We start from the raw sequence: 72,089 nt of genomic DNA, 5'->3' as shown, positions 1-72,089 counted from the left end.
GATCTAAAAATACTATACATTGAATGCAACTAATAGCATCCACAGAATATCTTACCCCCAAACAGCTGAATTTGCCTTCTACTTAGCAACTCGCGGAAACTTCCAAAATAGATTATATTTTAGATCACAATGTTGGTCTTGATAAATACAGAAAGAATTATATGATCCCATGCATCTTATTAGTCCATGATGGAATAAAACTAGAAATCATCAGCAAGAAAAATAATAGAAATCACATAAACACATGGAGACTAAACATCACTTTAATTTTTTTTTTAGTTGTCAATGGATCTTTTATTTTATTTATTTATATGTGGTGCTGAGTATTGAACCCAGGACCTCACATATGCCAGGCAAGCACTCTACCACTGAGCCATGACTCTCGCCCCCAAACAACACTTTTAAATGAAGAATGGATCATAAAAGAAATGAATAAATTCTTAGAGACAAAGAAAACCATGTTACAAAATACCTAAATCTCTGAAACTGCATACAAGCAGTACAAAGGAGAAAATTTATTGCACTGAGAACCTATGTAAAAAATAGAGATCCCAAATAAATAGTATACTCCACCCATAGGCCTTAGAAAAAGGAAAACAAATTAACACCCAAATTAATTGAAAACAGGAAATAATACAAATCATATCCAAAATTAATGAAATCAAGAATAAAAATAAATCATCATCATTGCAAAATATAGCTAGTTCTTCAAAAATAAATAAGATTGGTAAACCCCTATCCAAACTCAGCAAAAGAAAGAATGAGAATACCCAAGTCAACAAAAGTAGATATGGATAGGAAATATCACCACAGACCCTTCTGAAATCCAGAGGATCATCAAAAAATATTTTGAAAATTTATACTCCAACAAACTGGAAAATTTAGAAGACTTTAACAAATTTCTAGATGTATGTGCCAGCCCAAATTGTATCAGGAAGTTAGAGAAAACCTAAGCAGACCAATATCAAGGAATGAGATTGAAACAGCAAGAAAAAGCCTATTACCAAAAGAAAACTCAGGACCAGGTGGAGTTCCACCAGACCTGTAAAGAAAAATTAGCACCAGAATTTCTCAAATTATTTCATGCAACAGAAAGTGAAGGAAATTTTCCAAACATGTTCTATGAACCCAGTATGACCCTGACACCAAATCCAGACAAAGATACAAGTAGGAAAGAAAATTACTGACCGATCTCCCTGATGGATATATATGCAAAAACCCTTAAAAGAATACTAGCAAAACACATTCAAATACACATTAAGAAAATACAAAATGAGCAAGTGGACTTCATCCCAGGAATGCAAGGTTGTATTACACATATAAATATATATATATTCATTCGCCATATGAATTGAATTAAAAACAAGAACCATGTGATCATCACAATAGATACAGTTATGCAGAAAAGGACTTTGATAAAATTTAATGACCATTCATGTTAAAAACTAGGGATAGAAGGAATTTACCTCCACATTATAAAGGTTATATATGACAAAACCAAACCTAACATCACACTGAATACAGAAAAACTGAAATATTTTCCTCTACAATTAGGAAGAAGACAAAGATGTCCACTCTCACCAGTTCTATTCAATATAGTTATCAAAACTCTAGCTAGAGCAATCAGGCAAGTGAAGGAAATTAAAGATAAAGAATATCTTTAATAGGAAAAGAAGTCAAACTATCACTGTTTGGTGATGACTGTTTAGTATGTCAAGAAGAATCATAAATGATCTATCAGAAGACTCCTAGATTTGATAAATAAATCTATCAAAGTAATAGAATGTAAAATCAGCATGCAAAAATTAATGGCTTTTTTTCTACTCCTACAGTGATGTATCTGTAAAAGAAATCTGAAAAACATCCCCTTAACAATCCCCAAGAAACATCCCTTTAACATCCCCAAGAAAGAAAATAAGATACATTGGAATTAATTTAATTAAGGAAGAGAAAGATCTCTACAATGAAAACTAAAGGACAATGAAAAAATTTTTAAAGACCTCAGAAGTCAGAAAGACCTCCCATGTTCTTGAATGGGCAGAATTAATATTAACAAAATGGCCATATTACCAAAATATATATACAGCTTCATTGCATTTCCTATCAAAATAGCAATCACATACATGGAACCCTTAAATCAATTTGGAAGAAAAAGAGACCAAGAATAGCCAAAACAATTCTGAATAAGGAAAGTTATGCAGAAGCCATTGCAGTATCTGATCTCAAATTATATGACAGAGCTACAGCAACAAAACCAGCATGGGATTGGTATCATAGTGATATGAAGACCGATAGAATAAAAGAGAAGACAGAAAAAATTTATATACTTACCAGTGCATGTACTATACAAATCCACATACTTACAAGTAGCTATACTTGACGCTTGACAGAAGAACCAAAAATATATACTGGAGACAAGACAGTCTTTTTTTGGGGGGTGAAAGGTACTGGGAATTGAACTCAGGGGCACTCAACCACTAAGCCACATCCCCAGTCCTATGTTGCATTTTATTTAGAGACAGGGTCTCACTGAGTTGCTTAGGGCTTTGCTAAATTTCTGAGGTTGGTTTTGAACTTGTGATTCTCCTGCCACAGCCACCTGAGCCACTAGGATTATAGGCATGCACCACCATGCCTGTCTCCTATCTTTCACTTTGCACAAAATTTAAAGCAAAATGAATCAAAGATTAAGAAACTAGACCAGAAACATTGCAACTTCTAGAAGAAAACCTGGAGTCAATGCTGCATTGTAGATATTCATACACTGACTTCCTCAACAAGACCCATAAAACTCAACAGTGTGACACATTGGCAACACCACCAACTTCCTTAGTAAAATTCCTAAGGCTCAAGAAATAAAACCAATAATCAATACATGGGATGCCATCAAGTAAAAACCTTTGGCAAATCAAATAAAATAATTAAGGCAGTGAAGAGAAAGTCTACAGAATAGGAAAAATCTTTGCTAGCTACTCCTCTGACAGTAGATTAATATCCAGAATATATAAAGAAATCACAAAAAAAAGAAAAAAAGAAAACTCAATGACCCAAACTCCCAAATAACATAATCAATAATCGTCAAAAGAACTTAACAGAAATTTCTCAAAATAAGAAACACAAATGCCAAAATATATACAAAAAAAAAAAAAATTCAACATCTCTAGCAATCAGGGAAATGCAAATCAAAATGATTCTAAGATTTCATCTTATTCCAGTCAGAATGGTAATGACCAATGACAATAATAAATGCTGGTGAGGATATGGGGGGAAAGATATGCTCTACATTGCTTATGGGACTGTAAAGTAGAACAACCAATTTGGAAAGTAGTGTAGAGATTCCCATTTATCTCACTCCTCAGAATTTATCCAAAAGAACAAAAATCAACATAGTGTAGCAATACAGTCACTGTAATGTTTGCAGCAGCATAATTCACATTAGCCAAATTATGTAACAAGCTTAGTCAGAAGATAAATGGATCAAAAATCAATCAAGAATGGATCAAGAACACCAGGTGTAGTGGTGCACGCCTGTAATCCCAGTGACTGGGGAGGCTGAGGCAGGAGGATTGTGAGTTCAAAGCCAGCCTCAGGAAAAGTGAGGGACTAAGCAACTCAGTGAAATGCTGTCTCAAAAAAAAAAAAAAAAATACAAAATAAGACTGGGGATGTGGCTCAGTGGTCGAGTGCCCCTGAGTTCAATTCCCAGTACCCAGCCCCCCCCCCCAAAAAATGTATCAAGAATATGTGGCATATATACACAATGGTGTTTTACTCAGCCATAAAGAAAAATGAAATAATAGCATTTGCCAATAAATAGATGGAAATGTAGAAAACCATTTGAAGTGAAATGAGCCACTCTCAGAAAAATCAAGGGTTGGGTGCTTTATCTTCTATATGGAAGATAAAGCAATAAAAACAGAAAAAAAGTGGCGGTGGGGTCAGATATCCTATGGATATAGGAAAGTTTAGTAGAGTAGAAGTAGGAGAAAGAGAGGGAGGGAGGGAAGAAGAAAGGGAAATTGAAAGAAATATGGAGTGAATATAGCAGAATCATTACATATATACATATATACATCAAAAAATGTAATACCTGCTCTCTACATATGTAGAAAGTACCAATAAAATAAGTAAATAGATAAAGCTTAAATGGAAGATCAGCAGAGTAGAGTGAGAAAAGAGGAGGGAAGAGTGGAGGATAGGGGAGAGGGAATGGGAATCAAAATCAAATTACTTGAGTGTATAATTTTTCCAAAAGCAACCCAAATACAATGTATAATTTTAATGCTGTAATAAAAAACATACACAAAAAATGAGTGGAAAAGAGTAGAAACATAGATACAAACCCACAAAGATACATTATTCTTGACAAAGATACCAAAAATGCATATTGGCAGCTCACCCACTCAACTGGTCCAGCACCCACTGGAGCGGAGCTAACATCAAACTTCAGACAACCCCACCTGTAGGTGGAGAAGGGAAGTAGAGAACATTTTAGAAAGCCAACTGAAGAAATCATTCAATTTTCCATTGAGACTTTCCTCCTTTATTTATGTGTTTATTTTTTGCGCCCTCTGTCTCACACATCTACCATCTTTGAATCCAAATATTTTTCATGCATCAATTTATTGAGGAATAGGATGTCTAAATAGTATATTACAGTTTTGTTGTGTATTCCTATATTTTTACTTTTTAAAAAAGAAATCTGTACATATTTTTCTCTCACCTACCTGTCTCTCTAGATTCTCTTTCTCACTTCTCTCATACTAACAGTCATATTCTATTAATTCCTCCCTCACTCTTGCTATAACTTTTTACCTCTATCTTCTCTCCCTCTCCCTCACAAACATTACATCTTACACTACTTCTGTCTTTAAATCCTTTTAGAAAACTCACTGTTTATATTTTAGACAATAATTGAACACTTCATTTCCATCTATTGTGAGAAAACTGTAAGTGCTTTTATAAGAGCCATTTGGTTTAAGGTGGTATATCATTTGCATTTGGTGCTGTTCATATTGGTCTTCTCCTTAAAGGTGAGATACTGGAAGCCTTCAGGGACACTAAAAGACTACAGAGTAGAATCAATATTGCCTTAGCTCCATACCATTAGATGAGAAGACACACAAACAATATGATGAAACAAGGGAACAAAGTGCCTCAAACAAACTGAAATGTTCCAACAATAGAATCCATAGACCACACAGTAGAAGAAATGACAGAGATAGAGTTTAGAAAATATATAGATCTTTGAAATAAAGGATGGTATTGGAGAGAAAATACAGGAAGTGAAAGATCACGTCAATAAGGAGGCAGAGACTATAGAAAAGAATCAAGCAGAAATCCTTGAAATGAAGAAAATAATAAACCAAATTAAAAACCCAATGGACAGTGTCACCAACAGACTAGGCCACTTAGAAGACAGAACCTCAGACAATGAAGACAAAATATATACTCTTGAAAATAAAGTTGATTGCACAGAGAATATGGTAAGAAACCATGAACAGAACTTCCAAGAAACATGGGATAACATGAAAAGACCAAATTTAAGATTTATTGGAATAGACAAAGGCATACAGATCCAAACCAAAGGAAAGCACAATCTTTTCAATGACATAATATCAGAAAACTTCCCAAATCTTAAGAAAAAAAAATGGGAAATCAAGTACAAGAGGCTTACAGGACCCCAAAAGTACAAAATTACAGCAGACCCACACCAAGGCACATTATAATGAGAATGACTAACATACAGAATAAGGATAAAATTTTAAAGGCTGTGAGAGAAAAAAAAACTGACTGGCATGCAGGGGGATACCAATTTGGATCTCAGCTGATTTCTCAATTGAGACCCTCAATGCCAGGCTGTCCTGGAATAGCAAATACTAATCCCTGAAAGAAAATGGATGCCAACCAACAATTTTATATTCCACAAAATTAAGCTTCATATTTGAAGATGAAATAAAAGCCTTGTATGATAAACAATAGTTTGAAAAATTCACAACTAGAAAATCTGCACAACAAAACATTCTCAGCAAAATGTTCCATGAGGAGAAAATGAAAAGAAAAAAAAAAAAAAAGAAGAAGAAAAGCAGCAAAGGGAGTAACTACACTAAAGGAAACATGAATCAAAGGAAAATCTAAGTCAAGATAAATCTCCCCCCAAGAAAACCAACCACCCAAAATGGCTGGGAACACAAATCATATCTCGATAATAACCCTGAATGTTAATGGCCTAAACTCATCAGTCAAAAGACATAGGCTGGCAGATTGGATTAAAAGAAAAACACCCAACAATATTCTGTCTCAAAGAGATTCACCTCCTAGGAAAAAACATCCACAGACTGAAGATGAAAGGTTTGGAAAAAACATATCACTCACATGGACTGTGTAAACAAGTAGGGATTTCCATCCTTATATCAGACAAGGTGGACTTCAAACCAAAGTTAGTCATAAGGGGTAGAGACATTTCATACTGCTTAAGGGAATCATACACCAAAACAACATAACAATTGTAAATATATATGCCCCAAACAATGGAGCATCTATGTACATGAATAAAAACTTTCTCAATTTCAAGAATCAAATAGACGACAACACAATAATACTGGGTGACTTTAACACACCTCTCTCACTACTGGATAGTTCTCCCAAACAAAAACTAAACAAAGAAACTATAGAATTAAGTGATACAATCAATGATTTAGACTTAACAGACATATATATAGCATTTCATTCATCATCAAGAAAATACACTTTCTTCTCAGCAGTACATGGATCCTTCTTTAAAATAGACCACATATCACACCACAAAGCAACTCTCAGCAAATAAAAAAATAGAAATCCTACCCTGCACTCTATCAGATCATAATGCAATGAAACCACAAATCAACAATAAAATAAATAGTAGAAGCTAGTCCAACACCTGTAGACTAAATAGCATGCAATTAAATGATGAATGGATAAAAGAAGAAATCAAGGAATAAATAAAACAGAGCTAAATGAGAACACCAGTACAACATATCAAAATCTCTGGGACACTATGAAGGCAGTGTTAAGAGGAAAGTTCATTGCATTGAGTTCAAACATTAAAAGAATGAAAAGTCAACAAATAAATAACATAATATTACATCTCAAAACCCTAGAAAAAGAACAAATCAACAACAAAAGCAACAGAAGACAGAAAAGAATTATAATCAGAGCTGAAATCAATGAAATTGAAACAAAAGAAAAAATCCAATAAATTGACAAAACAAAAAAATAAATAAAATTCATAAACCCTTAGCCACACTAACAAAGAAAAAGTGAGAGAAAACTTATATTACTAAAATCTGTAATGAAAAATGAAACATCATGATGGATAGTACTTAAATGCAAAAGATATTGGAAACTATTTTGAAAATTTATACTCCAATAAAACAGAAAAACTTGAAGACATCGACAAATTTTCAGAGACATGTGATCTACTCAAACTGATGCAGGAGGACATACACAATTTAAACATATTAATTTCAAGTAAAGAAATAGAAGACTCTATCAAAAGCCTACCAACAAAGAAAAGCCAAGGACCAGATGGATTCTCAACCATGTCCTACAAGGCCTTCAAAGAAGAATTAACACCAATACTCCTGAAATTATTCCATGAAATAGAAAAGGAAGGAACCCTTCCAAACTCATTCGTTGTGACCAGTATCACACTGATAACAAAACCAGACAAAGACACATCAAGGAAAGAAAACTTCAGACCAATATCTCTCATGAATATAGAAGCAAAAATTCCCAATAAAATTCTGGCAAATCACAAACAAAAGTATATTAAAAAGATAGTGCACCACAATCAAGTGTGGTTCATCCCTGGAATTCAAGGCTGGTTCAACATATGGAAATCAATAATAATAATATATCACATCAATAGACTTAAAGAGAAGAATCTTATGATTATCTCAATAGGGACTTAGAAATTATTTGTCAAAATACAGCAACTCTTCATTTTCAAAACTATAAAAACTAGGGATAGTAGGACCACACCTCGACATTGCAAAAGCTACCTATGTTAAGCCCATGGCCAACATCATTCTAAACTGAGAAAACCTGAAAGAATTCCTCGTAAAACCTGGAACAAGACAGGGATGCCCTCTTTCACTATTTCTATACAACATTATCCTCGAAACCCTAACCAGAGCAATCAGAGATAAAATATATTAAAAGGATACAAATAGGAAGAGAAGAACTCAAATTATCACTATATGCCAATATTTATAAGATCCAAAAAAATTCCACCAGAAAACTTTTAAAATTCATAAATGAATTCAACAAAGTAGCAGGATATAAAATCAATACCCATAAATTAAATGCATTTCTATACATAAGCAACAAATCCACTGCAAGAAAAATTAGGAAAACTAACTCATTCACCATAGCCTCAACAAAAATAAAATACTTGGGAATAAATCTAATAAAAGAGGTGAAAGACTTCTATAATGAAAACTACAGAACACTAAATAAAGAAATTAAAGACCTCTGAAGATGGAAAAATCTCCCATGCTCTTGAATAGACAGAATTAATATTAACAAAATGGCCATACTACCAAAAGTGCTATATGAATTTAATGCAATTCCTATTAAAATGCCAATGACATTCTTCATAGAAATAGAAAAAGCAATCATGTAATTCATTGGAAAAATAAGAGCCCCGAATAGGCAAAGCAGTCCTTAGCAAGAAGAGTGAAGCAGGAGGCATCATGATACAAGAACTTAAACTATATTACTAAGCAATAATAACAAAAATGGCATGATATTGGCACCAAAATAGACATGTAGACCAATGGTACAAAATAGAAGACACAGAGACAAACCCACAGAGACAAACAGTTATCTCATACTAGACAAGTTGCCAAAAGTATACATTGGAGAAAAGATGGTGCCAGAAAAAATAGGAATCTATACGTAACAAAATGAAATTAAACCTCTATCTCTCACCCTGCACAAAAATCAACTAAACGTGGATCATAGACTTAGGCAATAAAACAGAGACTCTGTGCCTAATACCAAAAAAAGTAGACCCAAATCTTCATCATGTTAGCTTAGGACCTGATTTCCTTAATAAGACTCCTAAAGCACAAGAAGTAAAATTAAGAATTAATAAATGGGATGGATTCAAATAAAAATCTTCTCAGCAAAGAAAACAATCAATAATTTGAAGAGAGAGCCTACGAAATGGGAAAAAATCTTTACCATATGCACCTCAGATCGAGCACTAATCTCCAAAATATATAAAGGACTCAAAAAACTTACCACCAAAAAAATATGTCAATCAATAAATTGGCTAAGGAACTGAACACCCCTTCACAGAAGAAGAAATACAACTGATCAACAAACATATGAGAAAATGTTCATCATCTCTTCAATTAGAGGAATGCAAATCAAAACTACTCTAATATTTCATCTCCTCCAATCAGAATGGCAAGTATCAATAATACAAGCAACAATAATTGTTGGTGGGGATAAGGGGGAAAACGTACACTCATACATTTTTGGTGGGACTGCAGATTAGTGAATTCACGTTGGAAAGCAGTATGGAGATTCCTCAGAAAACTTGGAATAGAACCACCATTTGACCCAGTTATCCCTCTCCTTGGGTTATACCCAATATACTTAAAATAAGCATACTAAAGTGACACAGCAACATCAATATTTACAGCAGCTCAATTCACAATAGCAAAACTATGGAACAAATCTAGATGCTTTTCAACAGAGGAATGGATAAAGAAATATGATACATATACACAATGGAATATTACTCAACCTTAAAGAAGAATGAAATCTTGGTTTGCAGGTAAATGGATAGAACTGGACAGTATCATGCTATGTGAAATAAGCCAATCCCCAAAATCAAAGTCCAAATGTTTTCTCTGATAAGCAGATGCTAATCTATAGTAGAGAGTGAGTATGGAAGAATGAAGGAACTTTGGATGGTACAGAGGAGTGTTAGGGGAGTGGTGATGTGAGTCAGGAGGGAAAGGATGGTAGATTGTGACACAGACATTATTACCCTATATGCATGTATGAAAAGAAGTTTTTTAAATATCACTGTCAAAAAAAGTTAATGAAAATAAGTAAATAAATAAATAAATAAATAAAAAGCATCAATGAGTTTCATGGAGTAAAAAAAAAAAATTCTGATTTTTACCTTATTTTCTCTTCACATAAGAAGCAGATGAAGGGACTACAGGAAGGCTGTGTTCCTTGTCGCTCCATAACTCCAGTTTCAAACAGAGGATATCTGTTTCTTGGTGAGGCATTTTTGCTGCTTACCAATCCTGTGCTGCTTACCCCATTTGTGTGCTGTGATCACCTGCAGTGTGCCAGCACATCGATGCCTTTTTTGAGTGCAGATTGCTCACTGTCAGGCACCTGTCATCTGCCATTTGCCTGCCTCTAGTCTGTCCATCCCCTGCCTTACACCTATCCATCACCCAATGCACGAGGTTCGCCTCCTGATCGTCCGACAACAGTCAGCAAACTGATCGCCAACCACCAGTGGAACGCCAGCTGCCTGCTGTTGCCTGGAATTTCACTGTCACAGTACCTGCAGGTTTGATTACACGTGGCTGCCGCCATTTTGAGACAACAGCCAGGCCCTGTAGGAGCCCTGGCCAGACTGACTGAGCCCCGTCTCCAGGATCCCTCAGTCTGACCAATCACTCCCTGCCTGTGGGGCCCTCACATCGACTGACTGCTCCCTGTGGCCAGGACCCCCAGACCAACTGACTGCACCCTATCACCAGGACCCCAGATAGACTGATTGCACCCCACCTCCAGGATCCCACAACCACAACAAACACACCTGACCTCCAGGACCCCTGCCCGACCAACCACATCCTGCCTCCAGGACCTCCAGCTGACCACATCCACACCCTGAGCTACAGGTCCCCATTCATTGGCCAACACATTTTGAAACCAGAGTGGCCATCTTTGATAATCCTGGAAGCCATTGCAATGATCTTTAGGTAGGCTAAATCCAATCCTGAGACACCTGCTGGAGACTTGAAGCTCGTTGTCAGGTACCTCTCATGCATCAGGCTACTGAAGACTGGGAGGTTTCATTACTATATGACTGTTATACTGTAGATTTTCTTTTTTCTTCTTATAGAAAAATATAAGTTTATACTTCTTTACTTTTCTTGCTCTCTTTTCCTTTTGTTTGCCTGTTCCCTCTCTTTCTCCATTTTTTGCATGCTAACATCCAATTTCTATTGATTACACTCTCACACTTTCTATTTTCTAGAACTTCTGTATATTCTTTTCTTATCCCATTAACAGCCACATTCTACATCCCTCTGCATCCTCTTCGTCCACCAACAGAAACTGCAGACCTTATTGCAAATCTGTTTGTTTTACTGAAGATAATATTTGAACTCATTCTGTTTATTATGACAATTTTGTTATTGTCCTCATAGGGGCTATTTGTTCTAGGATTGCATACAGTCTGAATTGCCCACTGCTAATATTGATCTCCCCTTAAAGAAAGGGTTTTGGAAACCTATAAGGCCACTATAAGCCTATAGGGGGAAATCTGCAATACCCCAGATCTGCACTGCTAGAGGGGAAGATACATGAACAACATGAAAAAACAAGGAAAGAAAATGATCCAAACAAATCTAGATTCTGTATTACTAGAATCCAATGACAGTATGTTAGAAGAAATGTCAGAGAAGGACTTCAGATTATACATGATTAAGATGATTCATGAAGCAAAAGATGAAATAAGAGAGCAAATGCAGGCAATGAATGATAATACCAATAAGCTGAAAGAGCACCTGCAGGAAGCAAAAGATCATTTCAACAAAGAGATAGATTCTCAAAAAAACAACAACAACAAAAAAAAAACAGAAATTCCTCAAAATGAAGGAACAATAAACCAAATCAAAACCTCAATGGAAAGCATCACCAACAGACTAGACCACTTGGAAGACAGAACCTCACACAATGAAGACAAAATATTTACTCTTGAAAATAAAGTTGCCCAAACAGAGAAGATGGTAAGAAATCAGGAACAGAATCTCCAAGGACTATTGGGACATAATGAAAAGAAAAAAAATTAAGAATTATTGGATTGATGAAGGCTCAGAGATACAAACCAAAGGAATGAACAACCTATTCAAGGAAATAATATCAGAAAATTTCCCAAACCTGAAGAATGAAATGGAAAATCAAATACAAGAGGCTTACAGAACACCAAATGCACAAAATCACAGCAGATCCACACCAAGGCACATTATAATGAAAATGCCTAACATTTGAAATAAAGATAGGATTTTGAAGGGCGCAAGAGAAAAGCATCAGATTACATATAAGGGGATACCAATACAGATAGCAAGAGACTTCTCATCCCAGACTCTAAAAGCTAGAAGGGTCTGGAACAACATATTTCAAGCTCTGAAAGAACATGGTTGCCAACCAAGAATCCTATACCCAGCAAAACTAACCTTCAGATTTGAAGATGAAATAAAATCCTTCGATGATAAAACAAGTTAAAAGAATTTACAAATAGAAAGCCTGTGCTATAGAATGTTCTCAACAAAATATTCCATGAGGAGGAAATGAAAAACAACAATGTAGGTCAGCAAAAGGAGGAACTACATTAGAGAAGAACCACTGAAAGTAGAATCCAAGCCAAGAAAAAATAAAAAATGAGCTCAAATGACTGGGAATACAAATCATATCTCAATAATAACCCTGAACGTTAATGACCTAAACTCATCAATCCAAAGGCATAGACTGGCAGAATGGATTAAAAAGAAAGACACAACAGTATGCTGCCTGAAACAGACTCATCTCATAGAAAAAGACATCCACAGACTAAAGGTGAAAGGATGGGAAAAAAAACCTACCATGCACATGCACTAAGTAAAAAACTGGGGGTTTCTATCCTTATATCAGACAAAGTGGACTTCAAGCCAGTTAGTCAGAAGGGATAAAGAAGGACATTTCATACTCCTTAAGGGAACCATAAATCAGAAAGACATAATGATAGTAAATATTTATGCCCCAAATAATGGTGCATCCCTGTACATCAAACAAATCCTTCTGAATTTCAGGAATCACATAGGCAACAACACAATAATTTTGGGTGACTTTAATGCACCGCTGTCACCAATAGATAGATCTTCCAAACAAAACCCAACCAAAGAAACCATAGAACTCAATAACACAATCAATAACCTAGACTTAAAAGACATATATAGAATATTCCATCCATCAACAAGCAGATTCGCTTTTTACTCAGCAGCACATGGAAACTTCTCTAAAATAGTCCATATGTTAGGCCACAAAGCAGCCCTTAGGAAATCTAAAAAAGTAGAGATACTGCCTTGTTTTCTATCAGATCACAATGGACTGAGGGTAGACATCAATGACAAAATAAAAAACAGAAATTACTCCAACACCTGGAGACTGAATAATATGATTTTGAATGAAACATGGATAACAGAAAACATCAGTGAGGAGATAAAAAAATCTAAGAGGTTAATGAGAATGACAATACAACATATCAAAATCTCTGGGACACTATGAAAGTGGTACTAAGAGGAAAATTCATTGCATGGAGCACATTCCAGAAAAGAATGAAAAGTCAACAACTAAATGACCTAACATTACATCTCAAAGCCCTAGAAAAACATGAACAGAATAAAAGCAAAAGTAGTATAAGACAGGAAATAATTAAAATCAGCTGAAATCAATGAAATTGAAACAAAAGAAACAATTCAAAAAATTGACAAAACAAAAAGTTGGTTCTTTGAAAAAGTAAACAAAATAGACAAACCCTTAGCTAAACTAACAAAGAGAAGGGGAGAGAAAATTCAAATTATTAAATTCGTGATGAAAAAGGAAATATCACAACAGACACCACTGTGATACATAACATAATGAGAAGCTACTTCGAAAATCTGTATTCCAACAAATTAGAAACTACCGAAGACATTGACAAATTTCTAGAGACATATGCTCCTCCCAAACTGAACAAGGAGGACATACACAATTTAAACAGGTCAATATCAAGGAAGGAAATAGAAGAAGCCATTAAAAACCTACCATCCAAGGAAAGCCCAGGACCAGACAGATTCTCAGCCGAGTTCTACAAGACCTTCAAAGAAGAACTCATTCCAATACTTCTCAAAGTATTCTAGGAAATAGAAAAACAGGGTACCCTACCAAACTCATTCTATGAAGCTGATATCACTCTCATAACCAAACCAGGCAAAGACACATCAAAGAAGGAAAATTTTAGAGAAATATCATTGACGAATATAGATGCAAAGATCCTTAACAAAATTTTGGCAAACCATATCCAAAAACATTAAGAAAATCATGTACCACGATCAAGTGGGGTGCATCCCTGGAATGCAAGGATGGTTTAACATCTGTAAATCGATAAACATAATCCATCATGTCAATAGACTTAAGGATAAGAATCATATGGTTATTTCAATTGATGCAGAAAAAGCATTCGACAAAGTACAACAACCCGTCATGTTCAAAACACGAGAAAAAATAGGGATAGTAGGAACATACCTGAACATTGTAAAGGCTACTTGTGCTAAGCCCATGGCCAACATCATTCTTCATGGAGAAAATCTGAAACCATTCCCTTTAAAATGGGAACAAGACAGGGATGTTCTATTTCACCATTTCTATTCAACATTAGCCTCAAAACTCTAGCCACAGCAATTAGACAGACTAAAGAAATTCAAGGGATACAAATAGGAAAAGAGGAATTTAGCTGTCACTATTTGCTGAAGACATGATTCTGTATTTAGAGGATCCAAAAAACTCCTCCAGAAAACTTCTAGACCTCATCAATGAATTCAGCAAAATAGCAGGCTATAAAATTAACACGCATAAATCTAAAGCACTTTTATACACAAGCGATGAAACATCTGAAAGAGAAATGAGGAAAGCAACTCCATTTGCAATAGCCTCAAAAAAAATAAAATATTGGTAATCAATCTAACCAAAGAGGTAAAAGATCTCTACAATGAAATCTTCAAAACATTGAAGAAAGAAATTGAGGAAGACCTTAGAAGATGGAAACATCTCCCATGTTCTTGGATAGGCAGAATCAATATTGTCAAAATGGCCAAACTACCAAAAGTGCTATACAGATTCAATTTAATTCCAATTAAAATCCCAATGATGTACCTTACAGAAATAGAGCAAGCAATCATGAAATTCATCTGGAAGAACAAGAAACCCAGAATAGCTAAAGCAATCCTTAGCAGGAATAATGAAACAGGGGTTATTGTAATACCAGAACTTCAACTGTACTACAAAGCAATAGTAACAAAAACGGTATGGTATTGGCACCAAAATAGACAGGTAGATCAATGGTACAGAATAGAGGACATGGACACAAACCCAAATAAATACAATTTTCTAATACTAGACAAAGGTGCCAAAAACATGCAATGGAGAAAAGATAACCTCATCAACAAATGGTGCTGGGAAAACTGGAAATCCATATACAACAGGATGAAACTAAACCCCTATCTCTCACCCTGCACAAAAATCAACTCACAATGGATCAAGGACCTTGAAATCAGACCAGAGACCCTGCATCTTATAGAAGAAAAAGTAGGTCCAAATCTTCACCTTGTTGGCTTAGGGTCAGACTTCCTTAACAGGATTCCCATAGCACAAGAAATAAAAGCAAGAATCAATAACTGGGATAGATTCAACCTAAATAGCTTTCTCTCAGCAAAGGAAACTATCAGCAATGCGAAGAGAGAGCCTACAGAATGGGAGAAAATCTTTGCCACTCATACTTCAGATAGAGCACTAATTTCCAGTATATATAAAGAACTCAAAAAACTCTACAGGAAGAATACACATAACCCAATTTACAAATGGGCTAAGGATATGAACAGACACTTCACAGAAGATCTACAAGCAATCAACAAACATATGAAAAAATGTTCATCATCTTTAGTAATAAGAGAAATGCAAATCAAAACCACCCTAAGATTCCATCTCACCCCAATTGGAATGGCAATTATCAAGTATACAAGCAACAGTAAGGGTTGGAGAGGATGTGGGGAGGAAGGTACACTCATACATTGCTGGTGGGGCTGCAAATTAGTGCAGCCACTCTGGAATGGAGTGTGGAGATTCCTTAGAAAACTTGGAATGGAGCCACCATTTGACCCAGCTATCCCACTCCTCTGCCTATATCCAAAGGACTTAAAATCAGCACACTATAGAGATACAACCACATCAATGTTCATAGCTACTCAATTCACAACAGCCTGATTGTGGAACCAACCTAGATGTCCTTCAACTGATGCATGGATAAAGAAACTGTGGTATATGTATACAATGGAATATTACTCAGCTATAAAGAATAATAAAATTATGGCATTTGCATGCAAATGGATGAAATTGGAGAATATCATGCTAATTGAGATAAGCCAATCTCAAAAAACCAGAGGACGAATGATCTCGTTGATAAGTGGATGATGACACCTAATGGAGGGTGGAAGGGGGGCAAGAATTCAGTAAGGAGGGGCTGTATAGAGGGAAAAGAGGGGTGGGATGGGTGAGGGGAAGGAAAAAATAAAAAAAAAAATTAAAAATTTTAAAAAAGAAGGAAATGTATGTCACATTAAAAATTTAAAGTATTGATAGTACTGGAATCACAGTGTTGCTTTAGAGTGTGTGTAGCAGCATTTATTAAATGGATAATTTCAATGTCAAAAAAATTTCAACATACTTTTATAATAAAATCTCTCAACATATTAGCTATATAATGGAAAACAACTTAGCACAATAAGATCTATATCTGACAAATATACAGATGGTATTATCATGAACAAGGAAAAGTTGAAAGTATTTCATCTATGATCTAGAATAAGATTAGGATATCCACTTTTATTTTTATGTCTTATTCAATATTATGATAATTTTTAGCAAAAGAAATTAGGCAACAGAAAGAAATGAAGATCATCCAAAGGACTTAAAATCAGCATACTAGTGACACAACCACATCAATATTTATAGCAGTCAATTCACAATAGCTAAATTGTAGAACCAACCTAGGTGCCCTTCAAGAGATGAATGGATAAAGAAAATCATATATATAAAATGGAATATTACTCAGCTTTAAAGAAGAATTAAATTATGGCATTTGCTGGTAAATGGATGGAGGTGGTTAATATATATCATGCTAAATGAAATAAGTCAAACCCCAAAACACAAAGGCCCAATGTTTTCTCTGATATGCAGATGCTAATTCACAATAAGGGGGGTTAGGGAAGAATAGAGTTACTTTACAGTAGATAGAGGCAAATAAAGGGAGAGGAAGGGGTATGGGTGTAGGAATGATAGTAGAATGGAACAGACATTATTACCTCATGTACATATATGACTGCATAACCAATGTGATACCACAATTTGTATATTCAGAAAAATGAGAGATTATACTTCGTTTATGTGTGACCTATAAAATGGTATAAATGCAGTCTACTGTCATGTACAACTAATTAGAACAAAAAATTTAAAAAGAGGGTTGCGGAGATAGCTGAGTTGGTAGAGTGCTTGCATTGCAAGCACAAGGTCCAGGTTCAAATCCCCAGCACCACAAAAAATAAAAATAAAAATAAAAAAGAGCATCCAAACTGGAAAGAAGTTAGTCAAATTATTTCTGATTGAAGATGGTATAATTTTTATAGAGTAAAACCTAAAGATCCTATCATAGCAAAGTTAGACTTGTTTAAATAATGTAGTAAAGTTGCCGATTACAAAATAATCATACAAATTACAGTATCATTTTATATATCAAAAGTTAATTTGCTAAGAAAAATATCATAAAAGCATTTCCAGTTACAATAGGTACAAAAATAAATGCCTTGGACTGATTTAAGCCAAGAAATTATAAGAAATCTATAATGATTTATGATAAAGCACTGATGAAAGAAATTCAAGTGGGCACAAAAAATGTAAAGAAATCACATCTTCATGATTGGAAGAACTAGTATTGTTAAAGTGGTCATATCAGCCAAAGTAATACACAGATTCAATGCAATCTTTATAAAAATACCAATGGCATTGTTGTAGACATACGAAAATAACTCCATAAATTCAGATGAATGCACAAAAAAAGTAGTATAGTGAAGCAATTCTGAACAAAGAAAAAAGCTGGAGGCATCACAATACCTGACTTGGAGACACACTTCAAATCTATTTTAAAGAAAACAGCATGGTGCTAGCCTGAAAACAAACACATGGATCAATGTCCAATGAAACAGAATAGAGAAACCAGAAATTTATCTTTAGCCAATTACTTTTAAACAAAATTGCCAAGAACATACATTTGGAGGACAGCTTCTTCAATAAATGATGCTAATTAAAACTGTTTGTATATGAAGAAAAACAAATCTAGATTCCCTACTACTCCTTAAACACAAAACTCAACAAAAAGTAGATCAAAGACTTAAATGAAAGACCTGAAACATGAAACACTTAAAATAAAATGTAGGAGAAATGTTTCAAGACACCAATATAGGCAAAAACCATTTTTGGATATGACCCTAAAAGCACAGGCAATGAAAGCAAAAATGTGTAAATGGGATTAAATCAATTAAGAGCTTCTATATCACAAAGGTAAACATTTACAGAGTGAAGACAAAAGAATGGAAGAAAATATTTTCAAACTACTGATAAAATAAAACATTATCTAAATATGTCCAAATATTATCTGGACAGTAAAAAAATAACAACAATGGTAATTATTATTATTATCTGATTAACAATAAAGGTCACAATGTGAATAAACATTCCTCAAAAGAAGATATACAAAAGACCAACAAGCCTAAGAAAAATATTCAATAATAATCAGGGAAAGGAATACATAAACTACAATGAGATATCATCTCACCCCAGTTAGAATGGTTATTATCAAAAACTCACAAAATAACAAATACTGGTGAGGATGTGGGGAGAAGGGAACTCTCACACACTGTTGATAGGGATATGAATTAGCACAACAATTATGGAAAACTGTATGCACTTTCCCCAAAAACTAGAAATAGAAATAAAATATGATCCTGTAATCCCACAACTGGGTTCTAGCCAAAGGAAAGGAAATTATTATACCAAAGAGATACCTGCACTCATGTGCTCATTACAGTGCTGTCCAAGATATAGAATTAACAAATGTGTTTATTGATTGATAAGTGGATAGAGAAAATGTGGTATATATACACAATGGAATATTGTTCTGCTTTAAAAACACTGAAATCCTTTCATGTACAGCAATATGGATTAAACCAGAGTGCATTATTTGAAGTGAAATGAGTCAATCGCAGCAAGACAAATACCACATGTTCTCATAAATTTGTGAAAGCAGAAAAGGGTTGATCTTACCAAAAAAAAAAAAAAAAAAGAGTAAAATAGTGATTACTGGAGGCTAAGAATTCTGGAAGATAGAAGTTAGAGAATGAGTACAAAACTGTAGTTGGAAGAAGGAATTATTCTATTATATTGTATGGTAAGGTAACAATAGTCTATGACAATTCATTACACTCTTCACACTATCTAGAAGGGAAGATTTTAAAGGTTCCTAACACATAGGAAGAAGAGCAATGATAACTTTCTGAGGAATGAAATTGCTAATTATTCTGATTTGATTGTTACAAATTATATGCATATATCATTATCATAATGTACTCTATAAATAAATCCAAATACCAGAGTCAATTATAAACTTAAAAACAAGAAAATAAATACAATTAGAAACGTTCCCATAAAGATCAAAATCTAATCTTTTAGAGATACATATTAAAACATATCCAAGAAAACATTTGCTTCAAGGTGAATGGGGGCAAGAGATCTTAGGGTAGATAATAACATACATGAAACATGATGGGTGTGGGTCACTTCTATTATTAGGCACTTTTTGTACTGTAAAAAAAAGCCTCATCATAAATAACTATTTTTAATAAAATAAAAACAAAGGTAGGCTTAGGTGCTTTTCACCCCCCTGATAATGAATTAATACTTAGAAGTGTTCTAGGATTTTGCTGATTTTAAACTTGTGAATCAAGTAAATAGGAAATTACATTTTATTGATTGCCAGAAATTGTGCTTGGTAATTTGCATGCATTAACTCTATTTATGTATTATTATATCATTTTATATTGTTATATGTACATATTAAGTTCACAAAATAAATCATGTATTTTTAAGAAATTAGATGACACAATAAGATTTGAGTAAAAAGTAATGCAGCTCTTTTCAATAAAAAATGTGATAAATTATAACCATAAAGCATTAAAAAATCTGTGCAAAAAAGTAGGTTAACACTCTATTAAATAAATCACTTAAATCAAAGAGAGAAAATATGAGTGGAGAATATTTGATATGTGAAAGCTAATCCAAAGTAAGGGGGAGGATAAAAAAATAGAAGATCAGTGGAGCAGACAAGGGGAAATGAAAGGAGAAGTGATGAAATAAGGAAAGACAGTGGAATGAATCTACCTTTCCTATATATGAATATACCAGTGTGAATCTCACCATTATGTATATCCACAAGACACTAATTTAAGAAAGCTGTAAATAAATAACAGAAAGTTTAGTAGAGTAGAAGGAAGGGAACAGGAAAAGGGAGGAGGAGAGGGAAAGGGAAAGTCTTGGGGATTGAATCAGAAAAAATTATATTCCATGATTTTTTAATTGTGACAAAATGATTCTTAATGTTTTGTATAAGTAAAAACAACCAATAAAAAAGACAAAATTAATGAGCCTAACTAATAAGTATCTTCTGGGGCCAGAAAGATGCTATATAGAAATATGTAAAGACAACTTTCCCTGTATGTATCATTACCTGCCAAAAGAGCTTCCATTTGTATAGTGAAGAATTCACATTTACAAATTTCCTATGAAGAAATAGTTGACAATTTGTTCTAACTTAATGGCATACAAAAAGTTATGTTTGGATGTTGGGGGCACCATCATCCAGACTTCTAGATACCACTTTAATACACATTTTACCTTTTTTGAATTTACATAACCAAGAATAAAAAATATTCAAGTTATGTTGTAGAAATATCACTGTAAAAGGTTTTAAAGAAAAAAGTGAATTTGAAGAAAATATACTGGATTACAGCTGCCTTTTTAAAGAATAATATTTATATCCTTCTATTTTCCTTCCACATGTTGTTTCTTTCACACGACACATACACACATGTAGGGTTAAATAGGCTGGCATTCAGAATTAGATAATTATCAATCTTGATTATCTAATTGTTAATGTAGTCTATTTAACACTGATTATCACACAAAGATTCTGAAATTTTAAAGTGTTCTGACACATCCACATCTTAGACTACATTTAAGAAATATCTATGAACTATAAAATATAACTACTCTGTTCCCTTTAAATTTCTGTAGTTCACAGTCTCTTTATGATGTCATCACTGAACATTGCCAGTATGAACTTATAATGCTGAAGTCCTGGCAACATATAGGCAGGGGAAATGTCTCTTCCAAGGTTGTAAGTCCTTTTTTAAATACTTTTTAGTATTTTAACGACTAAAGTGCTCAATTACATTATATATTTATGTATTTAAAGGCAAAGAACTTTTATTTCAGTCATTTATAAATTAAAATTTGTATTTTAAACAAAAATAAGAAACTCCCATAACATATTTGATGTTTGGTTTTGATATTTCATTTGTTCAGACTCTTTCACAAAATAGTTGTATAACCTTGACCATCTAACTTCTCCAAGTTACTGTTTCTAATAAAGAAATTTTATTTTAGGGAGAATGGGAGAAATGAATATACATAAAATTACTTTAAAATATAAAGCAGGATACAATGTAGTGATATTCTATTGTGATTTAAAAATTGGTATACTTCATGATATGTGTAGGAAAATATAAAAAGACTGAATATTATATCCAATTAAATAACACTACAGCCCTGTGCAGTGGTGCACACCTGTAATCCCCGTGGCTCTGGAGGCTGAGGTAGGAGAATAGTGAGTTCAAAGCCAGCCTCCCAAAATTGAGGGGCTAAGCAACTCAGTGAGATCCTGTCTCTAAAAAAAAAGTACAAAATAGGGCTGGGGATGTGGACTCAATTCCCAGTACCCCCCAAAAAATAAAATAACACTATAGCGAGTTTGTATTTAAAGGAGTTATTTTGGTGCTACTATTCATATGGAATTAACAGAAGTATAGTCTTTATACTTTAGTTTTATAGTCTTTAGCAGTATGTCTTTCATTATTTCTTTTTATTTTGCACAGTCAATTGTTTCTTAAAGAATAGTGTGGAAATTAATACCAAATCAGGGTAATTATATCATATTCACTTGGAGATAACTGTTGATATCCAGTACATTAAGGTTAATCATATGAGAGTGCAGATATTCAGCCAATTCACCTACAAAAATGAAAAATTCCTATGGCACAACCCAATATAAAAATCTTATAATGATTGATAAGAAAAATTAAATCAAGGTGGTGTAAAATAGTTTGGACACATGAACAGCCAATTTTTAGGAAAAAAAGTGTATGTTTTTATAGTCTCAAAAATGAAAAGAAAATTTACAACACTTTGACACAGAAACTTAAATTCTGAAAAAATTCTGCTTTCTGTGTAATTCAAGGGAATTTTCCTTTTAAAATGATATATCCCTGTAATGTTTGAATTTTTTCAATGAATATATATGTTTTTTAGTTGGAGATGGACACAATCCCTTTATTTTATTTATTTATTTTTATGTGGTGCTGAGATTGAACCCAGTGCCTCACACATGCCAGTCTCAATAGGTATAGATTTTAGAAAAAGAAAATTCAATATCATTTGCAAAAGATAAAGAATGAGTTCATCAAAATGTACAAATGCATTCTGCTCTCCTGAATAGCAAATTAGAACAAATAAAAAAAATTAAAAATATATACTTCAAGCTTGGCAATCCCCCACTTTAAAAAAAAAGAACTCTTTGGAGAGAGTTTCTCATATCACTTGTTTCATAAACACCTTTCCTTTTTGATACTGCCTATATCTGATCTTCCCTCTTACATAATGAGGGTCAACAGTACTATTTCACTATTGGATATTATCTCTTTGGAAATCACTGTCATTAGCAAAACCATCTGTGTTGTCTTCTGCATCCTATCTGCATGATATCTCCTCCTTCTTGCTCAGTCTGTAAGCTGAATTTCACTCAAATGCACTGTTTTCTGTTAGTTCTCTAGAAAGAAAAACTGTTGATACTATGGCTTTTAAACTATCCAACAGGAATTATTCCCCATGAATTTACTTAAATTCTTACCTATCATAAATTCTAACCTATTTTAAATTCTTACGGGTTCATGTTTAATCAGCAAAAATAATCCCCCACATATTTCCTCAGTTCCCTTTGCCCAACTCTTCTTTTTGACATCTATGCTGGAAAAAATATCCTTTGCTTAAAGTAAATCTAACTCTCTCATTACTCTATATTTGCCCATTTACAAGTTGAATTGGGTGAGCAGAAACATATAACCTAGATTTAAATCTAGGAAGGTAAACTTCAACTGAGCCATTAATGGTACTTGGCAAAAGTATTACATTTCTCTATACTGCTTTATAGTCTCCTACTCTCAAATGTGAGAATTTCTTGCCTTTTCTTCTTTCTCAAATCTTCAATATTTTCTTGTCACCTCAATCATTTTTTATGTGAGTGGTGCTGAGGATGAATCCAGGTCCTTGAACCTGAACGGTAAGTGCTCTACCACTGAGTTACATCCACATCCCACTCTTACCTAATGGAGACAAATAGGGACAGTTTTTGTTATTCTAACAACTGAATATTCTAGTCTATTTGTATCTTTATCCTATTTTGTTCCTCTTTCCTGTTAAAGAAAATGCCTCCTTCTGCATGCTACCTAAATCTAACACCTATACCTGGAAATATTATTTTCCTAGGATTGTCATAACAAGCTACACCAAAAACTGGTTGACTTGAAACATCATAAATTTATTTTCTCATAGTTATAAAGATAAGAAGTTCAAAATCAAGGTGTTATCAGGATTGGTTGCTTCTGGATTCTCTGGAGGACAATCAAATTCACTTTTTCCAAGTAAAGTCACATCCATAGATGTTAGAACTTGAATATATATTTTTCAGGGACACAATTTAATTCACAGCACTGGCCTTTGGATTTTTTCATTATTTAATGATAGAACCATTATAATGGACTATTTTTCTTCTATATCATTTTTTCTTAACTTTGTATGGCATCATTTCCATCATCATATCCCTCTAAAAGTAGTAACTCCTGTTACTAAAAGAAAAAATCTTCATCCTACAGCCTCTGCCACCTGGCACTCCTTTTTGTCACATTATCCACATTAATTTCTCATTTTCCTTTTCTCCCATTAACAATTACTCTTTAGGCTATATTGTAATTGAAGACTTTAATACATGTGTACAGTACAATAGTTCTGAAAGAACAAAAGGGATTGTGCCAGATCCCCAGACCCCTCTGTGAGGATACTAGTTTTTTTTTTTTTTTTCTCAAATACATCGAAGAAATTTATCTTTACCATTCTATAGAAACTAAGTTTTCCAACAGTGATCACATCTGTGAACATAATAGTAATACTTGGGTACATAAATTTCATTTGATGAAATATTTTCTGCTTGGTTATTGTGTCACCACACTTTCTTGATTTTTCTTCTACTGTACTAGCTATTGTTTCTCAGTCTCTGTTTCTGGTCCAATAATTAAATGTTAGAAAGCCCACACAGTCTTTAGATATCATCTACTTCCTATGTATATCCATTAAAAAATATCATTTGCAGAATATTGGCTTTATATTCTTCTATATGCAGATGAATTAAAAGTTTAGATCTCTGTACAAGAACTTTTCTCTAATTTCCTGATTCATGCATGCAATGGCTTTATCAACATCTTTTCTTGGCTATCTAATAGAAATCGCAAACTTAATATGTACAAAAGAAATTTCTTATATCATACCCCTCTAAACCTGCTAATCCATAAGTATTCTCTATATCTGAAATTAGCACCAGTATTCACTAAGTAACTCAAGCAAACAGACACAATCACAGCATCTTCATTTCTTATCTGTGTTAGTATGACATCATTTCGATACTTTGTATATTAGTTTTTTAGTGTCTGTATTAATAACAATAAATTTAGTGGGTTAAAATGACAGAAATTAACTCTATTCTTGTTATAAAGTATAAAATTCCGAAATGACCCATTCAGAACTAAAAGAAATGTTTTGCCTGGCTGATTCCCCTGGAAGTATGAGAGGAGAATCCATTCATTACATTTTCCAACTTCTGGTGGCTTTCAGAATTTATTGCATTTGTGACTTCATCACTCCAATCTCGTTTCTATTATTACATTGCCTTCTTCCTTTCTGCAGTCAAACCTCCCTTTGCCTCCTCCTTATAAGTAATAATTGTGATTATACTTAAGCCCTCCCCCAACCTGGATTTTCCAGGATCATTTTCCCAGTTGAATATATTAACTTAATCAAACATGAAATTTTCTATTTCCCCATGTAAGGTAATATTCAGAAGTTTCAGGGATTAAGAAAGAATATCTTTAAAATTTATTCAGTCTGCTATAGTATATACTGAACACTGAAGATTCATGCCCATTCCACGTGCAAATACATACACCCAAATACAACATTCTCCAATTTATCAACCTATTCCAGCATTGATTCAAGTGAAAAATCTCATCTAACTATCATCAGCCCAAATTTCCCGGTTGCCGTAATCTAAATCTTATATAGATGAGATGCTGAACATGATTCATCCTGGAGCAAAATTAGTCCTAGTCTGTAGAACTGCGAAGCTAGAAAACAAGTTTTCTTCTAAAATACAATGGTTGGAGAGGGGTAAAATAATAGATATATGTTCTCTTTCCACAAGGGAGAAAATGGAAGGAAGAAAAGACACCGAACCTAAGCAATTTCTTTTTATTTCTGGTTATATTTTTATTGGTGCTTTACAAATATACCTAATAGTGGGATTCATTATGCAAAATTATACATGCATATAATTTTATAATTTTGTAGCACCTTCCCTTTCCCTCTTCTATTCTGTCCTCAACTGCTTGATCTACTCTACTCATTTCCCTTTATTATTATTATTATTCTATTTAATTATTATTACTTTATCAGTTATTATTATGTTAATATTATATATACATATATACATATATAAGCAGAATTGTGTGGTATATTCATACATAAATGTAGCACAATTTGTTAGATTTGGCTCCCCAATACTTCCACATGTTGTCCCCACCTCCTTCCCTCTCATTTCCCATCCTTTATTCTATTAGTCTCTCTTCTATTTACATGAGTTCCACTTTTTAATTCTTTTTTCTGTAAGCAATATTTGAGACGAGCTTGGCAAAATAGGTTCAAAAGCCTGCAAATAATCTACTATGCTTGAGGTCCCATTACTGGGTCCTTCAGCTCTGCTGTCAGAGTTATTTATCTTTTTTCATAAAGGATAGTCCATGTTTGCAGCTGAATAGTTTGTTAGCCTGTTTCCTGTCTATAAATTTTTGTACTTTTAATGGTCACCTTTTATTCTTCCACTCTGTGTCCCTTACAGTACAAACTGGCAGAGTTTCTGCTGGTATTACATTCTCAAATATTTATGGATCACTTTGTGTATCATGAGGATTCATGCCATTAGAAACAAATGGTTCCCACACAGATCTCTCCTGTATAATCTCATCTCTGTTCCTGGCTTTTGAGAAAATGGCTCAACAAATCCTTGAGTCACATGCCTAATCCCTTCAACCCCAGCAAAAAAATTGTCTAGTCACATTGTACCTTCTTTCTAGAGGACACTTAAGAGACAATGAATCTCTTAAGATTAACATCTTTAAAATTTAGATAAGTTGAAAATTTTCCTAATACTCAAATACTGGTTTCGTTTTGCATAATAGTTCTTCAATTTTATTTCCTTTCACAGTGTGCTATCAGCAGCAATAAGATACCACATCACACCATTGACGCTTTGCATAACAATATCCTCAGTTAAACATTAAAATTTACAACTTGAAAATTCTACTTCCATATAAATATAGAACACAATTCAGCTGTTTCTTCCACTGTGTAACAAGGACCCTTCTTACTCCAAACACTAATAAAATATTTTCACTTCTTCTAGAGCCCTCACTGAAAATATTTAATGTTTATATTTCTACCAACATTCCTGTTTATGATCACTTAAGCATTTTATAAGATAATATAGTCTTTATTTACTGTGTTCTGCATGATTAAACTTTCCTCAGCATACTTTAAAATCATTATTTAACCAATAGTCTATTTATGACAATTTAAGTATTCTCTAGGATGATATAGGCATTCCTCCACCATGTCCCTTACTTCCTCCAGAGTCTTCAGAATTTAAAGTCTATATTTTCTACTAACAGTAGATTCAATTTATTGTAGCATTTTTCTGTTACACTCCTCAAATTTCTTCTCATTTCTTCCCACTGCTAAATTCTAAAACCACATTTTAAGGTATTTGTTACAGCAGCACCTGATACTATTACCAAGATTTCTATTATTTTTCTAGTATTAATGTGGGAAAGTGCCAAAAACTTGGCAACTTAAAAAACACAATCTAATTCTGTAAACAATACAATTTTGTTGTTCTGGAGATCAGGAGTCTGAAATTTGTTTCACTAAGATAAAACAAAGTATCATAAGTGCTTGTTTCTTCTAGAGGTTCTGAAGGGATAATATATGTCTCATGTATTTTTAGGTGTTGATGACCACCCATGTTCTCTGGCTCGTTACCCCTTTCCCCTTCCAATGCATCATTAAAATCTCTGCTTTTATAATCACTTTATCATCTTCTTCAACTGTTTTTGTCCTCTTATAGTAACTCTGGTGATTAAATGTTATGCCTTTATGAACAATCCAGAAAAATCTCTCAATCTCCAGATTCTTAACTTGATCTTATATTGCAAAGTCCCTTTTGTCACATAAGATAATGTGCAGCTTCCAGGGATTAGGATATGTATATTGTGGGGGTTGTTCATTATTCATTTTTCTTAATTAAATAGTTTATTCAGAGGCACTGTTCCAGGCTCTTTTGGTAAATAGATGATTAAGATACTCCTTGCTGTTCACACTTTTTTTAGTTTATTGTGCAGGATAATTTCTGATAAAATATGAAGGTAACATCATTTGGAACACAGCTGAAATAGTTGCCAATGAGCTATCTATATTCTTCATCTGAATAAATTTTCAGTTATATTATTCATTATTTGAGAGTGTTCAATATTTATTGGATGAATGAGTAAATTAGTGAAATCTGCATCATAATTCTTATTCATATATTGGAGGTTAACTCATTCAATTAACGAGGATTACAATTACAAGAATAATGAATAAATTAAACAGGTAAAGCAAAAACAAAAACTAGAATAAGAAGAAAATTGTGTTCATGAATAGAAGATTTATAGTAGGGGATGCATAAACAGAAGGAATAAAGGATTTTTAGAGAAGCAAGACTTTGCTCCAGAACAAATCAAGTAAATTAGAATTATCAATTAAATTACATAATATAGTATATTTGAACATCCATTTTAAAAACTAAAACATCATAAAAGCACAATGAAAATATTGTAAGTTTACCACTTTTATCAAGAGCCTTGTTATGTTGTTCAAGCAAGAAACTTAACTTTTCTTCTTTTCATTTTTTAACATTTCCATTACAGAAGGGAAGAGTAATATAGTTCATAACTGGATAACAGAAACCCAAATTATCATTCTACTCCATTATGATTATAGATTTTTATGTTCAGTTTAATAAATATTTGTCTATTATTATTAAGATGTTCTCTATTGCCTCCTAGAAACTTTCTTATGTTACCTTTCATCTGTAGATCTACAATCTAATTGGGATTGATTTTGATGTATAAAGTGAGAAAGAGATCAAGAATTACATTGTTCCTTGTAGATATTCAATTGACTAATACAATTTATTGAAAACACAATCTCATCCTAGAACACAACAATTTAGGGATAATTCATGTGGTTGTATCTATGTAGGTCTCTTTGTATAACTTATTCTTTTATATTGGTTATTTAACTTTATGTCAAATGAAGTCTTTACTGTCACTTTACAATATGTTGATGTATTAATTTTATATTTTTCACAGTTATTTTTCTTCTAAATTTTCTTGCTATATATATATATTTTAATCTTTCATTTTCATACAAAATTAAGAGTTTCTTAGTAATTTATCAGAAGTGTCAAAACATTTTATTGGAATTGCATTGAATCAATGTATTAACTTAGGAAGAGCCATTATATTTACATTATTGAGTCTTCCCATCTCTGAGAACTATATATACCTCAATTTATTTATATTTCCTTCAATTTATGTTAATACTGGTTTTTATTTTATAGTGTAAAGTCATTGCACATATATTACTTAAATTTACTCCTACATATTTTGGTATTTTTCTTGTAATTGTATGAATAATATTTCAAATTTTTGCTAATTGTTTTTACACTAGAACATTAAAATATAATTGATTTTCAAATTACATATTTATATCTACTAATCTTACTAAATTTACTTATTAATTCTTGCAGCATATCTATGGGTATTTTAAATTTCCCACTAAAGTCTCATCCTGTCTATAAATGATGAGTTTTATTTCTTCCTTTTCTATCTTACACATTTATTTTCACTTGCCTCATATTTTTCTTCCTGTAACACAGTACAATGTTATGTTGAAATTGTCTTGGTGAATATACTTGTCCTGTTCTTGAGCTCAGGGGAAAAGTTAACAACTTCCACCATTGCGTGTTATACATGTTCTTTCTTTTATGTAGATGCCCTTCATTAAATTAAATTAAAGTTCCTTTCTATTTTTTGTTTTCTATGACTTGTATTACTAATGGGTTTTAGAGTTTATCTAATGACTTTTTCTACATATTAGGATGACCACTTAATTTCCTTTCCTTTATTATAATATCTTAATGTGGTTAAATACAAATGTTAAAAAAATTAAATGATTTTCTATTGGTTGTGATATAATCTATTTCTTATGTATTGAATTTGCCAAAAACATTTAAGAACTTGGGGTATTTTTGTATCAATATTTATGAGATAATTTCTTGGTAATTATGCTTTCTACTGTCTTATGAGGTTTGGGTATCAAAATTATGCTCTTAAAAAATGATGTTATACCATTTCTTCCTATTTTTTGAAGATGTTTCTAAATAATTATTTCTTTCTTAGGTGTTTGGGAGAATTGGTCAATGAGGGCAGTCAGAACTGGAGTTCTCTGTCTCGGTTAGTTTTTTAGTCTTTGAGTGAATGTCTTTAGTATAATTATAACAATTTAGATTTTATATTTCCCCATAGTTTAGTTTTTGTGTATTCTTCTCTAAGAAATTTTAGTCCATATAAATTTTTTAATTTATTGGAATAAAAATTTTATTTTTTCTTTTATTTCTGATTTATCTTTATTTTGTTTTCTTCCTGTACACTGTGGTTTAATTTGTGTTCATATCTAATTCATTGAGATGGATATTTAGATCATAGATTTTCAGCCTCTCCTTTTCTAATACATGATTTTAAGTTTATAAGTTCTTCCATAAATCTTTGCCCTCCATCAGTATCCAAATATCATTGTTTTGTTATATTTAAAATATTATTCAAAATGTTTTATAATATTTATTGTGAATCCTTTAATATTAATGTGAAATTCATTTATAATCCTTAATTTATACTGGCTTTCTTTTGCTGTTTTCAAAATTTACACTGTCTTCAAGTATTTGATTATGCTATGTCTTAGTGAAGATCTCTGTATATTTAATGTATTTGGAATTATTTGGGCTTCATGGACCTGTATATTCATTTCCCTCTTTGAATATGAGATGTTTGCTCTCATTATTTCTCTTAATATGCTTCTGTCCCTTCATTTTTCTCTGCTCTTTCTGGAAGAGGAAAAATGTGTATATTGGTGTGCTTGACAGTGTCCCTTAATTCTCATAGACTTTTTCACTCTTATTTAGTTATTTTTCTTTTTGTCTTTCTGCTAGTTTCACTAATTAATTCATTATTTTTCTCTTTTCTGCTTCATCAAATCTGCGGTTGAAGCTCTCTATGGAATTTTTCAGTTCAATCATTATATTCTTTAACACCAAAATTTCTTTTTTTTTTTTTTTTTCTGTTTGGTTCTTTTGTATGGTTTCCATCTCTTTGTTGAACTCTTTTCAATTTGCGAATGGTTTTCCTGGTTTCATAAATTTTCTATCTGTATTTTTCTTGCAGCTCACACTGAGTTTCTTTAAGATGATTGTTTTGAATTCAGTTTTAGGCACTTTATGTCTTCATTTCTTTTTGGGGTGGGTTATTGGTATTTTATTTTTTTCCTTGGATTATATCATAATCCAAGCCATTAACAAGCTATAGGGTTGTTAATGATCCCTATGACTTTATATTGGTGTATGTAAATATTCTACTCTTTGTTGACTGATTTACCCCACTTAGCCCATCAAGAAATTCTTGACAGGTCTTCTGGAATAGTCCAGAGGTGGGTTTTCTACTGGAGTCCTTAGGCAGGCTAGTATGGTGCTGGGGTTGTTTGATTTGATCTGAAGTCTGGGTCCACAAGGACGGAGTTAACATGAATGATCATTGAGCCTGAGTCTTCAGAAGCTTCTCAGGTGCTATAATGGCTCTAGTACTTGGGTTCATGGAGATGGCACTAGAGCCCAAGTGCATGGAACCTGGCATTCACTGGGGTAGTCCTGGAGCCTCGCCTATGGGACTGGGACTGAGCCCTGGGTTCATGAGGGCTGGCCTGGAGTCTGTGTCTGATAAGATGATCCTGGAGCCTCAATCTGATTGGGCTGGACTGAATGCCAGGGTCTACTTATGTGAGTCAACTTTGAGTCTACTGGAACAGGCCTGCACCCTGAGTCTACTAGAGTCTTGGGTTAGCCTGGTACTGGGGAAGACTGTAGCTGGCATCCAGGGAGGATAGTCTAAAACCTGCATATGTAGGAACTCATTTGGAACCTAGGTATGCAAGTGAAGTACTCTTGACTAAGTCCATTGGGACTATCCAACTGACAGAAACTACTAGGATGTGAATGTAGCCTGGGTTTCCTATACCCAGTCAGGATCCTTGGTCTGCTGGAGAATGGGGCCACAAGGCCAGACTGGAGCTACAGAGACTAGCCAGCACTTAGTGGGCTTATGTATTCAGGGTCTAGCCTAAAGCCTGGGTCCATGGGTACCATCCTGGTGTGTTAGTTAAATTTTTGTTTCTATAGCCAAAACACCTGACAAGAGAAAATTAGAGGAGGAAAAGTTTATTTTGGCTCACAGTTTCAGAGGTTCATTCCATATTCGACCAACTCCACTGCCCTGGGCCCAAGATGAGGCATAACACCATGAAAGAAAGATGGCAGTTTTGGAAAGCTGCTCATCTCATAGTAGCCTGGAAATAGAGAGAGGGGAAGGAGTCACAGGGAAAATAACCCTTCTAGGGCATGCCCCCAGTGACTTACCTCCTCCAGTCACATGCCACCTGCTTAAAGTTACTACCCAGTTAGTCCATTCAAACTAAGATGTACTGAAAAATTACAGTTCTCATTTTACTTCTGAATAAGCTGCATTAACATATTTTTATTAGGGAATACCTCATATCCAAACAATAACCTTTCTTTATGGTTCCTGGCCTGGATATGGGGTTTAAAAGTATTCGCCTGATATTGGAATAGAACCAGAAACAGTACACGTGAATTTGGGCTCTGGGGGATCATCTTGCAGTGGAGTGAATGGGCTTGAAGCCTGAGGACATATGAGCTAGCCAGGCTTGCTTGGAACCTGGATAGGGATGGGCATAATACTGTGTATACCTAGAGCCTGTATCCTTAGGGATGGCCTGGAGGCTGGGTTCATGAGGACTGGCCTGAGGCCTGGAGCCATGAAGACTGACCTTGAACTTAGATCCACAAGGGCAGACTGGGTACTAGGACCAGAGGCCAGTCTGGCATTGGGCTCCAAGGGTGGATCTGGACCCCAGATTCACTAAAGTAAGGCTGGATTCTGGATTCCCTGGGGCTTCAGAAACCTTCCTGGCATTGAGTTGGCCTTGAACCCGTGTCTAGGGAAGCCAGTCTTGAGGTTGGATCTATAGGTTCTGCTCTGGATACTGATATTTTAAGTACTGGCCCAGAACTAGTGTATGTGTGTGCCAACCTAGGTCTGGTGTGGGTATGGAAGTTTTGTCCAAGGGTGCTGGCTTGAATCTTGGGACTATGGAAGTTTGCCTGGCAATAGTATGAATCTGAATGCTAGGGTCAGGTGGGCTGGCCTGGCATTAATCTATCCTGCCTGGGGCTTCAGAAGCTGGTTTTTCATTGACTGAACCTCGAGCTTGTATTCATGCGGTCAGGTCTGAAGACTAGGTCTGAAGGTGTTTTCCTGGTGTTCAGAGGCACGGGGACATAGCTGTAGCTGGGGTTTATGAGCTCCAAACTGGAATCTGGGACTGTAGGAGTCAAACCAGGTGAGATTCATGTGAAAGTTCGTTGAAGTGTGAGGATAAGATATTAGAATTTCCATTTATATATTTCACTTCATCTTTTGAAACTTTTTATCTTGATTTATGATTTGTAATGCATGTAGTACACAATAAACTATATGTACAAAATATCAAGTTGTACTCAAAATGGTTTATGGATAAAAATTTTTTTAAAAAGTTAGAAAACAGAACTTCAGACTATGAGAAGGAAAACAAAATCAATGCCAGTATGAAATCTTTCTTCATGCAGTATGACTAGCAATCCAAAAATCGACCAATTTTTATACTATTAAATTTTCAGGGATGCAGCTCATGATATCATCTACATATTAATTTGAATTAATGTATACCATCAAAGACTCTCCATACTGTTTTCCATAATAGTTGCACCAATTTTCAGTCCCATCAGCAATGTGTACATGAGTACACCTTTTTCCTCATAGCCTCACCAGCATTTATTTTTGCTTCTATTCTCAGTAATTGACATTCTGAATGGAATGAGATGAAGTCTTAGAGAAGTTTTGATTTGCATTTCTCTAATTGCTAGAGATGTTGAACATTTTTTTATATATATTTCTTGATCGATTGTGTTTCTTCTGTGAAGTGACTATTTAGTTCCTTGGCACATTTATTGATTGGGTTCATTTTTGGGGTATTAATTTTTTGAGTTCTTTACATATCCTGGAGATTAATGCTCTATTTGAGATATAGGTGGTAAATATTTTCTCCCATTCTCTAGGGTCTCTCTTCAAATTATTGAGGGTTTCCTTTGCTGAGAAGCTTTTTAGTTTGAATCAATCACATTTATGGATTCTTGATTTTACTTCATGCATTTAAGGAATCTTGTTAAGGAAGTCTGATCCTAGATACACATGATGAAGTTTTAGGCAGACTTTTTCTTCTATTAGGCACAGAGCCTCTGTTCTAGTGCTAAAGTCTTTGATCTACTTTGAATTGAATTTCATGCATGGTGAGAGATAGTGTTTTAATTTTATTTTGTTACGTATAGATTTCCAGTTTTCCCAGCACCATTTGTTGAATAGGCTATGTTTTTAGTTCCTTTGTCTAGTATGAGACAACTGTAGTTATGTGGTTTGACTCTGTGTATTCTATTCTGTACCATTGGTCTACGACCCAGCTGTCCCACTCCTAGGTTTATATCCAAAGAACTCATGCTACAGTGATGCAGCCTCATCAATGTTTATACCAGCTCAACGCACAATAGCTAAACTCTGGAACCAACATAGGTGCCCTTCAACAGATGAATAAAGAGAATGTGGTATATATACACAATGGAATATTACTTGACATTAAAGAAGAATGAAATGATGGCATTTACCGGTAAATGGATGGAGCTGGAAAATACCATGTTAAGTGAAATAAGCTAATCCCAAAAAACCAAAGGCCAAATGTTTTCTCTGATATGACAATGCTAATTCACAATAAGGGTGGGGGAGCTAGGGAAGAATAACTTTGAGTTAGGCAGAGGGGAGTGATGGGAGAGGATTGGTATGGGGATTAAAAGGTTAGTAGAATGAATTGGACATTATTACCCTATGTGCATGTATGACTACACCACCGGTGTGATTTACATCATTTACAACTAGAAGAACGAGAAGTTATGCTCCATTTATGTATGATGTGTCGAAGTTCATGCCACAGTCATGTATAACTAATTTGAACAAATGAAATGTTTAAAAAGTTGTGTTCATCAAATCTCTCAGAATTTTTAGTGATTTACATTATATTATGTGTGAAATACTTAAACTCATGAAATAAATAATTACTAGTCAAAACAAAGACTAATAGTTCATTGATCAATGTTTTTGAAAAAGTATAAATTTTGACTATTTCAGAAATCTAAAAAGTTTTTATTTTCAATACTATTCAGAATAGTGGTTCTCAACCAGATCTCAGGATCAAAATCACCTGGTATATTTTTTAAATATATGCTTGATTAACCCAACCTAGAGACTGTGATTTATGCATCTTTAAGCAGTTCTTTGACATTTTCATGGTTTTAAAAATTTCCAAATTAATTCTGTTTTTTTAACTCTTCTTGACAACCACTCACTTAGATACTGTTTTACTCAGTATCTTTTATAGATTTTTCTTAAGTTAGTGGTTATTTAATGATACATATGGACTAGATTTATGCTGGGTACTAGAACATTACTTTGGAAGTGAAAAGAGTTTTTACTCAAATATAAATAAATTTTACTGTTTTGATTTATTTTATTTTGTTTTTAAGAATTGATGATGACAGATTTCATGAATTCTCACTGTTGCTATTGAAAGTTTATTCACAATACTTATATGACTATTATTACCAGTAATGTAAATCCAATTAAAGCATTTTTCTTTTTCTGACAGACAAGAAGTGAACATCAGAACATGTGCTAATCCCATTCCAAGTAAGAACTTAGTATTTGAATTTCACTTATTCTTTATATTTGAAACTGATTTTAGCAAATAATGATTAGTATCCTCTGTTAAATATGACAAATCAAAAACTGCCTTAAATTTATGATAAAATTTAATTAATGTATGTATGTATTCTGACCTGAACAAGAGCTTGTAATAGCTGATTTAAAATGAAAAACTTATTTAGCCTTTCCTTCCTCCTAGTAGTACAAAATATGCTTACTTATTTAAGTTCCCCTTGTGTCCAAAATCCAAAATTACAAAACCCAAAGTAAGGAAGACAAATATAGTGAGACAGGTGAATGTAATTACTGAACATTCCATTTGTTGAAGAGCTGCAACTTTGGAAAGTTCTCATTAATAATCTGCCATAATGCTACAATTTTTGCCCAGTGTTTCCCCTCTGGAAACATAAAAAGGAAACTGTAATATTGTGATTAAGAACATGAACTCAGGGGTCAAATTGTCTATATGTGAATATTTACTACTTAATAACCTTATGATTTGGGTGAAGAATATAACTTCTGTCAGTACTTTATTTTTATTCATTTATAAAATGGAGGTAGTTGACTTATCTAATTCAAAGAGTTTTTGTAAGTATTAAGTGGGTTTACACATATGAAGCACATTGAACATAGTTTGACAATATTAAACATTACATAAGGGTTAGCAATTTCAGTTATGCCATCACTACTACTACTACTTCTACTAATACTTCCCCATATAGCACCTCTTTAAATATTTGAATAAAGTGGTTATCTCTCTCTCTAGTTTCTTTATCTCCAGGAGAATTATCCTGAGTTTCAAATACCATTGCTGTTTTGACATAATTTCTGAATAACTTGTTTTTCCTAATTACCCTATTCTACTCTATAGTAACATTCCTATTACTATATTACTGGATGCCTTCAAATGTGTATATGACATTCTTTAAATAGTGTTTCCATATTCACTACTTGGGTCAATAGCCTAAATTCTATTGTTTGGGATAACATTGAGGTAACAGGGATGATAAAATAAGTACTCGAATTGAATCAAATCAAAAATTGTACTGTCTATTTTATGGCCAGAATTGTGCTGGTTATTGTGGGAACAATAGAAGGAATCATAATATTATCTGCAATCTAACCAAAATGACATAAGGAAAAGAAACCAAGTCAACAAAATGATGTAGGCATTTGAAAGGAAACAGCTAATCTTTCTTGGTTTTCCATTCCTATGCTTTTTCTTTAGCATATTATCATCATGATTTAGGTAACTTTGTAAATTTTTTTAAATGTAGAAGATAAAATAACAAATGTTATGTTAAACAAAATTCGGTATTAAAGAGGGAAGGTGATTTTTATTTTCCCTAATTGTTATACAAATAAACTATAGGCCTGCAGGAGAGAACCTATATTTTGAGTTATTCTAATTTTATTTAAATTATATATATATATATATATGTGTGTGTGTGTGTGTATATATATGTATACATATATATATATATATATATTGCTGAAGAATGTTCCAGTGCTGACCAAGCCTTGCTATTAATTCCAAATTACTTATTGCTTCCTCTCATTTTAGTCAGTGATACTAGTGGAAAATCATGGTATCAAGAACACTTTGCTTGGACATTTCCCAAACCATCCATGCCAAGTAGAAAAGAGAGATCAAGACCTTCAGAATTACAAATCACAGTCCCTGTAAGTATGGTAAAGATTATTTTAAACTTAATCTAAATTGGTACAACATATTATAATATAATATAATATAATATAATATAATATAATATATAATATAATATAATATTAATATTAATACCTGGAAGCAGATTTTGAATTTATAATTCTCTGTTGAACAGATTGCCCCACCTGTTTCAGATTCAACTTTTATTTGTACATGGTACTTTACATCAGTAATTATATAGCTAAAGGACTAGGCAACCTTGTAGCATAATGCTACATCTGGTGTACCTGTCAGAAAATGTTTACCAGATACATGCAAAAATAATCTGAAATTTGGATATTATGTCAGAAGTAATCTTATGGTTTCCCAGTTTCCAATATTCTTTGATTGCAATTGAGGCTACTTGATACTAGAAGATTGAAGTTTACTCGTCCTTCTATAAAATGAATCATCCTATTAATGACCAAAGAGTAAAACCAGTATGCATGGATCACCTATTGTGTTATCACAATATTTTTAAAGCATCTCCCAAAGTTATAGCTAATACATTTGTCCAAGTGCCATTAATTATATAGGTTGTGATCCAAATAGCATACTTCTTTTCATGTTTCTCTTTTAGTACAATATGAACATGTGATTGTTGGTGTCTCTACTGGCTCATTCAAAGTGTATAAGGGGATACAGCCACATCAATGTTCATAGCTGCTCAATTCACCATAGCCAGATTGTGGAACCAACCTAGATGCCCTTCAGTTGATGAATGGATAAAGAAACTGTGGCATATATATACAATGGAATATTACTCCGACATGAAGAATGATAAAATTATGGCATTTGCAGGCAAATGGATGAAATTGGAGGATATAATGCTAAGTGAGATAAGCCAATCTCAAAAAACTAAAGGATGAATGATCTCGCTGATAAGTGGATGAGAACATATAATGGGGGGTAGGAGGGGTTAGCGTTAGGGCTAGGGTTAGGTTTAGGGTTAAGGATAAGGAGGGTGGTAAGAATGGAGGAAGGAAGGACTGTATAGAGGGAAAAGAGGGGTGGGAAGGGTGGGGGGGAAGGGAAAAATAACAGAATGAATCAAACAACATTGCCCTATGTAAATTTATGATTACACAAATGGTATGCCTTGACTCCATGTACAAACAGAGAAACAACATGTATCCCATTAGTTTAAATAATAAAAAAAAACAAAGTGTATAAGAAGCAAATCTACAATTAGATTTTGTGACCACTTATTACAATTGACAAATCTTTGTATGTGAGTTGAAAACAAATTACATCACTGCTACCCAAGTTAACATAGATCAAATCAAATGTTTGTTTCATTTTATGTCCTTGGTTTCTGCAATACTTCACAATCATGATCTCAGGCTCTCATTTTTACCAGAGACTTGATAAGCAGAAACAGAAGGCTTGTCCTGAATAATACACCTATCACAATTTCTCTGACAAATTTCAAAGTGATTATTTTCTTTCTGGCTAATTTTGGGGGAAAGAGTATGCAACTTGTCAGAGATAATGATCCAAAAGGACCCCACTCTTGATTGTCAGGACAAATTATAGATGCCATGGATCATTGAGAACCTGTTCCAATCCTAATATGAATGATTAAGTTATCTAATTTTGAAAGCAAATTTATGACACATGCACATACACACACACATATGCACACACAATCTTGAAATAGAAAGAAAATCATAAACTAATTTTAAATAGATAATGAAAAGAAAAATTATTTCAATGTGGCAATATGAAAATATGGAACATTCACAAATTCTCATTATTCTAACTTATCTTTTCAGAGACAAGACCAAAGAAAACTAGAGGAAGGTCAGAAGCCAGCTCATATATGGATAAGGCATTCTTTCAGAAAAATTTTCCAAAGGCCATCCATTTACTTAGCTATCAGGATACAGGCTCCATTCAGACATCATTATACTCCCAAAACCCGTGACATAAAGGCAGAAACTAAAAAGTCAAATGATGATAGAAAAAGACCAACTTTAGAGAATAATTTCAAGAAAGAAACAGGCCCATATGTAGCAAATCCAGAATCCAAGAAAATAATAAAAGATGATAAGCCTAAAAGAATAAATAAAGGAAATGAAATTCCATCAAACACCTCATTTGAAAGTGAAATATTTAAGAAGTCAAAATCCAAATCAGAAATAAATTCAGAATTAAAATATTCTAAGGTAGCCTCTAAAACAGATTCAAAACAAGATACAGAAAATCCAAAGAATTCCAAGGAGAGAGATACTGAATCCACATGCACAACAAACAATCCAAAAAATGATTCTAAGGCAATCTCAAATAAAAATTCTGATAGCAAATCAGAGACTTGCTCGATAAATATTTCAAATGTAGATTTAACTATGTATTTAGAGGAGCTTGGTGATAAATCCATGGATGTTGATTCATGGTCAAAGAATTATTCATGGAACAATTCAAAGAAAGATGCAAAGAAAGATGCAAAGAAGGATGCAAAGAAGGATGCAAAAAAGAAGGATGCAAAAAAAGGCTCTGATGCAGAATCTGAAGAGTCCAAAGATGCAAAGAAAGATGACAAGAAGAAGGATAAGAAAGGGGGAAAGAAAGATGACAAGAAGAAGGATTCAAAGAAGGACACAGAGTCTACAGATGCTGAATCTGAGGAATCAAAAGATGCAAAGAAAGATTCAAAGAAGAAGGATAAGAAAGGGGGAAAGAAAGATGACAAGAAGAAAAAGGATACAGAGTCTACTGATGCTGAATCTGAAGAGTCAAAAGATACGAAGAAAGATGATAAGAAGGATAAGAAAGGGGGAAAGAAAGACGACAAGAAGAAGGATGCAAAAAAAGATGCAGCCTCTACTGATGATTCTGAATCAGAAGGTGAATCAAAGAAGGGTAAGAAAGATGAAAAGAAGGACAAGAAAGATGCCAAAAAGAAGAAGGATGCAGGATCTACTGATGCTGATTCTGAATCTGAAGGGGATACAAAAAAAGGTAAAAAAGATGAAAAGAAGGGCAAGAAAGGTAAAGGAAAGGATGCAAAGAAGGCTGCAGAGTCTACTGAAAGTGAATCTGATATGGAGTTAAAAGATGGTAAGAAAGAGTCAAAGAAGGGAAAGAAAGGTTCAAAGAAAGATTCAAAGAAGGATGCAAAGAAGGACGCAGAGTCTACTACTGACTCTGATAAATCACTAAGTAGATATGACTCTAAAAAGATAACTGAGGAATCAGATGCTACATCCACAGATTCGAGGAAGACATCAATAGAACTGAAGAAAGGGGGATCGAGGATGTCATCAAAAAAGACTACTTTCAAAGACAAAGAGAAAAAATCAAGTACAGGTAGAGTTCCTCCATCAAGAGAAAGACCACCACTGCCTCCTTGTGAGCCTTTTTTACCATCACCTAAGGTAAAACGTCTCTGTCGGTGCAAGATTCCTCCTCCACCTCCAAAACCAAGATATGCTCCTTTGGTATGTCTACTCCTGTTTTATTTTTCAGGTCAAAATGTATTTTAAAATGAAATCTTTTTATAAGTTTGAATTTATATATCTTCTGAAGAACAGTTCTCTTTAATTGTAATAATGTCCAAATTGCAACTCAGAAGTAGGAAAGATTATAAGTACTGCAAAATTTCTTCAAAGAGTGGCAAAACAAATGTTAACATTTAGGAGAGTAAGAATTATTTGGACTAGAGCATGGAGAAGTGGCTCTTGGTTTAAGAAAACATATTCAATTATTCGTAAGAAGGATCATTTTACAGAAATGATTAACGTTAAACAGTTTTTGCAAAAACAAAGTTGAAAATTGACTAAGACTTCTACAAGGGCAGATTTAAGTAATACATGAAGTCATCACCTGGGAAGTTGCTGAATACAGTAACTAAATTAAGTAAAATCCAGTCATAACAGATGGAAATATACCAAGAGTCACATGTGCAAAAATTGTTACTTAATCTTAGTCTGGACTAAATATTTTCTGTGAGTCCTCATCTTTACTCATACCAGAAAATGAAAGTTAACTCTCCAGAAGTAATCAGATCTCCTTTGATTTCTAACAGTCTCTTTAAGGTTAACTCCATCTCTTTATGGGTAAATACCATGTCTATTTAGCTGCTTCTTTCTCCCTTCCTCAAACAGTCTTATTTTAAGGGAAAATGTGAAAGATGTATCACTTTGAAATGATGGTTTCCTATTCCACATGTTGGCCTCACTTTCTGGTTCTCTTTCTTTTTTGGTTGAGTTCTAACTCATATGTATGGTTTCTGGACATCAGTCTGTTTCCTTTGCTTTCACAGTATTTATTGCCTATTTTCAAAGTAGTGGGACTGATGCCCTCTGTCATGCTAAACACAGATCCTATGTAGGTATGGTGAGGTCTTAATCTTAAGCTTCTCATTTTCATTCATTGCCTCCTCCTATTTAACTTCCTCTCTTTCCTCCTTCATCCACTCCCTGCTCTCTCTCCTCCTTTTCTTTGACTCTCTCAAGGGGCTTTGATTTTCTTTTCTACTCTAGTGGGAAATCCATTTTATCTTATGTTCCAGGTTTTTTTATTATCTTTGCTTTATAAGGAAACTTTATATACAGACTTACACTTGCATTACATATATTAATACTTTAGAAATTAGAAACATATCTCACAAGGCCTAATTTGAAGCCCATTTTTCTCCCAGTATTTTCAAAAAGACTGTTTTGCAACTCAAACTTGATTAATGAACCCTTGTTTTAGATGATATCTTTTCTCTGAACCTTATGGACTGAGTCAACAGATGGGTAGCCACTAGGTCGAAAAAATATACAAGGAACTAAAATACACTGGAAAATATTTTTAAGGTAAATGTGAAAAATGACCCTCTAAGAGCCACATTCATTACAACAAGTGGTTTTGATTAAAAAAAAAATAAGTAAAATATGAGAAAAATTATGGCAATGATTAAGTTTAATTAAGAAAATAAGAAATCATGCCTATTCACCTTAATAAAATTCCTATACATGTTCCCAGTCCAGGCTTTTCCATTTCTACCACTCTACTTTTCACTGTTCTTTTAAAGGTTACTGAATACATTCTTGTGACCACATACACTGATTTCTCCTCTCTCCTCATCTTATTCTACCACCAAAAAACTTTTAAATTAACAGTTTTCTCCTTCTGTAAACACTTGCTGTACTTCATATCCCTAACACTGTGCTTTCCTATTTTCATATCTGCTTGATGGAAGCTATAATCACCTTCATTGTATCCTCTGCTTCACCATTAAATGTTGTAATGACCAAAGTCTTGTTCTTGATCTTCAATATATTCAATCCGCTTTGTTGAATTCACCCAATCCAATGGCTTTAAGTACCATATATGCATTGATGACTCCAAAATAAACATCTCTACCCCTGCACTTCCACTGAGCTCCAAATTCTTACCTCAAACTGCCTACATGAAATCTTCACTATATTATCTACTGGACACCTCAAACAAAATATGTTTGAACAATCTTTCTTTTACTTTTTTTTGGTACTGGGGATTGAAACCAGAGGAATTTTACATCCCCAGCCTATTTTATTTTATACATATTTTTTGAGACATGGTCTTAATAATTTGCAAGATGTTGGCCTCAAACTTGCAAACCTGCCTCAGTTTCCTGAGCTACTGGGATCACAGGTGTGCACCATCATGCCCAGCAGTAAATGAAGATTTATTTGTACTAGGGATGGGACCCAGGTGTGCTTTACTACTAAGCTACATTACAAGGCCCCACCCATTTTTGGAGACAGGGTCTGGCTAAGTTGTTTCGGCTGGCCTTGAACTTGTGATTTTCCTACCTCAGCAACCCAAGTAATGGAAATGCAGGAGTGTGCAGGAGTAACACTCTTAACCTACCCTAAAATCTGTTCCTGCTCTAGCCTTTGACTTATCAAATGACACCTCTATCCAACAAGTTGAGTTTCAAACCTGAATATAATCTGGATTCCTCTATTCTTCACCCCTCACATGTAATCAATCAGTAAGGCATGACTACCCTACAACCAAAATATATCCTAAAGCTGTACAGTTTTCTGTATCTCCAAGAATAGTATCTTAATGGCCCAAATCATCAACATCATCTTTACTGGAACACTATGAAAGTTTCCAAATAGTGGGCCTATATAATGCTTGAAAGTGGATTCCCATTGCAATCAGAATAAAGTCAAATTCCTTACTCTGGCTTTCAGTTCCTACATTATCCAGTCACTACCCTTTTTTTGCACCCTTAACTTGTATCACTATTTCACTTTTATTTAAGGATCTAGCCAAACTCACATTCATTTTGTTTCTCATATATTTCAAAGTGATTTACTTGCCAAGCCTTTGCATATGTTGTTCCCTCTGAATAGAAGTCTCCGCCACATGAACTTTGAGTAGTTAATCTGTCTCATCATTTACTTTTAGCTGAAATGTGGTCATTAGAGAAGTCTTTCCTGAGTATACCTCTTCCACAGCTGTCCATTCACCCTCTAAACCGTACATCCTACTTTATTTCTACTTACTGAATTTATCATTATTTAAATTTCATTGTATATTAATATTTTATTAATTATAATCACTATTAAAATTCAGGTTCCATGCAGGAAGTACACTTTATTTCTTTATTGCTATATGCACAGTCCCAACACCAGAACCCAAGCTGTATGTAATTAATTGGTTGAGAATTTGTTCTCTTTAAAGAGTCAACAAGAAGATCATGTCATGATAATTGAAATTTCTGATATCCATCAATCCTCAAATAGTAAAATATGGCTATCCTAAAATATACCCTGAATCAGTCAATTTTTCTACATTTCCATAACTAATGGTACAAATCCTCTGCCTAGTCATCATCCTCATCATCATTATCATCATCTTTCCAATATCTGTGCTAGCCATAATAGACAGGATATTTGAGAGGTAGGAAAAGTTTATAAAAGTGCAGTATACATTCTAAGGGTCTGGAAAAACTATAGAGACTTTTCATTTAGTGTTGGGGAATTTATAAACAGATTGTGTTAATAAGTCTTAGGACTCCCTTATTAGGGACTCAAAGAATCATGTTGTTTTCTCTTTCCTTCCCCACTGGAGTTCTACTGATCTTCAATGCAGCACATAATCAAAGTTACTGTCACATTTCAGAGTCAGCTCTGTTTACACTCCCATATTACGTCAAATAGCTTTGATTTGAATCCTTGGTCTACCTCTTACTAGCAAAATACCTGTGGAGTACCTTCTTAATCATTTGAAACACCACCACTTTTCAGAATTGGAAAATGGGGTATTAAAAAGATTTTTTCATAGGAAAATTAAACATGCACTTTACTTAGTGTAATATCTGACATTGTATTATGCATAAACATGAAGCTGTCCTCCTGTTATATATCCCCCAAAATAGATTGGGGTAGATTTTAATTTCATCTAGATTATATGAATGAATTAAAAAGGAAAAGATCCTGTAGAAAAAGTTCAAGTCAATAAGCAAACCAATCAATATTCTCAACTGTTGTTGTTTTCTCTATAAAATTGGTTAATTGATAGCATATTTCATTTTTCATCAAGTATTATCATTTACTGAGCACCAAGTGATTATATGGAATTGTATTCCATCCTAAATATTTGAGGTATTGGAGGGTGAAACTGATTAAATTATGTCTTATGTATATTCAAATACATCACAGTGAAACTCAGCCCAGAGTTTGTAAAAATAATATGCATAAATATAATTATAAAATAACCACCAAAAAGCTTATCTAATAAATTTCTACAGTAAATTAGAAGTCAAAAAGGTGCCTGAAGTGATCAGATTGTTTTTAAAAAGGAGGCTACAAGTTGATATATTGTTCCTTTTCACGGAAAGTAAATATTATTTGCATAAAACAGGAGAGCATTTCAAAATATTCTATGTGAACTTAGTCAAAACACATCTGAAGTTAAACACATAAGAACTATGGGGGTTGGTTTAATTTTCAGTTTTTTTCCAGGAAAATGTGTGGCTTCATGATAAAATAAAGCAAATAAACTCCTTTATTATTCTGGGACTGACTCCTCATCTCTAAAATGAGGAATTGAACTAAACAAGCTATAAATTGAACCTTAATTGATAGTATAGTAGGAAGATTTCGATGTTTTTTATTATATCAGAAGTGGAAAGGTCAGATGCTTGCCCATAATATTAATGAAACAGAGATGGAATACTACAAATGTGGTAGCAGAAGGAACTGAACCACTAGAACAAAAGAAATAATGACTTCATTAAATGGAAATTATTACCAGATGGAATTATTCCTAGGAATGAATAGAAAAATTACTGGAGACCACTCTGATTTCTAGTTTTATTGAAAAATATTTTAGATGTGCTTGTATAATCTATAGTAATGAATTGGGAGGACATTTATTTCAAACACTGTCATTAACTGATATGGTTTGTTTAAAAAGAAAGTAGGACTGTGAATGTGGCCCAGGGATGTGCCTGGTACACATGAGTCCCTGGGTTCAAGTATCAGCATTGCAAAAAATCATAAAATAAAATTTAAATAATTTTAAAAGTAGAGTTACTTTAATTTGAAGCCATGTTATCACAATATTTGATAGATATTCAAGTGCCAGTGAAATTTAATGGCCCAGGGAGAAATACAAATATTCCGGATTTATTTCTTTAGCTGCTTACTTCCATATCTATAAATAATATATTTATATATATGTTTAATTTTGCACATTTTCTATTGATTTTCTAGTATTTTCTTCATTTACTGATGAAGTTTTAGGTAATATGTTTTCATGATCTCACATTCCTTCTTCCTCATATGGTTCAATCTTTATTTTTATTTCTTTTATTAACTACATTTATAACTTTAAATATCATATTTCTAATTTTTTTCCTAGTTTTCTTACTCTCGAATTCTTCTTTCCTGTTCCCTACCTCTAGTTCTTCATTTAAAATTGCTCATTTTAGCTAGTATATTATAATTATATATAATTGTGGGGATTATTATATTTGTATATTCACATATTTGATCAGATTCATTCCCCTTTGCCTTCCTTACCTCCACCTTCTGCCTGATTCACTTTCTCTACTCTACTAATCCTCATTCTCTTTTTATTATCATTAATTTAATTAGTTCATTGTAATTATATGTAAAAACTGTATTTGTTGTGGTATATTTGTACATGTACATAGCATAATTTGATAGTTTTCTTTCTCCAGTACTTCCTGATATACTTCAGTGTTTCTTCCCTCTCCAACACCGTCCTCTCTTTGGTTAGACTCCTTTCTCTTGTCATGAGATACCCTTTTTATACCTTTTTTCGCTCTTTCTAGATTCCACGTTTGAGAGAAAATATTTGACCAGTGACTTTCTAAGTAGGACTTATTTCATTTAGTATGATGTACCACCTGGTTTTCCTCCATTTACCAGTAAATGACATAATTTCATTTTTTCTTTATGGTTGAGTAAGCCCCCATTGTATATATGATTTTTTATAATGATCTTTCACCAAATTCTATGGCTTTCTCTCTATTGACATTCCCCAGTGACCTCTTACCTTTATCAGAAATGTGTCTCCTCTTGTAATGTCCCTGAATTTCTACTCTCATAACTTTTTCTCTTCTTTTCATACTACTATTTCTCTATCTTAATTTCTGATACTTACCCCTTCTTCCAATGTGCAATTCAATATTGTTTTTTTATGGATCAGTTCTTAGACCTTGTTTCTTCTCTACATACTATATTTGGGAGTTTTTTAATATTATTATTTCTTCCATTTGCATTTCTATTATTATTACTATTATTCATTCCTCTGTAGGCATTTTCAAATGTATATCTCTAAACTATTCCTCATCCAAAATCTCTGTTATTCCTTATATTCAATCAATTTCTAAGTTGCAGAGGTTCAGGAAAAATGGATTTGAAACTTAAAATTATCTTTAAATATTTTTTTTGTGCATGTGTGATTTGGGCTAAATCCTCTATAAATAAGAATAATAGTACCTAACCTACACACTGTAACAAATTATTCCTATGCTCAAATGAGAAAGAGGTTAAAAGAGTTTTGTAAATGCCAAATTATTATAAAAATACAATAATTTATTACAGTTATTACTGCCTTTTTGCCTTCCTTACATTACTTCCATTTTTCTACAGTGTCCCCTTCTTTTGTAGTTGTTTACATCAAAACACAACTTCCTTCAAAAAGCCATAACACATTTTCTCTATTTTTTGGTTGATATTAGTATTATCTTTCAAACAAACTAAAAATCTCTCATTGGTGTTGACCAAATCCTTGTATTCACATAGCACCAGAACATTGTTCTGGAAGCTGAATATGATTAATAAATATTTGTTGATTAACCTGGAGATTTTGCCAGTAGAAGTCATGGTTTTATTTTTTTAAATTGAATATTACATATTTATTTGAAATTTTTGTAATATTCGCATGACTTATCTATTTCATTTTCTCCATTTCATCTGAATCATCTTTTATTCATACTTCTTTCTTTTTAAACACTGCTGGATTCTGTTGACCCTACCTTCAAAATATTCCTGGAATCTAATTACTATCCCTTAGCTGTGCTGTAATGATTCTAGTCCCAGCCACTGTTATCACTCTCCTGAATTACTGCAATAACCACATAAGAGATCTTTATGCTTTTAATCTTTCCCCATTTATATTCTGACCAAATTATAGTGTTCCACTGTGTGCATCAATGAATATCTGACAAAAATCCCACTATTATGCATAATTATTATGTACCAATGAAAATGTTTAAAAGAGAGGATTTTAAAAATGTCCCTTGGCCATCAGATTATGTCATTCTTATGCTTACAACCCTGTAACAAAAGGAGGGGGCATATGAAACCTTTTGAGAGTGACTGAAGTGTTCAAAATCTGGATTGTGGCAGTGGTTTGACAAATATGTATGTCTTTAGAAAGTCACCAAATTCTAAAATCAGTTTAAATTGATGTAGTTTGTTTTATATCCATTTAATCAACAGTTATTTAAAACAAAGTTGATGAAAATATATACTACATAGAATCCACAGAATTCAATTAAATCAAAAGAAACAAACTAACCTGCAAAAAACTCTATAATGACATAATAAGTGACAAAATGTTTACAATTTTCAACAAAACCCTAGATAATCTGATTCACTTTTACCTGTGATTTTATTTTCTTTTCCACTTAATCTTTTTTAATCACTTTGACTTCTCTGCTATCCCTTGAATAACCCAGGAATATTACTTAGGGATATATATACTTGTCATTTCCTCCACCTAGAATATTCTTTCCCCAGATTTCTATCTGGTTAACTCCCTCTCTTCTTCAATTATTTGCTCACCTGTCAATTTCTCAATGAGGCAAGTCTGACCACACTATTTTAAAATGCAACTGTCAGGCACAGTGGTGTACACCTGTAATCCCAGCAGCTTGGGAGACTGAGGCAGTATAATTGAGAGTTCAACGTCAGCCTCAGCAACTTAGCAAGGCCCTAATCAACTCAGTGAGACCCTGTCTCTAAATAAAATACAATTTAAAAGGCTGGGGATGTGGCTCAGTGGTTAAGTGCCCCTGGGTTCAATCCCGGGTACCAAAAAATGCAGTTGTTCCCCTTCACACTCTCACCCTTATCTACATGGTCATATAATAATATACTTTCCAGTATATGATCTAGTTATTTATTGTGTTGATTGTAGGTTGTGCGTACCCTTTGCTAGAAAAGAAAACTGTTTGAGGCTAACCTTGTTTTGTTTACTGATATACCTGAAATGCCCTAAAGAGTGCCTGGAACTCAATATTTGTTGAGTAAGTAAATGATGCTTCTTAGAGAATTAGGAAGAAATGAAAGAATTACTGGGCAGTTATATAAACAGAGGATGAAGTTGGATAGTATGACTTTTTAGTGTGCTCAGTCCATGAATTAATCTATTCATTCACTGAATAAAGGTGAAGAAACTGATATTTGAAATGGATCATGAAGGATGAGTAAAATTTTGACAAACAATAGGGAAGTTTCTATCCAAAACCACTCAACTAACCTGACTGAAATTTTAGTAAGAAATGAAACATTAAAAGATGATGCTGAAAGGATATGCTAACTGAGGAATACTGTCATATTAGTCAGAATGAAAGTCTAAGGGACATAATAGCAGAAACAGGATATTGTGACACCACTGCAAAAGCTTATTATAAGAAACACTATATATGCCACAGTTTCTTTATCCATTCATCAACGGAAGGGCATCTAGATTGGTTCCACAATCTGGCTATAGTGAATTGAGCAGCTATGAACATTGTTGTGGCTGTATCTCTGTAGTATGCTGATTTTAAGTCCTCTGGGTATAGGCCAAGGAGTGGGATAGCTGGGTGAAATGGTGGTTCCATTCCAAGCTTTCTGAGGAATCTCCATACTGCTTTCCAGAGTGGCTGCATTAATTTGCAGCCCCACCAGCAATGTATGCGTGTACCTTTTTCCCCACATCCTCACCTATTGTTGCTTATGTTCTTGATAATCACCATTCTAATTGGGATGAGATGGAATCTTAGGGTAGTTTTGATTTGCATTTCTCTTATTACTAGAGATGTTGAACATTTTTTCATGTATCTGTTGATCGCTTGTAGATCTTCTTCTGTGAAGTGTCTGTTCATTTCCTTAGCCCATTTGTTGATTGGATTGTTTGTATTCTTGGTGTAGAGTTTTTTGAGTTCTTCATAGATTCTGCAAATTAGCGCTCTATCTGAAGTATGAGTGGCAAAGATATTCTCCCACTCTGTAGGCTCTCTCTTCAAATTACTGATAGTTTCCTTTGCTGAGAGAAAACTTTTTAGTTTGAATCTATCCCAGTTGTTGATTCTAGCTTTTATGTGTTGTGCTATGGGAGTCCTGTTAAGGAAGTCTGATCCTAAGCCAACAAGGTGAAGGTTTGGACCTACATTTTCTTCTATAAGATGCAGGGTCTCTGGTCTGATTCCAAGATCCTTGATCCATTGTGAGTTGAGTTTTGTGCAGGGTGAGAGATAGGGATTTAGTTTCATTCTGTTGCATATGGATTTCCACTTTTCCCAGCACCATTTGTTGAAGAGGCTATCTTTTCTCCATTGCATATTTATGGCCCCTTTGTCTAGTATGAGAAAATTGAATTTATTTGGGTTTGTGTCCATGTCCTCTATTCTGTACCATTGATCTACCTGTCTGTTTTGGTACCAATACCGTGCCGTTTTTGTTACTATTGCTTTGTAATAGAGTTGAAGATCTGGTATTGCGATACCCCCTGCTTCGCTCTTTCTACTGAGGATTGCTTTAGCTATTCTGGGTTTCTTATTCTTCCAGATGAATTTCATAATTGCTTGCTCTATTTCTGTAAGGTACATCATTGGGATTTTAATTGGAATTGCATTGAATCTGTGTAGAACTTTAGGTAGTATGGCCATTTTGACAATATTAGTTCTTCCTATCCAAGAACATGGGAGATCTTTCCATCTCCTAAGGTTTTCTTTCATTTCTTTCTTTAGTGTTCTGTAGTTCTCATTGTAGAGGTCTTTCACCTCTTTTGTGAGATTGATTCCATGAAGAATGATAAAATCATGGCATTTGCAGGCAAATGGATGAAATTGGAGGATATCATGCTAAGTGAGATAAGCCAATCTCAAAAAACTAAAGGACGAATGATCTCGCTGATACGTGGATGAGGACATATAATGGGGGGTAGGAGGGGTTAGTGTTAGGGTTAGGGTTAGGTTTAGGGTTAGGGATAAGGAGGGTGGTAAGAATGGAGAAAGGAAGGACTGTATAGAGGGAAGAGAGGGGTGGGAGGGGTGGGGAGGAAGCAAAAAAATAACAGAATGAATCAGACAAAATTGCCCTATGTAAATTTATGATTTTCAATTAAAATTAGAGAAAAAAGAAATACTAAAACATAAACCAGGTGGAAGGAAGATAAAGCTCTGGTTTATATTATGATTATTTCTTCAATGCATTTTAAATTACATGCTTTCCAAATAATGTTTTGCTTATTTTATAACTATTGATTTTCTGCTCCTTTGTGGCACTCTAAACATGCATGAAATTAATCAACCCCTTCCTCCTCACCTATCATGAGGCTTCATGTCCTTTTCTTGGACTCTTGATTGTCAATAATAAACTTGAATTATACAATATTCCTTCCTTATACAAATTCTTATTATTTGGACATTTCCAAAATTCTTTCCTAATCCTATCATATCCAGAGCTATCAAGCTAACTTATCATGAAGGTGTTAAGTTTAATTTTGGTTACTCTTCTAATAATAATTACAGTTTTTAACTGAGTAGTTTAAGGATGCTAAAGACAAAAATCTAAAGATTGGATTTGGAATTAGAATAATTGAAATGTTTTAGAATGCTTGCCATCTGTAGTGCTTCTCCCAAATCACAATCTGTAAATAAAAGTTATGCCACACATATTTAAAGCTATATCTATTCAACATATTACCCAAATTATTTAAGAAGTATAACAGTGTATGAAAGAATATTTAACTATGAATCAAGAGTGCTAGTGATGAGGCACACTTCTGAGAATAAAATGAAAATCCTTATAACAGTAAGTCAGAAAAGAGCTAAGGATGTGGTTCAGTGGTTCAGTGTTTCCCTAGCTTGCAAGAGGCTCTGAGTTCAATCCCCAGTATGAGGGGGAAAAAAATCAAAAAAATTGGAACAGATAATTCATACAGGAAAAAATACAAGATACAAAATCATGAAAATGTGTTGACTATGGGTGGTTAGAAATTTAATCAACACTGTAAGTTCATTTAACTTTTAATAATTCAACAAATCATACATAGATTACATAAATACAGTAAATATAATTTTGTATGTACTGTATATATAATAGATATCTTGTAGCTATTGAAGCTTCAGGGACAGTGGTGCATTTATTCCGTGATGATTACAGAAGAAGACCTATGCAAATTGTCTTACCTTCTTCTGGGTCTATGCGGGGATATGTAGAATGAATCATAAATAGTAACTCCAATGCTATCTATAAGATAACAGCTTTGGAATTAAACTTGTAAAATTAGGGGAATGCTCTAGTAGAACATGAAAAAAGAATAACAAATGTTCATGAAAATTATAATTATGAAACCTAAAGAATTAGAAGGAAAAGATAATACTATAATATTAGGAGAAAGAAGCTGGCAAAATACTATCAAATTGCACCTAGAGAAAAATCTATATGTGAACAGAGACTTCTCTATAGTATATACATGTACAAATAAAAATATTTGTATTATCATGGTAAAATGTGGAGTTACTATCAGTTATTTTTAAATACATTTTGTGTTGTATTTTCACTTTTAGACATTCTAGTCTATTAAAATAGTAGTTAAAATAGAGCTTATACTAATAAAGTGACAATGATGGACTTTGATTCTGTACAAACAATGGAAACTGGTCTAACATTCATTAATTCTCACCCTTCACTGGACATTATTATCAATCAAGGAGCTTGATCAGCATGCAAATTGCTAAACTCAGTCTTCAGAGATTTTATTTTGATATATCTAGAGGCAAGGAACCTGCATTTTTAAGAAGAAATAATAAAAACGATGTTCAAGTACCCTTCCATATATTAATTAGATGATTTGGTATGATCTGCAATACATCAGAGATTGTCTCTACTTAATAATGTTTTATGCTTTATTTTCATCTTTCTGCTTTATTCCTCAGCCTGAAGCAGAGTGGATTCGTAAGCTGCTTTAAAGAACAACTGAGCAGTTGGTTTCACAGAATGGCCTTAAAGTAAGCACTACCTACTACTCTTCAAGGAGCATCACTACTTCTGTGGAACTGTAATAAATAAAAACAAGTCTTTCACGGGGAAAAGGAACTTATTTTTTGCATATAATTTGTTAAGGTGCTTTAGAGGGTTTTTTTTTACATGCTGAGACCAAAGTAATGTAGCATTTTACCTCATGTTCTGTAGCTTCAGTTTGGAAACCATTTCTGAGTGTGGGTTAAAAAGTAGCAGTCTTACTTTGGATGAAAGTATCATGTTTTGTATAACTTCTCTTTCTAATTTTTTAATTGTTCTTTCAGATATACATTACAGTAGAGTGTATTCTGATGAATTATACACACATGGAATACAACATATTCTAATCAGGATCCTATTCCTGTGGTCCTACATGATGTGGAGTTTCACTGAACTTGTATTCATACATGAATATAGGAAAGTTATGCCTGATTTGTTAATCTTCTCTTTTACTTAGCATTCTAAAAACTATACAGTTAATGAAAGAAAGTATCACTTCCATGCCCTTAAAAGAAAAAAGTAAGCTAAATGTAGATAGACCTGACAAGATTCTTTGTTTGACCAAATACTAGATTGTCTCTTCAAACTTCAAAATTCTCCTTAAAGACTATTCTAGTAATTTCCTTATAAAATTCAGTTGTATCAAGAACTCTTCTAAATCAGTTTAGTAAGAACCCCTATACTCATTTTCTGATCACCTTCTCTATAGGATTAATTTCCTCATTTTCTACCATCCTTGAAGTGAGATCTAATATCCAAAGAATCCTGTTAGGTCAATTTACTCAGAATCTTTCCTTAACACTACCGTTATAGTTTAGAATTTTCCATCTACTGATTACATCTTTCTTGGCTATAAATTCCAACCTATCCATGATGTATTAGAGTTAACACCAATCTTTTCTTTTCGACACTGCAAGATCTAATTACTATGGTCCCTATAACTACCATAACAGTCCCCTCTCGAATAGTCTGCTTACCATCTTCAATAAAGGTCATTGAATATTTTTTCCTTAGCATCCTTTTGCCCCACACAGCTGTACAGAGAGATCTAAGTTAATCATTTAACTTAAGTCTCTTCACTCTTTAGTTTATATCATTATTTAGTGATAAACTACAAATGTTCATGACAGAATAACATTTATGTATCATTTAAAATATGTCCATGAATATGTTTGTCATATTCTTCCATGAGAGCAAGATAGTGATGTAGAAAGAAATAAAGATAGTGTTAACTACCTTCTGTCACTGTAACTAATAGTTCAAATACATCAACTCCTAGAGGCAAAAGGTTTATTTTGGCTCACAGTAATAAAGGTTTCAGTCCATGATTGGTTTGAATAATAGTTTTTAGGCTTCTGGTCAGGGGTTGCTATCTGTGGTTTGGCAAAATCATTCACTTCATGACAGGGATGTGAAAAAAAGGTGGAATGGTCAGGGTTCCAATATTCCCTGAAGGAAATCATGTAATAATGGAAAAATGGAAAACTTAACATCAGACCCTAGCTCTTCCCAATGGTGTGAAACTATAACACAATCCTTTAACACACTGGCCATTTGGGGATGTTTAGAATCCAAAGAATAATATACCACCCTTCACCCCAAATGGGTCATATCTATATCACAATGCAAAATGCATTCAGTCCATTTCCAAGAATCACAAAATTCTTACCTGTTCCAACATTGCACAAAATTCCAAGACCAATTAATTTTTTTTTTGGGGGGGTGTGGAAGATGTCTTTTTTTTTTTTTCTTTTTTTATTTATTGTAAACAAATGGGATACATGTTGTTTGTCTGTTTGTACGTGGGTTAAAGGCATACCATTTGTATAATCATAAATTTACATACGATAATGTTGTTTGATTCATTCTATTATTTTTTCCCTTCCCCCCCACCCCTCCACCCTTCTTTTCCCTCTAAACAGTCCTTTCTTCCTCCATTCTTGTCCCCCTCCCTAACTCTAACCGTCATCCTAACCCTAACACTAACTCCCCCCACCCTCCCCCTTATGTGTCATCATCCACTTATCAGTGAGATCATTCGTCCTTTAATTTTTATCTCACTTAGCATGATGGTCTCCAATTTCATCCATTTGCCTGTAAATGCCATAATTTTGTCATTCTTTATGGCTGAGTAATATTCCATTGTGTATATATACCACAGTTTCTTTATCCACTCATCAATTGAAGGACATCAAGGTTGGTTCCACAATCTGACTATTGTGAATTGAGCAGCTATGAACATTGATGTGGCTGTATCTCTGTAGTATGCCGATTTTAAGTCCTTTGGGTATAGACCAAGGAGTGGGACAGCTGGGTCAAATGGTAGTTCCATTCCAAGTTTTCTAAGGAATCTCCACACTGCTTTCCAGAGTGGCTGCACTAATTTGCAGCCCCACCAGCAATGTATGAGTGTACCTTTCTCCCCACATCCTCGCCAACACCTGTTGCTTGTATTTTTGATAATCGCCATTCTAATTGGGGTGAGATGGAATCTTAGGGTGGCTTTGATTTGCATTTCTCTTATTACTAGAGATGTTGAACATTTTTCCATATGTTTGTTGATTGCTTGCAGACCTTCTTCTGTGAAGTGTCTGTTCATTTCCTTAGCCCATTTGTCGATTGGATTATTTGTATTGTTGGTGTAGAGTTTTTTGAGTTCTTTATAGATTCTGGAGATTAGTGCTCTATCTGAAGTATGATTGGCAAAGATATTCTCCCACTCTGTAGGCTCTTTCTTCACATTACTGATAGTTTCCTTTGCTGAGAGAAAGCTTTTTAGTTTGAATCTATCCCAGTTATTGATTCATGCTTTTATTTCTTGTGCTATGGGAGTCCTGTTGAGGAAGTCTGGTCCTAGGCCGACATGTTGAAGATCGGGACCTACTTTTTCTTCTATAATCTGCAGAGTCTCTGGTCTGATTCCAAGGTCCTTAATCCATTTTGAGTTGAGTTTTGTGCAGGGTGAGAGATATGGGTTTAGTTTCATTCTGTTGCATATGGATTTCCAATTCTCCCAGCACCATTTGTTGAAGAGGCTATCTTTTCTCCATTGCATATTTTTGGCGCCTTTGTCTAGTATTAGAAAGTTGTATTTATTTGGGTTTGTGTCCGTGTCCTCTATTCTGTACCATTGATCTACCTGTCTATTTTGGTACCAGTACCATGCCGTCTTTGTTACTATTGCTTTGTAATAAAGTTGAAGTTCGGGTATTGCGATACCCCCTGCTTCATTTTTCCTGTGAAGGATTGCTTTAGCTATTCTGGGTTTCTCATTCTTCCAGATGAATTTCATGATTGCTTGCTCTATTTCTGTAAGGTACGTCATTGGGATTTTAATTGGAATTGCATTGAATCTGTATAGTACTTTTGGTAGTATGGCCATTTTGACAATATTAATTCGACCTATCCAAGAACATGGGAGATCTTCCCATCTTCTAAGGTTTGCTTTAATATCTTTCTTTAGTGTTCTGTAGTTCTCATTGTAGAGGTCTTTCACCTCTTTTGTGAGATTGATTCCCAAGTATTTTATTTTTTTTGATGCTATCGTGAATGGGGTAGTTTTCATAATTTCTCTTTCTGAGGATTCATCACTTATGTATAAAAATGCATTGGATTTATGAGCATTGATCTTGTAACCTGCTACATTACTGAATTCACTTATGAGTTCTAAAAGTTTTCTGGTGGAATTTCCTGGTTCCTCTAAGTATATAATCATATCATCCACAAATAGGGATAGTTTGAGTTCTTTTCCTATTTGTATTCCTTTAATTTCCTTGGTCTGTCTAATTGCTCTGGCTAGAGTCTCAAGAACGATATTGAATAGGAGTGGTGAAAGAGGGCATCCCTGTCTTGTTCCAGTTTTTAGGGGGAATGCTTTCAGTTTTTCACCATTTAGAATTATATTAGCCATGGGCTTAGCATAGATGGCCTTTACAATGTTAAGGAATGTTCCCACTATCCATATTTTTTCTAGTGTTTTGAGCATGAAGGGGTGTTGTATTTTATCAAATGCTTTTTCTGCATCTATTGAAATAATCATGTGATTCTTGACTTTAAGTCTATTGATATGGTGAATTACATTTATTGATTTCCGGATGTTGAACCAACCTTGCATCCCTGGGATAAAACCCACTTGATCCTGGTGCACTATCTTTTTAATATATTTTTGTATGCGATTTGCTAAAATTTTATTGAGAATTTTTGTGTCAATGTTCATTAATGATATCGGTCTGAAATTTTCTTTCCTCGATTTGTCTCTGTCTTGCTTAGGTATCAGGGTAATATTGGTTTCATAGAATGAGTTTGGGAGGGTACCCTCCTCTTCTATTTCATGGAATACTTTGAGAAGTATTGGAATGAGCTAAGACCAATTAATTTTTTAAAAAAGGTAAACTGTATATTGATTAAAGAGAAATCAGCAGAGTGGAGGGAGGGGAGAAGGGGATGGAGGGAATTGTTGGAAACTGAATTGGAGCAGGTTGTCTTCCATGCTTTTTTGACAATGTCAGGGTGTATCATGGTATTCTGTATAACTAAAAATAATTTAGAAAAATGAAATAAAATAAATCCAAGTCCAAAGTTCCCCTTGAAATTGAAGGTAAAATCTTGGCTTTGAGAATCTGTAAAATATCAAAAAGACAGGTACATAATTCCAGGGTAAACTTTCCTTTCAAAAATCTGACAACAGGAAAATACCAAAGAGTGCTTGGATCAAAGCAATACTGAAACCCAGCAAGAAATGTTAAATCCTAATACCCCAAGTCCAGCATGCAGGACACAGTATGGCAGGATCTGTGCTCCCAGGGGATCTGGCAGCCATGCTGCTAAAGTTTCACCCTTGGATTGGCTTTACATGATGCCTGAAGCTTCCCTCAGAAAGTGTCCCATGTTCATGTCATCTCTGACGTTCACCTCAGCTTTTAGCTTCACTCTCACAGCAGCACACTTCACTCAGGGAATTCCTGTAGGGACTTAAAACATGCCTCATATTCCCTGACCTCTTAGGTTTTCCTTTCAAATCTCAGTGAAAGTGTTCATAAAATCGTAACTCTTGCATTCTAAATTCCTCCAAAACCAACATCATGTGGACAATGCAGCATCATGTGGACAATGCGAAGTTCTACCACCAACATGAATTACACCTGTGTCTGCTCCAACCACAGCTGCAAGAGCCTCTGAATGCTTTGCTGGCTTAGTATCCTGTGCAAATAGGGCACCTTGGCAATGTCTCTTTTAAAAAACTCTACCCTGGAAAGTATTTAAAACAAATGTGTATTTCTACATCTCTGAGCCTAAGATGGTTGTGCCTTGGCAATTTCTGAGATGCCCTTAAGATAATTTTTCTTTGTCCCAGTGCAAAGCATGTGGTGACTTTTTAGCAGTGATAATATTTTTAGCTCTCCTTTGCTGAACTTCAAATGCACTTATTTTATGGCCAAACTACAAGTTCTCCAATTTTTTTTTTTTTTTTTTTTTTTTTTTGCTTTTTTGGGGGCGTTCTCAATGTAAATCTGGCTAAAAGTATCCACAAGAGCATATTGTGGTCTAACTACTGTCTATAATTTTTTCCCACCAATTTTACTAGTCTGTCACCTTTTAGATTAGCCTCAAAGTCTCACAGCACTAACATAATGCATCCAAAGTATTTTTATATAATTAATCATAATAATTATGTAAATTAATGGGTTTCACTGTGATATTTCCATTCTTATGCTTTGATTTCAGTCATCCTTTGTACTAACCCACTTACACTACCTCCCCACTTCACAAGGATCCATTTCCCTTCCCTAATGTCTGTATTCTGTTTTCATATCTCTTTATTTTTTATTTAAGTTTTAGGTTTTCCGTATGAGAGAACACATGTGATACTTCCCTTCTGTGTCTCGTTAATTTTGTTTAATATGATGATCTCCAGTTCCATCCATCTTCCTAAATGACATGATTTAATTATTCTCTATAGTTGAATTAAACTCCATTTTTGTATATATACCATACTTTCTTTATCTGATCATCTGTTGATAGCCATTAAGCTGGTTACATATCTTGAGTATTGTGAATAATGCCATGATAAGCATGGATATGCAGGTATCTCTTTTGCATGCTGACTTAATTTCCTTCAGACATATGCTCAAGAATTGTATAGCTGGTCTTGCGGTAGATCTATTTTTAGATTTTTCAGGAAACTCCATACTGATTTCCATAATGTCTTTTACAATTTACATTTCCACCAACAGTGTATAAGGATTCTCTTTTCTCAGCATCCTCCCCAACATTTACTTTTTTTTTTGAATGTTTGTTATTTGGTAATTGTCACTCAGACTGAGGTGAGAAAGAATCTCTGTGAAGTTATAATTTGCATTTCCCTGATGGTTAAAGATTTTAAACATTTTCTTGTCTATTTTTTAGTCATTTGTACTTCTTTTGAGAAATCTTTTTTTAAATCTTGTGCCTATTTAATGATTTGATTACTTGTCCCCTTGTTGATTTTTCCTGTGTGTGTGTAATATATTCTGAATATTAATCCTCTGTCAGATGAATAGCTGGAAAATATTTTCTCCCATTCTTCACTGTTGTTTCTTTGGCCATACAGAAGGGTTTTAATTTGATGTGATCGCATTTGTCAATTCCCAATTTTACTTGCTGAATTAATGGAATCTTATTCAGAAAATCATTGCCTGTTCTAATACCTTGCATAGTTTCCCTCTAGGTCTTCCTCTAGTAGTTTTAAATTTTAGGTCTTAAATTAACATCTTTGATGTAATTTGATTTTTTACAGGGTAAAAGATAGCAATCTACTTTCAGTATTTCACATGTCATCCAGTTTTTCTAGCATCTTTCACTGAAGAGACCATATAATCTCCAACATGTTTTTGGCATATTGTTTTTGAGAATCACATGTCTATAGCTATGTGGGTTTAATTCTCAGTCCTCCCTTCTGTTTCATTAGTAAAAGTGTCTGTTTTAATGTCAGTATCATATTGTTTTTGTTATTGTAGCTCTGTACTATATTTTGAAATTAGGTATTGTGATGCTTCCAGCATTGCTAATTTTCCTCACGATTTCTTTGATTCTTCAGAGCCTTTTGTGCATCCATATGAATTTTAGGTTATTTTTATAGCTCTGTGAGGAATTTCATCAGTATTTTGATTGGAATAGCTTTGAATCTATAGATTGTTTATGGTAGCAAAAGTATTTTAATAACATTAATTCTCCAAATACATGAACTTGGTAGGTCTCTCTATCTGCTAGTATCTTCTTCATTTTCTTTTCTTACTTTTTTTTTGTTTTGTTTTGTTTTTTGATACCAGGGATTGAAATCATGGGCACTCGACTACTGAACCACATTCTAAGCCCTATTTTGTATTTTATTTAGAGACAGGATCTCACTGAATTGCTTAGCACCTCATCACTGCTGAGGGTGGCTTTGAACTCGTGTTCCTCCTGTCTCAGCCTCTGGAACTGCTGGGATTACAGGCATGCACCACCACACCCAGATCTTCTTCAATCTTTCCTCAGTGTTTTATGATTTTCACTCTATAGGTCTTTCACCTCCTTGGTTCAATTTATTTGTACATAATTTTGAGAATTTTCTGAATGGGATGGTTTTCCTGATTTCTTCTCAGTGAAGGTATATAGAAAAGCTACTGATTTTTCTATGGTGATTTTTATCCTTTTACTTTACTGAATTTGTTTATTCATTTGAGGAGTCATTTGATAGAGTATTTCTTTTGTTTAACTAGGCTAAGGGTTTGAAAATCTTGCACATATTTTCAAAGAATCAACTCTTGTTACATTGGTCCTTTGTGTTATTTTAGTCTCTATTTCATTGAGCTCAGTTCTGATGTTTATTGTTTCTTTCCTTTTAATGATTTTCTGTGTGCTTTATTCTTCTTCTGAGACTTTGAGATTCATCATTAAATTATTTGCTTATGATCACTCAGTCTACCACTCCACCATTTTTTTTCCCTATTAGAGCATTGTAATTATACATATTACTCTGGTTCATTTTGACAAAATAATACATACAAGAAATTTTATTTAAATCCCCATACCTCCTTTCCCTTTTCTCCTCCCTCCCCCTATTCTCTCTCCTCTCCTTTGTTGATCTTTCACTCCTATATTTATTTATTTTTGATTCATATTTTCTATACATATATGTATGTATACATACAGTTATATTTATATATACAGGTGAAATTATTTTGGTATATTTATATATGTATATAACATGCTATTGTTAAATTCATTTCATATTTCTAGCCATTTACCTTCTTTCCTCTCTCACTCTCATTTTTCTTCTTCTATTCCAATGATATACCCTATATTTTATGATATCTTATTTCTCCCCGCCACTTTCCTCCCATTATTTTTCTCTAGGTTTCACCTATGAGAGAAAACAATCTCCTGTGCTGCTATCATTATGGTTTGGATGAGAGGTGTCCCCCAAAATCTCACATGTGAAACAATGCAAGAATATTCTGAGGAGAAATGTTTGGATTGTGATAGTCTTAACCTAATTCAGTGAATTAAACCACTGACAGGGATTAACTGAGTGGTAATGGTAACTGAAGTGGTAGGGTGTGACTGAAGGAGGTGGGAATTGGGGTATTGACTTTAGTGTATATATTTATATCTGGCAAGTGGAGACCCCTCTCTGTCTCTGCTTTCTGATCATCATGTAAGCTGCTTTCCTCTGCCACACTCTTTTGCCATGATGTTCTGCCTTACCTTGAGCCCCAAGGAATGGAGTCTGCTGTCTACGGATTGAGAACTCTGAAACCATAAACCTCCAAATAAACTTCTTCTCTACAATTTTGCTGGTTGGATCTTTTAGTCACAGCAGTGAAAAAGCTGACCAAAACAAATATTCTTGCCAATTTTCTCATTATAGATATTAGATAGCATCCTCTTCATTTATCCACTTATTTTGCTCAGGAATACCATATTTTACTAAAAATCTTCACAACTCCCTTTGGTTTAAACCTCTGTTTTGCCTGATTTTACATTGCTCTCAAATAATACCTGAGATTGAGTAATTAAGAAAGAACAGAAATTTGCTTCTATTTTTTTCTAGAGTGTGAGAAGTCCAAGACCAAGACTTCAGCAGTTTCATTCTCTGAAACTCTGGCACCTTGTTGCTGAATCCTCCAGAGACTCATGTGGGTGAAGGCAAATGGGAGTAATCACACTCTTCCAAGCCAATTATAGTGGCATAAATCTTTATATGATGTCTCACCTCCAAATACTGTTGAATTGGAGATTAAGTATCCAGTACATGTGTGGAAGCAGGTAAAGTCCGACCATAGCAGCTTTCTTATGTGCCCCTGTAGCCTTGCAAATCATTGCAGTATTTGTAAAATCTGTTTCTGGCCATTAATTGCCACCATGTGGACTGTATTATTTGGGCCCCTAACATTCCCATTGGTGTTATCAAACCAAGTTCTGTGGTGGAACTTCCTACCAGTCTCAATCTGTAGAGAGCCACCAATAAATACTTTTTAGTGACAGCAATGCCTTTCTCACAAGTGCATTCTTGATACTCTGGTAAATAATGTGACCTCTGTAATCTCCTATGGAACAATAAACTCTAGGAATGTGCTAGCCTCACCTAATATAACTATTCTAGCACACCTAATTTCCTTATAAATTTTGTTTTTATCTCTACCATCTGCCAATAGCAACTCAAGCATTGCAGCATTACTATTTGGGTCACTGTTTCTCCAGTCTTTAAAACTACTTGTGGTGGTTAATTTTGATTATCAACTTGAGAAGATGGAGGGATGCCTAAAAATTTGTAAAGCATATTTCTGGGTAGATCTGTGAGGGTGTTTCAAAGGAAAATAGGCTTATGATCCACAGACTAAGTGGAAAGACTCTCTGTGATAGTGCATAGCACTATACAAGAAGCTGGGAGCCCAGATGGAATGAACAAGCAGAAGGGAAAAGTTTGCACACATATTCATTCCTTCTTGTATGTGTGTTTTTCTCCTGCTGCTGCCACCCACAGACATTAAAAGCAGGGTCTCCTGCTTTTGAATGCAGACTAGCACCAGAAGATCTCCAAGAAGCTTTCAGGTTTTCAGATTTGGACTGGAGATACATCGTTTTTCTCTCTTTTCCTGAGGTTTCTAACTTCTTGAACTGAGCAGTTACAGGTTTCTCTTTTTCCAGCCTGCAAATAGCTACCATGGAACTACACAGTCTCTGAAAATGTTGGTCAACCTAAATTATGCACACACACATGCTATTGGTTCTGTTTCTCTAGGGAACCCTAATATATTACACTTTCAGTGAATTTGCTCTGTTCCCTGAGATCATTGCTAGAAAATTCTGTTCTGCTTACTAAGAAATCACTCTTATCTCAACTAATTCTTTTCTATTCAGACTTATTTCCAGCCTTCTTTAACAAGTGCCTCCAATTCTCAGTCCCAATATGAATCCCATGTCTAATATTTGTATAAGCTAGCTAATTTTTGCAGTTCCTATGGTATATGGCCTCCTTTCTTCTTATTGGGATCAGTGTGTTCCATGATGGATTATTACTAAAATTTATCACAGTTATCAGCCTTGCAAATAGGAAAGAACGGGTTAAGATATTCATGAAAGAATACCACTTCCTCTGCATGAAGCCTTGCAGTACAATCCTATATAGGGGAAATGTCAATTCTTGCTGAGGAATTGATGAACTCTGAAAACTATCCAGTTCCATAAAGTCTTCAGGAACATGATCCTCAGAAGTATCCACACGTCACTATCTCATCATTTATAATCACAAGCTTTTCAACCAGGACTCAGACCTTAGTACAAGAAATCTTCCATGGTTGACCATTTTAAATGTCTTTAAATTTCTAATACTTTATTCCTGAGTTTGCTACTTAACTGGGTCTATTCCTCCAATGTAGGAGAAAATGGACACTTTGTAAGTTATTAAAGAAGGTTTCTAATTCTCACACATAGAATTTAGAAAACCTGAGACACTGATAGGTGTGCTACCACTACTAAGGGCCGCATTGCCACATACATGCTTAGGCCTGTGAGAGTGGCCTGGGTGACCTCATCTACCAGCACACGTAAAAAATAGAAGCTTTACCTCTGATTCTGGGCCAGCTGGAACTCACCTCCATGGGCCTATCAGAGGTGCCCAAACCCCATGCAACTCTTGAAAACTGACAAATGTCCCACACTAACAGTCCAGCCAAAAACTGCTAGTTAGCTCACACCAACTAAGAGAGTTACAACTCAGCCAATAAAGAAATATAATGGTAGAAATGGAAGAATACAATGGCTAATAAGACACTCCAGTGATTGACTTCCCAGACATACTAACTCAAACAGATATTCATGTACAAAACTACTTTCACAAGAGTTAAGGGAAAATGAGTGAGAAACCATAGAACATTATGCTAGCATAACAAAATGAAAAGATGCATTAAAATGTGCAGGAAGGAATGTTTCCTGTCACCCTTCCTCTGACTCCAAATAGCTCATCCTGTAGAAAGAGGCTCCCCCATTGAGGAAAAAAGAAGGAATTAAGTCTAAGTCTAGAATGCATCTAGTATCAGGCCTGCCATGGTGAATTCCAGTGCCAGGCAGAGTCCTACAACTCCTAATTCTAGACTGAGTTCCCGGGAATGTGCTAGCAAGATTACTGAATGCCTTCACCAACCACAAGTGGAAGAGCAGGGAGGAAAACTCTACCTTATGGGGGGCAGGGCACAAAAGATAGGGCAAAACTTATTCTTGGATATTAATTCCAGACTTGCTGTAGAGAGATCCAGCACTGAGTAGGAACTAAAGGCCAGAGATCACAGATGAAGCTTCTACACTGACCCCAGCATGAAGCGGAGACTAGGGAACTGATGGGACATGGAAATTTCAGCCTCCATGATTTCTAGCTCTGGAGTGGGAAAAATCTGACCTACTTCCAAAACTCTGCATGTCCATGTGGTTCTGAGACTTAGGTGCAAATCAGCTTACTGTCACCTTTGGTGACCAAGGAACAGTTTCCACCATCTGACCCCAAACTCAGGTAACACAGCTATCATCATGCTAGTGCTCACAAAAGAAGCTCTAGAACACCACTGGCACCAGGCATAAATATGTGCCTCAGCAGAATGGACTTGTGTTTCATCATGTATCACTGCCAGCCATGGTGTGCCCTTCTGATTGTGCAGGTCCCGTGAGTATGACATTCAAGTGTGACCAAGCTTAGTATCAGCCTAGGTTTTACAAGGGTCTGTTTTAACCTGCACTCCCCAAACTGAGGCAGAATATCATGGAAAAGACTCCATTAAATGAGGGTGGAACAGGATAATAACTATAGCACTTTGCTCTAGAACTTAGTACCAGGCATGTGAAACCTATCACTGGGCATATACTGACATCACTCATTCAAAAGCCTGCCTACAGATAGTCTGTGGAATGAATCCAGTGCCAGGGGAGGCCATGTACCTGAGACCTCCATTCCAGGCAGCATCACTTGTGGTTGTTGCTACACTCTTGGGCCATGAGTCCACTTCAGCAATAGGTATCTTGTATGACTGTGGGTCTTCATTCTACCCCAGTGCTGTCCTGTTCTTGGAGGACTATGGGCTCAAGGTTGGCAGCATTGGTTATCACAGGCATAGCAAAAGATCCTGAGGCCGGTCTATCCAAGGTGATATTGCCCAGAGCTGGGGAGAATCCCCCAGTGCTGAACGGCTAGCTGGTGACTATAGATAAGGCATCTGAGCCTACTCTGAACCCAGAAAGAGACCTTATGATGATAAAGGACTTTTTCACAGATTCATTCTGATCAACAAATCAACTGGATTTAGGAAAAAATGTGGACTTTGATTGCCCTCTAGTGCTGAAACAATAACAACACACTGAGAGAAGAAGCAAACTTGGGTGCCATTCAGTACTAAAATATTAGAAATGACAGCAGGCTCATTGAAAATAGGCAGAGTGCTTAACAGTTCTGGAAAGACAGGTAGGACCAAAGTAAACAAAGACTAGAATAAATACCAAATCCTTCAATATTCAGAAGAGACGACAATTCAAAAAGTTCAAGAGTTTTCATGAAACCATGATGTCACTTAATAGACAAAATAAGGTAGCAGATACAGATCAGATGATAATCTGTAAAGAAGAAATATCCATAAATTTCAAACATCTGCTTTATGTATGATTATGTGAATAGTATGAATCTACATTGTGCACAACCATAGAAATAAAAAGATGCACCCCATTTGTGTATAATGAATCAAAATGCAGTCTGTGAAAACTTAAAATTTAATTTTAAAAAAATTTTAAAAGTAAATGAGCTTGAAAAAAGTGTACAATAATCTCACAGAAAAAACTTAAGATATGAAAGCAATTGAAAAATTATACACAAATCCTTAAGAAAATAAAAGAAAGTAGAGTCGGGCTATTGGAGTACAAGAAATATTGTGAATACCAAAAGTGTAGAAATACTATTCAAATAAAATATAACAAAAAACGTGTGAAACCTAGATGAGGATGCAAGTATCAAAGTACAGGAAGGCTAAAGGTCAACAAGAATATTTGACCAAGATTGCAGCCAGACATTATATAATAAAGTTCTTATATGTCAAAGATAAAGAGAATATCATGGTAGTGAAAGGAAAGATACGACACATAAAGATGTAAAATTAGTCTGAAAACCGTTCTCTTAACAGAAACTTTACATGCCAAGAGAGAATGGCATAAGACTTTCACAGTAGTGAAGGAAAATATCCAACCAAAAATACTATGCTCAGAAAAGCTATCATTTAGAAATGAAGGAGAAATGATGACATTCCCAGTAAAACAAAGCATGATAGAATATTACTCCACCAGATCTATCCTACAAGGAATTCAAAATGGAGATTTTCATATAAAAATAAGAAATGTTACAAAAAAGAAAATACTTAAAACTCACTGATAATGATAATTACATAAACAAATTAAAAATGTGCTAATATTGGCAGCATAGTGCAGAAAAATTTATATCTTTAGTATAAAGATTATCAAGAAAAAAGATTTTAACATAATAACTTTGTGAAATTACTGATAGTTATCATAAAATCATCTAAAATGGGATATAAACATTTAAAATGTGGGGAGTAATATGGCAGTAGTGTAGAAATTTTTATTATCTTCTTTCTTATGTTTTTATTTATTATATTCTTACACTGGAGATCATGTCCATCATCTCTTATTTTAAAGTAGTTTCTTACAATCAAATGACATTACAAAACAGTAGTTAATATGAACTGAATATGGACAAGCTAAAACTTCTCTAAGATATGGAACAAAACAAGGATGCCCATTTTCATCACTTCTATTCAATACAGTGTTGGAAGGCCTAGCAAAAGTAATCAGATGAAGATAGAAAATAACTCATTGAAATAAGAATATGAATCGTTCCTATTTGCATAAAACATACATTTATACATAGAAAAATCTGAAGACTATTGATAAACAAATTCATTATGGTTGTAGGAAAGACAACCAACAGAATCAACATATAAAAATTAGTAGCATTGTTTCTATAACAATAAAAGAATAATTTAACTAATCTCAATCACAATACCCACAACAATAAAATACCTAAGAATAAAATTAAATAAGAAAGTAAGTGTTTTCTACAATAAGAATTAGAAAGCAGCAGAACCCGGCCCAGCTCAGTGCAGCTGTGCAAGACTTCCACGCCCGGGAGGCCTGGCCCAGAAAGGGCGCTGGGCAAGAATTACATACCAGAGAGGCAAGACTCAGAGACAGACACCAGATCTAGCCCAGTGTATCCGCATGAGACTTCATCCAGGAGTCCCAGCCCTGAGAACCAGGCCCAGCCCACCCCAGCATGGCCCCAGCCCACGGTCTAGCACCTGTGCTGTGGTTGACCATATATCAACACGTGGAGGCACCTCTGCCCACTAGCAAGGATTATATCCTACCTGAAGGCCACCATCCCTAGAGAAGCAGCAACCTTCTTGTGTCACCACATTATCAAGTTGCTCCGAGGCATCAAGCTACTGAAGACTAGGAGGTTTAAATAGTACTGTATCATTTTATTATAGATTTTTTATTAATAGTAATATTATGATTATTCTTATACCTACTATTATTCCTACTTTTCTTTTCTTTTACTAATACTTTTTCATTCTCTCTGTTTTCCTCTCATCTGTCTCCTTATAGACTCTCTCTCCCTTTTCACATGCTAACAACCAATTTATATTAATTCCAAATTCACTACTCCTAGGACACAGTACCTCTATAGACTCATTTCTTATTAATGTTATATCCTATACCCCTCCTCATCCTCTTTGTCCACCATTAGAAATTGTAGTTCTTATTGCAAACCTATTGGATAAGCTATAGAAAAAAATTGAGCTCATAATCTCTGTTTATTAAGGCAATATGGTTAATATCTTTAAAGGGATTATTTCAGTAAAGAATGCATATTGTTTGTATGGTGTGTTACTAATATTGATCTCTCACTTCAAGGTGAGGTATAGGAAACCTGCCGGGACATTATAAGTCTATGGGGGAAAATTGCAATACCACAGATGTGCACTCCTAGAGGGGAAGATATATGAACAATATAAGAAAACAAGGGAAGAAAGTGTCCCAAACCTAGATGCTACATCAATAAAATCCAAAGACAGCATGACACAAGAAACATCAGAAAGGGAGTTCACCTTTAAAAATGGGAACAAGACAGGGATGTCCTCTTTCACCACTTCTATTCAACATTGTCCTCGAAATCTAGCCAGAGCAATTAGGCAGACTAAAGAAATTAAAGGGATATGAATAGGAAAAGAGGAGCTTAAGCTGAATTATTTGCTGATGACATGATTCTATATTTAGAGGATCCAAAAACCTCCTCCTGAAAACTTCTACACCTCATCAATGAATTCAGCAAAATAGCAGGCTATAAAATCAACACGCATAAATCTAAAGCATTTTTATAAAGCCACGAAACAGCTGAAAGGGAAATGAGGAAAACAACTCCATTTGCAATAGCCTCAAAAAAAAAAAAACAATAAAATACTTGGGAATCAATCTAACCAAAGAGGTAAAAGATCTCTAAAATGAAAACAACAAAACATTGAAGAAAAAAATTAAGGAAGACCTTAGAAGATGGAAAGATCTCCCATATTCTTGGATAGGCAGAATTAATATTGTCAAAATGGCCATACTACCTAAAGTGCTATACAGATTCCATGCAATTGCAATTAAAATCCCAATGACGTACCTGACAGAAACAGAGCAAGCAATCATGAAATTCATCTGGAAGAATAAGAAACCCAGAATAGGTAAAGCAATCCTCAGTAGGAAGAATGAAACAGGGGGTATCACAATACCAGAACTTCAACTAAACTACAAAGCCAAAGTAACAAAAACAGCATGGTATTGGCACCAAAATAGACAGGTAGATCAATGGTACAGAATAGAGGACATGGACACAAACCCAAATAAATACAATTTTCTAATACTAGACAAAGGTGCCCAAAATATGCAATGGAGAAAAGATAGCCTCTTCAACAAATGGTGCTGGGAAAACTGGAAATACATATGCAACAGAATGAAACTAAATCCCTATCTCTCACCCTGCACAAACTCAACTCGCAATGGATCAAGGACCTTGGAATCAGACCAGAGACCCTGCATCTTATAGAAGAAAAAGTAGGTCCAAATCTTCACCTTCTTGGCTTAGGATCAGACTTCCTTAACAGGACTCCCATAGCACAAGAAATAAAAGCAAGAATCAATAACTGAGATAGATTCAAACTAAATAGCTTTCTCTCAGCAAAGGAAACTATCAGCAATGTGAAGAGAGAGCCTACAGCGTGGGAGAATATCTTTGCCACTCATACTTCAGATACAGCACTAATTTCCAGAATCTATAAAGAACTCAAAAAACTCTACACAAAGAATACAAATAACCCAATCAACAAATGGACTAAGGAAATGAACAGACACTTCACCAAAGAAGATCTACAAGCAATCAACAAACATATGAAAAAATGTTCACCATCTTTAGTAATAAGAGAAATGCAAATCAAAACTACCCTAAGATTTCATCATACCCCAATTAGAATGGCGATTATCAAGAACACAAGCAACAATAGGTGTTGGCGAGGATGTGGGGAGAAAGGTACACTCATACACTGCTGGTGGGGCTGCAAATTAGTGCAGCCACTCTGGAAAGCAGTGTGGAGATTCCTTAGAAAACTTGGAATGGACCTACCATTTGACCCAGCTATCCCACTCCTCAGCCTATACCCAAAGGACTTAAAATCAGCATACTACAGAGATATAGCCACATCAATGTTCATAGCTGCTCAATTCACAATAGCCAGACTATGGAACCAAACTCGATGCCCTTCAATTGATGAATGGATAAAGAAACTGTGGTATATATATACAATGGAATATTACTCAGCCATAAAGAAGGATAAAATTATGGCATTTACAGGCAAATGGATGTAATTGGAGAATATCATGCTAAGTGAGATAAGCCAAACTCAAAAATCCAAAAGATGAATGATCTCACTGATAAGCAGATGATGACAAAGTGGGAGGGGGACTAGAATGGAGGAAGGAGGGATTTTATAGAGGGAAAAGAGTGGCGGGAGGGATGGGGGGGAAGGAAAAAAATAATAGAATGAATCAAACATCATTACTCTATGTAAATGTATGAATATGCAAATGGTATGCTCTCACTCCATGTACAAACAGAAACAACATATATCCCATTTGTTTACAATAAAAAAATAAATAATATTAAAAAAATGAGAAGGAAAAAAAAAGAAAGGGAGTTCAGTATTTACATAATTAAAATGATCAGAGAAACAAACCAAGAGATAAGAGAGCAAATGCAGGCATTGAATTATCGCATCAATCAACAGTTAAAAGAGCAAGTGCAGGAAGCAAAAAATCTTTGCAATAAGGCAATAGAGATTCTGAAAAAAAAATCCTTGAAATGAAGGAAACAATAAACCAAATTAATAACTCAATAGAAAGCATAACCAATAGGCTAGATCACTTGGAAGACAAAATCTCAGACATTGAAGACAAAATATTTAATGTTGAAAACAAAGTTGACCAAAGAGAGAAAATGGTAAGAAACCATGAACAGAATATACAAGAATTATGGGATATCATGAAAAGGCCAACTTTAAGAATTACTGGTATTGAGGAAGGCACAGAGATACAAACCAAAGGAATAAACAATCTATTCAATGAAATAATAGAAAATTTGCCAAATCTGAATAATGAAATGGAAAATCATATACAAGAGGATTAGAGGACACCAAATATACAAAAGTACAAAAGAGCCACACAAAGGACATTATAATGAAAATAGCTAACATACAAAATTAAGGTAGAATTTTAAAGGCTGCCAGAGAAAAACATCATATTACATTCAGGGAGAAACCAATAGAGATATCAGCAGATTTTTCAACCCAGACCCTAAAAGCTAGAAAGGTCTGGAACAACATATTTCAAGCTCTGAAAGAAAATGGATGCCAACCAAGAATCTTATACCCAACAAAACTTACCTTCAAATTTGATGACAAAATTAAATCCTTCCATGATAAACAAAAG

The 72,089-nt window shown here is 34.2% G+C and overlaps 1 protein-coding gene across 1 annotated transcript; it reads left to right on the top strand.

The window, feature by feature from the left end:
- Window positions 1-31,770: 31,770 nt before the first annotated feature.
- CYLC1 (cylicin 1) lies at window positions 31,771-53,440 on the top strand (the record flags this gene model as incomplete). The annotated part of the gene is made up of 5 exons (XM_079123623.1): window positions 31,771-31,948; window positions 37,597-37,715; window positions 39,513-39,749; window positions 39,906-41,177; window positions 53,408-53,440. The coding sequence occupies 5 exons, from the start codon at window positions 31,771-31,773 to the stop codon at window positions 53,438-53,440; spliced, it is 1,839 nt and encodes a 612-aa protein (XP_078979749.1).
- Between the last annotated feature and the right edge of the window lie 18,649 nt (window positions 53,441-72,089).

The sequence above is a fragment of the Sciurus vulgaris genome, assembly GCF_902686455.1.
Source record: "Sciurus vulgaris genome assembly, chromosome: X".
Lineage (NCBI taxonomy): Eukaryota > Metazoa > Chordata > Mammalia > Rodentia > Sciuridae > Sciurus > Sciurus vulgaris.
Note: the sequence above shows the minus strand (reverse complement) of the source record. Positions and strands in the feature narration are given on the sequence as shown.